Source organism: Coregonus lavaretus, assembly GCF_964263955.1.
Source record: "Coregonus lavaretus genome assembly, chromosome: 31".
Classification (NCBI taxonomy): Eukaryota; Metazoa; Chordata; class Actinopteri; order Salmoniformes; family Salmonidae; genus Coregonus; species Coregonus lavaretus.
The window spans coordinates 32,033,273-32,105,361 of record NC_140018.1 but is presented as its reverse complement, the minus strand read 5'-3'; positions in this window follow the sequence as shown (position 1 = coordinate 32,105,361).

The following is a 72,089-nucleotide window of genomic DNA, read 5'->3' as shown; positions in this document are numbered from 1 at the left end:
CCAAACATATGAAAGAAGGTACTCTGGTCAGATGAGACTAAAATTGAACAGCCACCACCACGCTTAAAAATACATGAAGAGTGGTACTCAGTGATGTGTTGTGTTAGATTTGCCCAAAACATAACACTTTGTATTCAGGACATAAAGTTAATTTCTTTGACACATTTTTTGCAGTTTTACTTTAGTGCCTTACTGAAAACAGGATGCATGTTTTGGAATATTTTTATTCTGTACATGCTTCCTTCTTTTCACCCTATCAATTAGGTTAGAATTGTGGAGTAACTACAATGTTGTTGATCCAGCCTCAGTTTTCTCCTATCAAAGCCATTAAACTATGTTACTGTTTTCAAGTCACCATTGTCCTCATGGTGAAATCCCTGAGCGATTTCCTTCCTCTCCGGTAACTGAGAGGAAGGATGCCTGTATCTTTGTAGTGACTGGATGTATTGATACACCATCCAAAGTGTATTTAATAACTTCACCATGCTCAAAGGGATATTAAGTGTCTGCTTTTTTTTTATTTTGACCAATCTACCAATGGGTGCCCTTCTTTGCAAGCCACTGGAAAACCTCCCTGGTCTTTGTAGTTGAATCGGTGTTTGAATTTCACTACTCGACTGAGGGACCTTACAGATAATTATATGTACGGGGTACAGATATGAGGTAGTCATTCAAAAATCATGTTAAACACAAACTATTATTGCACACAGAGTGAGTCCGTCCATGCAACATATTATGTGAGTTAAGACATTTTTTACTGCTGAACTTATTTAGGCTTGCCACAACAAAAGGGTTGAATACTTATTGACTCAAGACATTTCAGCTTTATATTTTTTATGACACATTTGTAAAAAAATATATAAAACATAATTCCACTTTGGCATTATGGGGTATTGTTTGTAGGCCAGTAACACAACATTTCAATTTAATCAATTTTAAATTCAGGCTGTAACACAAATCAAATGTGGAAAAAGTCAAGGGGTGTGAATACATTTTATAGACGGATGCAGACGCTGCAACAAGATGGAAAGTGTATTAAGGTGTCCCAAATGGCATCCTATGGTCCCTGATCAAAAGTAGTGCCCTATATAGGGAATAGGTGCCATTTGGGACGGGCCCCACAGTGTGCTGCTGAGCAGTCCCTTTGTCTTCTTACCCTTATGGACTAGGGAGAGCCCTGGCTTGTAGAATTATAAAAAAGAGCGGCACCTCAGCCATAGTTCACTGACTGCAAGGTGGAGTTATTTTTCATGGTTCTTCGAGCCAGATAGAAAAAACGTTTTCATTTTATTTTACCCCATTTCCCAAACACTGTATCCTCATAAATAGATCCAATACTTGCAATAGATGAAGTACTTTGAAAATAGAGTTGACATTAGTAATTTACGACCTGAGTCAAATAATTACAATATAAGTAATTAAATTCTGTGTTTTATCAAAGGGTTAATGCTGTTCTTCGTGGACTTTATTTCCCGTCACTGTTCTTGTATGAGTGCAGTAGCAGAATAGATATCTCCAATCCTCATTTGAATATGAAGTGGTAGGACACACTATGCATAGCAATGCAATTTCAGGCTATTAATATGTGTATCATGCAGATGTCTATTGAAGTATATGGCTATACCCACTCGTTTATAACATCTTTATTATCAAACACTCCTCGTAGGGATTCGGAGCAGCCGGTACCTTTTCTGACATTTCTCCTGAAGTCTTATCTCCATTTCCAAACATACCCTGATAGTGTGCTTCCCCACACCATGGCTGCATCCCAAGTTGCATCCCAAGTGGTAACCTATTCTCTACATAGTGCACTGGTCAAACCCCAATAGGCTATGGTCAAAAGTAGTGCACTATGTATGGAATAGGGTGACATTTTGGAACACAACCCATAATTATCATCACTAACACATTTTCTCAACATCCCATTAAAACGATTCTACAACAAAGAGAATATGAAATTAGCTATTCTGGAAATCTGATTATGTGTGGGTGTGAATACCCAAGAGTTTATAGACTTCGAGGCTGAAAATAATATTTACAAAATATGCCAGGGAGAAGTTTGTTTGCACAAAAATATCAATATTAATCTTTACCTGTAGTGTGTTTGTGTCTGATTTGAATATCAATTGGAATTGTTTAATATGGTAATGTATCAACTCAACTCAAGTGAAATGATACAATGAGAGAAGAGATAAATAATTGGGAAACAATCTTTTATACCCATAAGATGACTTAGGACAACAGTTCATTTGAAGGCTACCTACATAAGGACGTCATAACATTGTCATAACCCGTACATAACACATTCATAAGCCAACAACCGCAAGTAGGTACCCTTCAAAGAAAGTGTCACCTCTGAGGACAACTTACTGTAGTTTCGGCTACAGTATATTTCTCACTTTCACTGTAGTAGTATTACCAAACCTGGAAGATCTCATCAGGTGTATTTACTGATGGGATTAAACCCTCGTACCCTGCCTATGTCTGTGTCCCAAATTCCCAATATAGTGCACTACTTTTGACCAGAGCCCTTTGGATTCTACCCTATTGGCTCTGGTCAAAAGTAGTGCACTATATAGGGAATAGAGTGCCATTTGGGACACAGCGTGTGTGTCTGCCTGCCAGACTGCTGCCAACCAATGAGTCACCCCCTATCATCTATATAGATCATACTGCATGCTTACATCACCCCCTATTAGACACACAGAGACACACTGTACCGGACAGGGAGACATATTCTGCTCTGCTCTGCCAGACAGAGAGACAGAGAGGCTCCTTAACAAGTGTGTCTGCTCATCTGTAATAATGTGTTGTTATAGTGAAAACACAGGCTTCAACCGGCTCACAAAACATGATAGCCCTAGATCTGATTAAAATGCTCCATCAACATTGAGAATACTGTGCATACGGATATTACAATGTTGTCAGAGCAACAAAACATTTTTCAGATTCCTATCATGTTGTTAAAGTGAGCTCTAGATCCCTCAAATTCAAATCTGGACCTTGACGCCAGTTCCACTGCTTGTTTTCATTATTCCCCTCTAATCAGGGACTGATTTAGACCTGGGACACCAGCAATACTCTGGACCTCGTAGGGTAAGATGTTAATACCCCTGCTCTAGAGGATGTAACATTACAGCTGACTCCCTGCCATAACAAGTGTTGCGTAATATCAAATTAATCTTGTTGATTCAATAACAAACACCTTTAATGGTTGATGAAAAACTATAATATACATACATACATATATACATACATACATACATACATACATACATACATACATACATACATACATACATACATACATACATGTGTATATATATATACACTGCTCAAAAAAATAAAGGGAACACTTAAACAACACAATGTAACTCCAAGTCAATCACACTTCTGTGAAATCAAACTGTCCACTTAGGAAGCAACACTGATTGACAATACATTTCACATGCTGTTGTGCAAATGGAATAGAAAACAGGTGGAAATTATAGGCAATTAGCAAGACACCCCCAAGAAAGGACTGGTTTTGCAGGTGGTGACCACAGACCACTTCTCAGTTCCTATGCTTCCTGGCTGATGTTTTGGTCACTTTTGAATGCTGGCGGTGCTTTCACTCTAGTGGTAGCATGAGACGGAGTCTACAACCCACACAAGTGGCTCAGGTAGTGCAGCTCATCCAGGATGGCACATCAATGCAAGCTGTGGCAAGAAGGTTTGCTGTGTCTGTCAGCGTAGTGTCCAGAGCATGGAGGCACTACCAGGAGACAGGCCAGTACATCAGGAGACGTGGATGAGGCCGTAGGAGGGCAACAACCCAGCAGCAGGACTGCTACCTCCGCCTTTGTGCAAGGAGGAGCAGGAGGAGCACTGCCAGAGCCCTGCAAAATAACCTCCAGCAAGCCCCAAATGTGCATGTGTCTGCTCAAACGGTCAGAAACAGACTCCATGAGGGTGGTATGAGGGCCCGACGTCCACAGGTGGGGGTTGTGCTTACAGCCCAACACCGTGCAGGACGTTTGGCATTTGCCAGAGAACACCAAGATTGGCAAATTCGCCACTGGCGCCCTGTGCTCTTCACAGATGAAAGCAGGTTCACACTGAGCACATGTGACAGACGTGACAGAGTCTGGAGACGCCGTGGAGAATGTTCTGCTGCCTGCAACATCCTCCAGCATGACCAGTTTGGCGGTGGGTCAGTCATGGTGTGGGGTGGCATTTCATTGGGGGGCCGCACAGCCCTCCATGTGCTCACCAGAGGTAGCCTGACTGCCATTAGGTACCGAGATGAGATCCTCAGACCCCTTGTGAGACCATATGCTGGTGCGGTTGGCCCTGGGTTCCTCCTAATGCAAGACAATGCTAGACCTCATGTGGCTGGAGTGTGTCAGCAGTTCCTGCAAGAGTAGGCATTGATGCTATGGACTGGCCCGCCCGTTCCCCAGACCTGAATCCAATTGAGCACATCTGGGACATCATGTCTCGCTCCATCCACCAACGCCACGTTGCACCACAGACTGTCCAGGAGTTGGCGGATGCTTTAGTCCAGGTCTGGGAGGAGATCCCTCAGGAGACCATCCGCCACCTCATCAGGAGCATGCCCAGGCGTTGTAGGGAGGTCATACAGGCACGTGGAGGCCACACACACTACTGAGCCTCATTTTGACTTGTTTTAAGGACATTACATCAAAGTTGGATCAGCCTGTAATGTGGTTTTCCACTTTAATTTTGAGGGTGACTCCAAATCCAGACCTCCATGGGTTGATCAATTAGATTTCCATTGATCATTTTTGTGTGATTTTGTTGTCAGCAAATTCAACTATGTAAAGAAAAAAGTATTTAATAAGATTATTTCATTCATTCAGATCTAGGATGTGTTATTTTAGTGTTCCCTTAATTTTTTTGAGCAGTGTATATATATACATACACATACACATACATACACATATACATACATAAATACACATCCTTTTAAAAAATATATATATTCCCCTTTATTACTTTCCAACCCCGCCACCCTTTCCCCACTTGGAGTAAACTAGTGAACAACATCGCCTAGGCCTCTACTTCCAGCCCATACCCACTATCTACATTTTATGGACACAATCAATTTTACAGTATTACATTTTGTTTGATCTTTCTCCTGAACTTCTTCTACTCTCAACCTCTCCGATCATTTTCATGATGTCCATCCAGTTTGCTTCTATATGCCATATCTTTCTAACTGTGCTCCTTCACAAAAGCTCCCAACCTACAACCCATACACTTATTATGGACACAGCGTGCCTACATTGTTAGTTATCTTGTTATTGTTTGTTGTTAGTTGTTATTAGTCCCATCCTTCAATTCCATTCAACACCTCCCATCTATCTTTTAACACCATCCATATAGGATTTCTATTTGCCATATATATTTCAACTGTACTGTGATGTCTTACAAAAGTTCTGAACCTTTCTATTCTCAATGTTTCTACAGATTGTGAATTGAAAATAAACATTTTTGCTAATAGTATTATTATGTTATTGATCGATTGACTATGACTTTTCAGATCACCCAGTAGTGCTATCTGCAGGGTTAGCTCCAGGTAAATATTGCAATCCTTTAGCCATTCCTGGACCTGTGTCCAAAAACAAGCTACAAATGGACAGTACCAAAACAAATGATCTAATGATTCTGTCTCTTCACAGCAAAATCTGCAGAGCTGGGAAGATTGTATCCCCCATATAAATAACATTCTATTGGTAGCAAGAATTTAATATAATAATTTAAATTGAAAGATTCTAAGTTTTGAATCTGGTGTCGTTTTGCGTATCAGTTCATAAACACTATGCCATGGGATCGGTACGTCAAAAATCTCTTCCCAACTATTTTGCAATCTATATGGGACGGCTGTCAATCCATTGGTCCTTAAATGAAACTGATATACCTTTTCATTTATCACAGTTTTCCTTAACAACTATTACTAAATAAAAAATAAACAAATCCTCCTTATGTATCATGTTTGCTTTCATATGGGGAATGAATGCTGTTTGATCCAAAATAGATTTAATGCCTACATTCTTTGAGTTAGTCTCTCTCTCTCTCGCTCTCTCCCTCAGTTGTGTGAGTTTTTCACATTCTGTGATCCAATGCCCAGAAAATATAATTAATCACAGGCTGTTTGAGAGGGTTTTAATCCTACGCAACCTGCCTATACATAGGTTGAATTACAATACCAACACAGCTACTGTAGTAGGTCAAAGCGGTGTGCTGGAAAACCTTGGTAGAGGCGGAGTAGGCATTGTGGCGCTCATGTGAATTTCCTTTCTTTTTCGGCTTCAGACCAATGCCTATTCTCACTTAAAACATAGTTTTAAATGTTTAAAATAAATAAAGTTGTCTATGAAATATGTTTTTGTATTCTGCAACCTTGTTATACTATATACAACATTTCTCTGTGGTTATGTCTCTTCAATAAAACATGGTACAAATGAAATGAAATGAATCAAATCAAATCAAATTTGTGTTTGTTTAGCAGATGTTATTGAGGGTATAGCGAAATACTTGTGCTTCTAGCTCCGACAGTGTAGTAATATCTAACAAGTAATATCTATCAATTTCACAACATATACCAAATACACACTAATCTAGTAAGGAATGGAATTTAAGAATATATACATATATGGACAAGCAATGACAGAGCGGCATGGACTAAGATACAATAGAATATTATAGAATAGAATACAGTATATACATATGAGATGAGTAGTGCAAGATATGTAAACATTATTAAAGTGACTAGTGTTCCCTTTCTTAAAGTGGCCAGTGATTTCAATAGGCAGCAGCAGCCTCTATGTGCTAGTGATGGCTATTTAACAGTCTGATGGCCTTGAGATAGAAGCTGTTTTTTAGTCTCCCGGTCCCAGCTTTGATGCACCTGTACTGACCTCACCTTCTGGATGATAGCGGGGTGAACATGCAGTGGCTCGGGTGGTTGATGTCCTTGATGATCTTTTTGGCCTTCCTGTGACATCGGGTGCTGTAGGTGTCTTGGAGGGCAGCTGGTTTGCCCCCGGTAATGCGTTCGGCAGACCGCGCCACCCTCTTGAGAGCCCTGCGGTTGCGGGCGGTGCAGTTGCCGTACCAGGAGGTGATACAGCCCGACAGGATGCTCTCAATTGTGCATCTGTAAAAGTTTGTGAGGTTTTTAGGTGCCAAGCCAAATTTATTCAGCCTCCTGAGGTTGAAGAGGCTCTGTTGTGCCTTCCTCACCACACTGTCTGTGTGGGTGGACCATTTCAGTTTGTCAGTGATGTGTACGCCAAGGAACTTGAAGCTTTCCACCTTCTCCACTGCGGTCCCGTCAATGTGGATAGGGGGGTGCACCCTCTGCTGTTTCTTGAAGTCCACGATCATCTCTTTTGTTTGGCCGTTCTTCTGATTGGCTGTTCTGAAAATATGTGTTGACAGAGAGCTGCATATATTTGTGTCTGAATTACCTCATTATGTTTTCATTTCTCTCATATGCACAGACTGGATGCATCCCAAATGGCATCGTATTCCCTATATAGTGCACTACTTTTGACCAGTGCCTGATGGGCACTGGTCAAAAGTACTGCACTATAAAGGGAATAGGATGCCATTTGGGACACACACCAAAATGCCAACTCCTTTTCCACACACATGCTAATCATATCATATGTTACAGTCAATAGGATGCTACCGGCCGCTACAGATGGTAGCTAGGCCTGCATGTTCTGACATTGGAGCTACAAATGAAAAATAGCCCACTGAGAATACCGATAAGTTAACACAGAAATGTACTGCGATCATTTCCATATCTATCTTTATTGATTATATACAGTGAGGGAAAAAAGTATTTGATCCCCTGCTGATTTTGTACGTTTGCCCACTGACAAAGAAATGATCAGTCTATAATTGTAATGGTAGGTTTATTTGAACAGTGAGAGACAGAATAACAACAAAAAAATCCAGAAAAACACAAAATTGTTTGCATTTTAATGAGGGAAATAAGTATTTGACCCCCTCTCAATCAGAAAGATTTCTGGCTCCCAGGTGTCTTTTATACAGGTAACGAGCTGAGATTAGGAGCACACTCTTAAAGGGAGTGTTCCTAATCTCAGTTAGTTACCTGTATAAAAGACACCTGTCCACAGAAGCAATCAATCAATCAGATTCCAAACTCTCCACCATGGCCAAGACCAAAGAGCTCTCCAAGGATGTCAGGGACAAGATTGTAGACCTACACAAGGCTGGAATGGGCTACAAGACCATCGCCAAGCAGCTTGGTGAGAAGGTGACAACAGTTGGTGCGATTATTCGCAAATGGAAGAAACACAAAAGAACTGTAAATTTCCCTCGGCCTGGGGCTCCATGCAAGATCTCACCTCGTGGAGTTGCAATGATCATGAGAACGGTGAGGAATCAGCCCAGAACTACACGGGAGGATCTTGTCAATGATCTCAAGGCAGCTGGGACCATAGTTACCAAGAAAACAATTGGTAACACACTACGCCGTGAAGGACTGAAATCATGCAGCGCACGCAAGGTCCCCCTGCTCAAGGAAGCACATATACAGGGCCGTCTGAAGTTTGCCAATGAACATCTGAATGATTCAGAGGAGAACTGGGTGAAAGTGTTGTGGTCAGATGAGACCAAAATCGAGCTCTTTGGCATCAACTCAACTCGCCGTGTTTGGAGGAGGAGGAATGCTGCCTATGACCCCAAGAACACCATCCCCACCATCAAACATTATGCTTTGGGGGTGTTTTTCTGCTAAGGGGACAGGACAACTTCACCGCATCAAAGGGACGATGGACGGGGCCATGTACCGTCAAATCTTGGGTGAGAACCTCCTTCCCTCAGCCAGGGCATTGAAAATGGGTCGTGGATGGGTATTCCAGCATGACAATGACCCAAAACACACGGCCAAGGCAACAAAGGAGTGGCTCAAGAAGAAGCACATTAAGGTCCTGGAGTGGCCTAGCCAGTTTCCAGACCTTAATCCCATAGAAAATCTGTGGAGGGAGCTGAAGGTTCGAGTTTCCAATTGTCAGGCTTGAAACCTTAATGACTTGGAGAAGATCTGCAAAGAGGAGTGGGACAAAATCCCTCCTGAGATCTGTACAAACCTGGTGGCCAACTACAAGAAACATCTGACCTCTGTGATTGCCAACAAGGGTTTTGCCACCAAGTACTAAGTCATGTTTTGCAGAGGGGTCAAATACTTATTTCTCTCATTAAAATGCAAATAAATTTATAACATTTTTGACATGCGTTTTTCTGGATTTCTTTGTTGTTATTTGTTGTTTTTCTGTCTCTCACTGTTCAACTAAACCTAACATTAAAATTATAGACTGATCATGTCTTTGTCAGTGAGCAAACATACAAAATCAGCAGGGGATCAAATACTTTTTTCCCTCACTGTACTGTATGTTCACAAATGGGGACGGCCATCACTGTATGTTAATGACTGAAGGTAGGAACCTTTTTAACAGCTCCTTGTTATAGATGTTTCTAATTATCTTGCTGAACCAATGGCTCTATGTCCAGACACTAGAAATGCATGAAAACCCCTTGTGATGATGATTCTACCAAATGTAACAAAGACACACAGGTAACTGCCAAAATAAAGGAATCACTTTTAGGTCGTTGGGCCACCACGAGCCAGAACAGCTTCAATGCACCTTGGCATAGATTCTGGAACTCTATTGGAGGGATGTGACACCATCATTTGGTGTTTTGTTGAGGGTGGTGGGAAACACTGTCTTAGGTGCCGCTCCAGAATCTCCCATAAGTGTTCAATTTGGGTTGAGATCTGGTGACTGAGACAGCCATGGCATATGGTTTACATCGTTCATGCTCATCAAACCATTCAGTGACCACTCATGCCCTGTGGATAGGGGCATTGTCATCCTATGGAGGCATGGTAGCCAAAATAATGGCCTGCCCAGCATTTTTATACATGACCCTAAGCAAGATGGGATGCTAATTGCTTAAATAACTCGTGACCACACCTGTGTGGAAGCGCCTGCCTTTAATATACTTTGCATCCCTCATTTACTTAAGTGTTTCCATTATTTTGGCAGTTACCTGTATAAGGAATACAAGGAAACATATACAGTACCAGTCAAAAGTTTGGACACACCTACTCATTCAAAGGTTTTCCTTTTTTTTACTATTTTCTACATTGTAGAATAATAGTGAAGACATCAAAACGATGAAATAACACATATGGAATCATGTAGTAACCAAAAAAGTGTTAAACAAATCAAAATATATTTTATATTTGAGATTCTTCAAATAGCCACCCTTTACCTTGATGACAGCTTTGCACACTCTTGGCATTCTCTCAACCAGCTTCACCTGACATGCTTTTCCAACAGTCTTGATGGAGTTCCCACATATGCTGAGCACTTGTTGGCTGCTTTTCCTTCACTCTGCCGTAAGACTCATCCCAAACCATCTCAATATGGTTGAGGTCGGGGGATTGTGGAGGCCAGGTCATCTGATGAAGCACTCCATCACTCCCCTTCTTAGTCAAATAGCCCTTACACAGCCTGGAGGTGTGTTGGGTCATTGTCCTGTTGAAAAACAAATGATAGTCCCACTAAGCCCAAACCAGATGGGATGGCATATCGCTGCAGAATGCTGTGGTAGCCGTGCTGGTTAAGTGTGCCTTGAATTCTAAATAAACACATACAGTGTCACCAGCAAAGCACCCCCACACCATAACACCTCCTCCTCCATGCTTTACGGTGGGAAATACACATGCAGAGATCATCCGTTCACCCACACTGCGTCTCACAAAGACATGGCGGTTGGAACCAAAAATCTCCAATTTGGACTCCAGACAAAAGGACACATTTCCACCCGTCTAATGTCCATTGTTTGTTTTGCCCAAGCAAGTCTCTTCTTATTATTGGTGTCCTTTAGTAGTGGTTTCATTGCAGCAATTCGACCATGAAGGCCTGATTCACACAGTCTCCTCTGAACAGTTGATGTTGAGATGCGTCTGTTACTTGAACTCTGTGAAACATTTATTTGGGCTGCAATTTCTGAGGCTGGTAACTCTAATGAACTTATCCTCTGCAGCAGAGGTAACTCTGGGTCTTCCATTCCTGTGGCAGTCCTCATGAGAGTCAGTTTCATCATAGCGCTTGATGGTTTTACGACTTCACTTGAAGAAACTTTCAAAGTTCTTGAAATTCTACGTATTGACTGACCTTCATGTCTTAAAGTAATGATGGACTGTCATTTATCTTTGCTTATTTGAGCTGTTCTTGCCATTATATGGACTTGATATTTTGCCAAATAGGGCTATCTTCTGTATACCCTCCCTACCTTGTCACAACACAACTGATTGGCTCAAATGCATTAAGAAGGAAAGAAATTCCACAAATTAACTTTTAAGAAGGCACACCTGTTAATTGAAATGCATTCCAGGTGACTACGTCATGAAGCTGGTTGAGAGAATGCCAAGAATGTGCAAAGCTGTCATCAAGGCAAAGGGTGGCTATTTGAAGAATCTCAAATATAAAATATATTTTGATTTGTTTAACACTTTTTTGGTTACTACATGATTCCATATGTGTTATTTCATAGTTTTGATGTCTTCACTATTATGCTACAATGTAGAAAATAGTAAAAATAAAGAAAAGCCCTTGAATGAGTAGGTGTGTATAAGGAAACATGGACATAATGTCCATTGATATTTTTCACATCTAGATTATTCATTGGCATTCATAGTCCAGCTATCTAACTCTGAAGAGCCATATAAGCCTGTGAATACCATGATGCAATTAAATTGTTTTGATAAGTAGAGGTCCCATACATAAAACCTAATATTATTTGGGAGATAGAAAATTGGTCAATTAAGTTGTGATGATGTACATCACAGCCAAATTATTGATCTGCTCTTTTGCATTTCCCAATAAGGAATAATTATCCTTGTTGTAATGCTATTTGTGTATTCATAATTTATTCCCATTAAAAAAACATAATAGATCACAACACACTAATGCCAAGTTGCCCAAATTCCGGCTGTTAATTAAAATACTAATTTGCATGCACAAATTCAAACCATTTACCAGCAGTGGATTGGGAGATTTAAAAAAAAAAATCACTTTGGGTCAATTGGACTCACGTTGTTTGTTTACTTGTGTCAGTGTATGAAAACGAAAACAGGCTATGAATGAAAATCATTGTGAATGTCACTCAAAAACAATGACTTGCATACTCTAGCCCAGTGTTTGCCAACTCCAGTCCTCAAGTATCCCCAACAGTACACATTTTTGTTGTAGCCCCAGACAAGCACAACTGATTCAACTTGTCAACTAATCATCAAGCCATCAATGAGTTGAATCAGGTGAGTTTGTCTGGGGCTACAATAAAAAATATGTACTCTTGGGGGAACTCGAAGACTGGAGTTGGGAAACACTTCACTAGCCTAACTTACCATACTGATGCCAGTTTGATAGGAGTCCTAAATAAAATATCAAGGTTTCTAACGAGACAAAAGACAGTTACTCTCTCCGTCATATTTATCATGAAAAGCACCAAGTCAGACTGACTGCAGTGATCTCTGACAGCTTTCACACCTTTAGCGATGCCAAAAAGTCAACTCTGACTTTGGGAGACCTTCCCCGGAGCTTGCACCCTTGCTGTGCTTCATGCATGTTAATGGAGGTGTGGGTGGGTAGACAGACATGAACACAGTGAACTGTGAAATTGGAAGAATAATACAATTCCTCCTGGATGGAAGGAACTGAACAGAACAGAGGTGCTCATTAGTTTTTCTCACATACACTGTTATGACACAACTTTCTTTACCTAAATTTACTTTAAAGTTTAGAAGAAGGCTGCATCCTAAATGGCACCCTATTCCCCAAAGGGCCCTGATCAAAAGTAGTGCACTATAAAGGGAATATGGTGCCATTTGGGACACAACATAGGTTTCAGAATACTCTCTGGAAAATATGGATCAGGTGTTTTCTATTCTCTAAAATAGTGTGCATGTACACTGAGTATACAAAACATTAAGAACATGTGCTCTTTCCATGACATAGACGGATCAGGTGAAAGCTATGATCCCTTATTGATGTCACTTGTTAAATCCAATAACAATTTTTAAGTATTGAGACAATTGAGACTTGGATTGTGTATGTGTGCCATTCAGAGGGTGAATAGGCAAGACAAAGAATTTAAGTGCCTTTGAACAGGGTATGGAAGTAGGTGCCAGGCGCACCGGTTTGTGTCAAGAACTGCAATGCTGCTGGGTTTTTCATGTTCAACAGTTTCCCGTGTGTATCAATAATAATATGCCATTTAGCAGACGTTTTTATCCAAAGCGACTTACAGTCATGCGTGCATACAATTTTAGGTATGGGTGGTCCCGGGGATCGAACCCACTACCCTGGCGTTACAAGCGCCATGCTCTACCAATTGAGCTACAGAGGACCACATCAAGAATGGTCCACCATCAAAAAGACATCCAGCCAACTTGACACAACCGTGGGAAGCATCCCTGTGGAACGCTTTTGACACCTTGTAGAGTCCATACCCCAACGAATTGAGGCTGTTCTGAGGACAAAAGCAACTCAATATTAGGAAGGTGTTCCTAATGTTTGGTGTACTCAGTGAATAATAGCCTGTGTATATAGGCAGCTAAGAGCTTCATAAGTAACGTTAAACAGTCAGAGTGCAATACTTGGAGTAGCTCTCTCTCTCTCTCTCTCTCTCTCTCTCTCGCTCTCTCTCTCTCTCTCTCTCTCTCTCTCTCTCTCTCTCTCTCTCTCTCTCTCGCTCTCGCTCTCGCTCTCTCTCTCTCTCTCTCTCTCTCTCTCTCTCTCTCTCTCTCTCTCTCTCTCTCTCTCTCTCTCTCTCTCTCTCTCTCTCTCTCTCTCTCTCTCTCTCTACCTCTCTACCTCTCTCTACCTCTCTCTACCTCTCTCTCTCTCTCTCTCTCTACCTCTCTCTCTCTCTACCTCTCTCTCTCTCTCTCTCTACCTCTCTCTACCTCTAAAACCCATCCCATCTGTATCATGTTGGAAATCAAACCCGTATGACAATTACATCATGATGCTGCGCCCAACCATCATCTGAACTACTGAGAGCCACGGTTAATGTCATTGGCCACCAACCGACGTGCAGTCTACAGATGCTCCCACCAAGATAATCAGGTTACGGATGCAGACGCATTCACATGCTCAGTCGCTTACAAACTACACGGATGAGTACACACAAAGTACATAGAATTGATCCCGAAGTGAGTGACTATATCTGACATCATTTTGAGTTACATACATTTTTCGTCTGGTGTAGAATAAAAAAATGGTTCAGGTTGACTGGCAATGTAAATGAAATGGAGTGTGAAAGTCCTAATTTTGAGTAATGTTCCTGCCACTACTCATTGTCAGGCAGTAGAGAGGCAGAGGAGAGAGAGGAGACCAGAGACTGAAGGAAATACATTAAATCACCATCATATCAACCTCACAGACAACTCCCTCTCTTTCTTCCTCTTATAGAGTTTTTTACTCAGACTCTGCACAGTGACACAGTTTTCTCAAGTGTGACCCCAAATGTGTGTATTTGATACATTTCAACTGTTATGGTAGTGGACAGCCTTCTTGTGTTTTACGCAAATATTTGGATTATCTAGATTATCCAGCCAATGGGGCTCTGGTCAAAAGTAGTGCACTCTATAGGGAATAGGATGCCATTCTGGACACATTCCCAGTTTGCACATTGCTATTAAATTGATGCATGATGGTGTCATTTTTAGTGTGAGCTGCTGGGAGTAGGATGTGTTTTATATGTGGCAGTCAGACATGGAGAAATCCTCTGGTAATGAATAAGAACACCATACTCGCCCCTCTTTGTCTCCATCCATACAAACAACCCCCCGCCTGCCATGGTGTTGATGAGACAACACAGGTGGCAACCGCTTCCCCACCCCCCTACTGCACTAATGAGGTATTAGCCTACCCTCTCCACGTCCCCCAGTCTCAGCCCTTCTCTTCGCTGGTCCTCCTCCACATACCCTGCCTCTCCCCCCTTCGCTACTCATCCACCCTCCCCCTCCCCTGTCTCTTCCTCTCCTCATCCACCCTCCCCCCCGGCCTCAGCCGTTCTGCATCCGTCCCTTCCCATCTTGTGTCTCACCCTTTCCTCTTCCACCATACACCTTCTCCCTTCACCACCTCCCCATTTTCCTGCATCAACCACACTGCATCCATACCTCCCTCAGCCCATTCCCTGCCTCCCCCTTTCCCCACCTCGCCCCATCCGCAAAGAGACAGGCATCTGCAAACCCACCCTAGAGGGAGAACACGGCTCTCTCTGTACCTGAAGTTCGTACTATACTGTACACCTGACATGGGCTAGTGTGAGAAGCAAATTTAGGAACCCATGATATGTGTGATATTTAAAGGTAAACAAATTGTCCTGTTAAAACCAGGAATATCTCCTATAACTCCCATGTATAGCAGAGGTGTAAATAATTCATTTGCAGAGGTTAATGAAAATATGCTAATCGGAGTGTGTGTGTGTGTGTGTGTGTGTATGCAAGCGTGCATCTGTGTATGACTTTATTTTCAAATAATTTATAATAATGCAAATCACCTGCTGTCCCTAGTAATTAGAATGAGTGCTTATTTTAATTACACATCAGAGAAAGAAATCAAGTCGTACGGCAGAGGAAATTCAGGCCTAAGATTATTTGTTTGTAGTGACAAACGAAATTGCAAGGATTTTTAAAAGCAATTACTTTTTTATATTTGGATTTATAGATTGTGGCAGGTTCATTTTGAGGTGGGGGGGGGGGGGGCATTGAGTACAGTCATGATGATGAGCTCTCACCATCTGTTCATGGCTGTGTCCCAAATGGCACCCTATTCCCTATATAGTGCACTAATTTTGACCAGGGCCCATGCACAACTTTTACCAGCGCCCAATGGGTCCTGGTCAAAATGTGTGCACTTTATATGGTATAGGGTGCCATTTGGGACGCAGAGGTTGTGTAACTGGCATCTATTAAAATGCACTGGTGGTTAATCAGAGGTGCATTTAAAGTTTAGTAAATGATTGGATGGAGTTTTAATGAGTGACAGAGGGAAACAAAACAGTATTATATGTATATATCATTTTTTCTTGAATCTTCAACATAGAAATGCCACCAAAAATAATATGCAGAAACTCGTTACAAATTACGGAGTCATCCGTGACTCACTGAATGACATTTTGAAAGAGGAAGCAAAACATTTTAAGCATAAGTCTCCTCCATCTCTACTAAATGATGTTAATGAAAAATTAACAAATGTACAGAAAAACCTGTGTGAAGGCCAAATTCAGTCCGGAAAAACAACAGTGCTTGATGGCATACCAGTAGAGGTACTGTATATCAAACCTTTTTTTTATGTACTCAAAGATCCATTATTAGCATGTTTTAACTATTCCTATTAAAATTGTAGACTATCAGGTTCTCAGCAAGAAGTTCTGATTTCACTATTACTAGAATTTATACACTGAGCATACAAAAAATTAAGAAAACCTGCTCCTTCAATGACAGACTGACTGACCAGGTGAATCCAGGTGAAAGCAATGATCCCTTATTGATGTAAATTGTTAAATCCACTTCAATCAATGTAGATGAAGGGGAGGAGACAGGTTTTTCATTTTTTTTATGGCATACCCTAATCTAACTGCCTGTAGCTCAGGACCTGAAGCAAGGATATGCATATTCTTGATACCATTTGAAAGGAAACACTTTGAAGTTTGTGTAAATGTTAAATGAATGTAGGAGAATGTAACACATTAGATCTGGTAAAAGATAATACAAACAAATAAATATGTTATTTTTTTCTTTTTCTTTTTTTATCATCTTTGAAATGCAAGAGAAAGGTCACAATATAATATTGCAGTTTACGCGCAATTTAGATTTGGGCCACTAGATGGCACCAGTGTGTGTGCAACGTTTCAGATTTATCCAGTGAAGCATTGCAATACTGGACTATTTTGTAACAAGTCTGCCCAAATGGGCCGAATTGGTCAATTGATACATTTTCAAGTACATAACTATAGAGAACATACAAAAATGATATGGTAATACAAAATTTAAGTGTACACACTCCCAGGAATGTCATACATGATGGATCATTAGCTTATACACTAACTTTCACATGTCTAGATGGCCGGGCGGCGTGGGTGTGGAGCCAGAGACAGCAGGGTTTCAAACTGTAGAACCCAGTTTTTACAATTTAATATAAAAATGGATTTTTTCAAACAAAACTATACTACATTTTATCTCTGGGACTCTTAGGATGACAAGTCAGAGCAAGATCACTGAATGTAAGTACATTGTTTACCTTCAGTGGTGAATGTATCAAACCAGTTGCCATGATAAGATTTTTGTTGTTGTGTGCTCTCCTCAAACAATAGCATGGTATTTTTCACTGTAATAGCTACTGTAATTTGGAAAGTGCAGTTAGATTAACAAGAATTTAAGCTTTCTGCCCATATAAGACATGTCTATGTCCTGGAAAGTTTGCTGTTACTTACAACAGTCATGCTAATCACATTAGCGCACGTTTCCTCAACTGTCCCGTATACAGGACACTGATACCGTAGAGGTTCAAGAAGGATTAAAGAAGCCTTGAGACAATTGAGACATGGATTGTGTATGCGTGCCATTCATAGGATGTAAAACATAGCATATAAAATAGAGCAACTCTACCAATCTTACTAAACCAAACACAGTGGGGAACAATGGGCCTTCTATGCCTTCAAAGAAGGGCTAAGGATTTAAAAAATAATGATTATAATAATATAATAATTATGATAATGATATTATTGTTTTCAATGATGTTCTGATTTAATCTAAAACATTAAAAAAATATCCAATCAGGATTTTTCTTTGGCTGGTCGTGGGGAGATAAATCTAGCTAGCTAAGTCAGCCATTGGCTAGGCCATCAGAAGCTAGATAAAGGCATCTGCCATTCAACTGTCTTAGGGCAACATTTTGGAGTGACAGTGGAATCAACCAATCACATTTTGACTTAATGGACCGTTTTACAAAAACGTATGGAAACTTTTGCCTTCTCGAAGGCCAACAGGTCACTGCGCAATAGCGAGCAGTAGTTTTCCCATGGTCTAGCGAGCTAGCTTGCTTTTGTTGTCGGCTAGTTTGCAGCAGCTGCAGCAGGTGTTATGAAAGAGGATGTTGTTACTAACTTGTTATCTTCTCCCTTTTAAAGAATAACTTTCAACCAGAAGTTGAGTTTCAAATGATCATCACCTGGTAAGTGGAACTGTGTCATTTATCGCCCTCTAGGTTCCCTTGGAGAGTTCATCAATGAGCTTGACGCCTTGATAAGTTCCTTTCCTGAGGATGGCTCACCCCTCACAGTTCTGGGTGACTTTAACCTCCCTACGTCTACCTTTGACTCATTTCTCTCTGCCTCCTTCTTTCCAGTCCTTTCCTCTTTTGACCTCACCCTCTCACCACCCCCCCCCCTACTCACAAGGCAGTCAATACGCTTGACCTCATCTTTACTAGATGCTGTTCTTCTACTAATCTCACTGCAACTCCCCTCCAAGTCTCCGACCACTACTTTGTATCCTTTTCTCTCTCGCTGTCCTCCAACACTACTCACTCTGCCCCTACTCAGATGGTAATGTGCCGTCGCAACCTTCGCTCTCTCTCTCCCGCTACTCTCTCCTCTTCCATCCTATCATCTCTTCCCTCTGCTAAATCCTTCTCCCTCCGATCTCCTGATTCTGCCTCCTCAACCCTCCTCTCCTCCCTTTCTGCATCTTTTGACTCTCTATGTCCCCTATCCGCCCGGCCGGCTCAGTCCTCCCCTCCTGCTCCATGGCTTGACAACTCATTGCGAGCTCACAGAACAGGGCTCCGGGCAGCCGAGAGGAAAACTAGACTCCCTGCGGACCTGTCATCTTTTCACTCCCTACACTCTCTACATTCTCTTCCTCTGTTTACGCTGCTAAAGCCACTTTCTACCACTCTACATTTCAAGCCTCTGCCTCTAACCCTAGGAAGCTCTTTGCCACCTTATCCTCCCTGCTGAATCCTCCTCATCCTCCCCCTCCCTCTTCCCTCTCTGTGGATGACTTCGTCAACCATTTTGAAAAGAAGGTTGACGACATCCGATCCTCGCTTGTTAAGTCAAATGACACCGCTGGTCCTGCTCACACTGCCCTACCCTATGCTTTGACTTCTTTCTCCCCTCTCTCTCCAGATGAAATCTTGTGACTTGTGATGGCCGGCCGCCCAACAACCTGCCCGCTTGACCCTATCCCATCCTCTCTTCTCCAGACCATTTCCGGAGACATTCTCCCTTACCTCACGTCGCTCATCAACTCATCCTTGACCGCTGGCCATGTCCCTTCCGTCTTCAAGAGAGCGAGAGTTGCACCCCTCCTCAAAAAACCTACACTCGATCCCTCCGATGTCAACAACTACAGACCAGTATCCCTTCTTTCTTTTCTCTCCAAAACTCTTGAGTGTGCCGTCTCTAGCCAACTCTCCTGCTATCTCTCTCAGAATGACCTTCTTGATCCAAACCAGTCAGGTTTCAAGACTGGTCATTCAACTGAGACTGCTCTTCTCTGTGTCACGGAGGCTCTCCGCACTGCTAAAGCTAACTCTCTCTCCTCTGCTCTTATCCTTCTAGACCTATCTGCTGCCTTTGATTCTGTGAACCATCAGATCCTCCTCTCCACCCTCTCCGAGTTGGGCATCTCCGGCGCTGCTCACTCTTGGATTGCGTCCTACCTGACAGGTCGCTCCTACTGTGGCAAGAATCTGTCTCCGCACCACGTGCTCTCACCACTGGTGTCCCCCAGGGCTCAGTTCTAGGCCCTATTCTATTCTCTCTATACACCAAGTCACTTGGCTCTGTCATATCCTCACATGGTTTCTCCTATCATTGCTACGCAGACGACACACAATTCATTTTCTCCTTTCCCCCTTCTGATAACCAGGTGGCGAATCACATTTCTGTATGTCTGGCAGACATATCAGTGTGGATGTCGGATCACCACCTCAAGCTGAACCTCGGCAAGACGGAGCTGCTCTTCCTCCCGGGGAAGGACTGCCCGCTCCATGATCTCGCCATCACGGTTGACAACTCCATTGTGTCCTCCTCCCAGAGTGCAAAGAACCTTGGCATGACCCTGGACAACACCCTGTCGTTCTCCGCTAACATCAAAGCGGTGACCCAATCCTGCAGGTTCATGCTCTACAACATTCGCAGGGTACGACCCTACCTTACACAGAAAGCGGCACAGGTCCTAATCCAGGCACTTGTCATCTCCCGTCTGGATTTCTGCAACTCGCTGTTGGCTGGGCTCCCTGCCTGTGCCATTAAACCCCTACAACTTATCCAGAACACTTCAGCCTGTCTGGTGTTCAACCTTCCCAAGTTCTCTCATGTCACCCCGCTCCTCCGCACACTCCACTGGCTTCCAGTTGAGGCTCGCATCTACTACAAGACCATTGTGCTCGCCTACGGAGATGTGAGGGGAACGGCACCTCCTTACCTTCAGGCTCTGATCAGACCCTACACCCAAACGAGGGCACTACGTTCATCCACCTCTGGCCTGCTAGCCCCCCTACCTCTACGGAAGCACAGTTCCCGCTCAGCCCAGTCAAAGCTATTCGCTGCTCTGGCACCCCAATGGTGGAACAAGCTCCTCCACGACGCCAGGACAGCGGAGTCATTGACCACCTTCCGGAGACACTTGAAACCCTACCTCTTTAAGGAATACCTGGAATAGTATAAAAGTTATCTTTCTACCCCCCCCCCTCCCCAACCCCCCCATTAAAAAAAACTAAAACAAACTTGGTTGTCCCACTGGCTATCATAAATTGAATGCACCAATTTGTAAGTCACTCTGGATAAGGGCGTCTGCTAAATAATGTAAATGTGTTTTTTATTGCAGCGCGCTTGCTGTTGCTAGCCATCTCTTTGTGTGTGAAAACATTGTTGCATTTAAAATGAAACTGACAGCATTTTAGCAATATAACATCTTATTCAAATCTGCTCATATACACCCCCAGGAAGAATATGACCGTTTTTTAAACGGTGACCACTGTGACCACTTAGATATGGTCATTTTCACGTTTTCATAAATTCTTAGAATGTTTGGGAATGATTTATAGTGAGGCATTTGTGAAAATTCTATAGCAATATAGAGTGGGAAAGTGGCCGTGCATTTGGACAATTAGTAACTTGGACAATGCAGTAAATAGAACCGAATAAGTCTACACAGACCAGTGCGCTATAGCCAATCAGAGCTACAGTAGGCCTTTATACAAACAAGCCATTTGCCACACAGGCCTGCCGTGATTCACTTTGAACTGGACTGTGTTTACAGGCAGTTGCAACAGCGCAACTTTAGATCATTAGAACGCATTTGCCAAAAGCCACAAAATACACCTGAATGGATTTCTGCAAATATGTAAACACCACAGGAGTCCTCTTACATTTGAGAACTGTACAATCCTATTGATCAAACAACAATGAAAATATAGGCTCTCTCTCCCTCATTTATGCACATCAACAACAACAATATCAACAACTAATGCTAATGCTAGCCAGAGGAAGATGAGCTCAAATCTAACGAAGGAACATTGATAAACCCTCTCAAACTTTTCCAGCTAGTTGGCCTTCAAAATTGCACTGATAAATGAGGGGGAATTGTAGCCTCCTCATCCTTCTGCAGCTTGTCTGCCAATGCATGCTTGTCCCAACCAAGCACCCAAGCTAACTGGCTAAAGTTGGCTAGCTTGCTAGCTAGCTACTTCCAGACACAAATGAGAGAACACCTCACTCTGACCATTTTACTCGCTGTAGCAGAGCTGGTTAGGCTGTTTACATGTTATCTAGAGCGTTCTTGACCAGCTATTACTTTTTTTGTCTACGTTTACTTACACTGGTCATATTCAGCGGGTGTTGCGCATTCGTAAATTAATCAGTTGTTCTGTGCTCTGGCACACTCAGACGAGAGTGTGCTGAAATCTGAGTAGATAGCCAGAGTGAATTTACGAATGCAAGAGATATGCTAACTGGATAACAGTCATTCAAGTTCTTGCTAGCTAGCCAAATGACACCTGCATCTCTAGCTATGTATAGCCACTGAAAAATTATATGAGGGGAAAAAGTCAGTCACTCACCCACTCCTCCTATTCTGCCCTCGCAAAAGAGTCCCCTTCTTAAGCTTAGCAGATAGATAAACCAGGTACAGCTACTGTAGTGTTGAAGGATGATTTATTGCCACCACTTCGTAGGTACAGTAATAGTGACTGAAATGATAAAAGATCAATGAGTATGACTTATTGTATGCTAGCTGATTACTAGGCTTAATTCTCAATAATAACCCAGCATGTATTTGTTCATAAACACAGAAATATGCAGCATTATGCATTAAATCGGATGTAAATAATTCCCCAAAACATGACAAGATCAAATGCACTGAACAGATATCCATGTTGCTATCAAGAAGGTTCATAAATGTCATTAAAACGATCAGCTGTACAAAATATCATCATGAATTGAATGCCAAATATGTTATGATTAATTTGACTTACAGACAATGCTTCTACAAAATGATAGCGAGAAGGATGGAGTTTGATAATGTCTGCAGCTCCACAGTGTGACTTTCAACATTTTGGAATGTAAACAATTCTTCTTCTACAGGATTTAGCACATTAAACAAACAACACACATCAACACAGGACAGTGGCCCCCAAGAGGTCAACAATGGAATTACACGATAGCCTAAAGGAACTCAAACCGAACTACAGGGGCCAGAACACCTCCAATGGCATGACATGACATCCTCCTAGCAGCTAGCTAGCTTCATGTATCTATCTAGCTAATGTTAGGCTCTGTGTTTTTAGCTTGCTACATAAATAGATACGCTAACCTATTAGCCACATATGGCTGACTTGTGATCATTGCCCTTGCTAGCTTGATTGTATTGACATTCCCAGCATCAGTTATATTGGTCAGTTTTTGTCCAGAATATTGAGTCATTGGAACTGAAACAGCGCATCCCGAATGGAGGCAGCAAACAATGTACCAGGCCAGCTGTGATTTACAACCTGATAGGAATATTTTTTGGACTACCAAGAAATGTATTGGTGAATTTTATTAGTCATGCATTGAACTGCATCCATCTATTCTGCCAACAATGCTTTAGCGTACGTCATGCAAAGTTGAGTCAAATCTAAATTTCTAAAACCTCTTATAATGTTTGACTGATATGATTGTCTGTTTGTTTCATATCTGCAAAGTAGATAAATCGCTGTTAGTTCAACATTAAAGTTTAGGTCACCGGTTACTTTGTGTACTAAATGTGAAATGTTTTTTGCAATGGGAAGTAATAGTTGTACATTTCGAATGGGAAATGCTTAATGGTTGTGTTTTTGTATTCTTATGATTGGGACCTACTGGCTTATTATGTCCGAGTTTATGGACTGCTTATCCTTTAACATCATGCTGTATGTGACTGCTGTCTTTCCATCGGCCCTATGTAGTGGTGTAGTGGTGCCTGGAGAAGTGAGTATACTAACATTTTGCCAAAAAGTTCCCAAGCAGCGCTCCCAGCGAAGGAAAGCCACCCTGTGTGCAAAACCTATGTTTTCTTATGAGATTTCCTATAGATTTTTCAGATTTTCACTCTCAAAATAATTGATAAGTGCTATACCTCCACTACACTACCTTGATATGCATCAGTCGGGATTAAGAAGTGAGTATACGCAATGCCCACTGAAAAAAAGTGGGTGTATGGCTTATACCTGCGTATACCTGCCACTACACCACTGGCTCTTTGTGTTTTTAAAAAGGTGCACTCTCCTACATGAGTGCGCTAGTATTATGGTTGCTGTCCTTTCATAATCACGAACCTTTCACACACTGAAGGCTTATAGGTTCACCACTGCACAAACATGTCTATAATAGATATAAAGGCTGTTAAGATACTGTATTAATGTTTCAAGATAAAAGTGTATATATTTGGCCTGTCGGAGTGGTTTTATGCGCTGACTGAATGGAAGCTGATAATTATGAGTTTTTTTACTCCGCTGGTCTCGGCTGGTTTTGGGAAGAAATTATGAGTTGTCAAATCCGAGACCGAGTCAAGACCGAGTACAAATGTATCCGACACCAAGACAAGACCGAGACACTCAATATGAGGTCTCAAGGGGGTTATACTCAGTGTATATAAATGCCTGGACTATTTTAATTTTGGTTAATCAATTATATAATGGGTTAAAGTTATGTACTTAACTGTCAAGAGGAGTCAAACAAGGCTGTCCGCTGACTCCATATCTATTTGATAGGGCCATTGAAATGCTAGCTATTAAAGTCAGATCCAATATGTGTGTGTTTGTGTGTGTGGCGTCGGTATGCATGCATATGTGTGTGTGTGTAGTGTGTGTGTGTATGTAGTGTGTGTGAGTAAGTGTATATATAGTCTTTAATATTAAATTAATATGCCATTTAGCAGACGCTTTTATCCAAAGCGACTTACAGTCATGCGTGCATACATTTTTGTGTAGATGTGGTCCCGGGGATCGAACCCACTACCTTGGCGTTACAAGCGCCATGCTCTACCAGCTGTGCATAGAGTCATTGCAAGATAGGGTCAATGTAGATAGTCCAGGTAACCATTTGATTAACTATTTAGCGGTCTTATGGCTTGAGGGTATAAGCTGTCTCAGAGCCGATGCTCCGGTACCGTTTGCCGGACGGTAGCAGAGTGAACAGTCTATGGCTTGGGTGGCTGAAGTCGTTGGCAATTTTTCGGGCCTTCCTCTGACACCGCCTGGTATAGAGGTCCTGGATGGCAGGGAGCTCTGACCAAATGCCACCCTCTGTAGCGCTTTGCAGTCGAGGGCGGTGCAGTTGCCATACCAAGCGGTGATGCAGCCAGTCAAAATGATGTCAATGGTGCTGCTGTAGAACTGTTTGAGGATCTCAGGGCCCATGCTAAATATTCCAGCCTCCTGAGGGGGACCATGTTAAGTCCTTAGTGATGTGGATGCCAAGAAACTTGAAGCTCTCGATCTGCTCCACTACAGCCCTGTCAATATGGATGGGGGAATGCTCTCACCCTGTTTCCTGTAGTCCACAACTAGCTCCTTGGTCTTACTGACATTGAGGGAGAGGTTGTTGTCCTGACACCATATTGCCAGGTCTTTGACCTCCTCCTTGTAGGTTGTCTCATCGCTGTATGTAATCAGGCCTACTACCGTTATGTCATCAGAAAACTTGATGATGGTGTTGGAGTCATACATTGCCACGCAGTCATGGGTGAACAGGCAGTACAGGAGGGGCCAAAGCACATACCCCTGAGGGGCCCCCGTGTTGAGGGTCAGCATGGCGGAGGTGAAGATATCTAAATGCCTGGAGTTTGATAAACGGCATTGGCACTTGGGTTGGAAGCAGTGTTTTGGTCAGAAAATAGAGCTCTTTGGCCACGCACACCAATGGTTGATTTGGCGACAAAATGAGAATGCATGAGCAGAAAATAACCCCATACCTACTGTAAAATATGGTGGTGGATCTGTGATGTTATAGGGCTATTTTGCTTCCACTGGTCCTGGGGCCCTTGTTAAGGTCAATGGGGCATCATGAACATTACCCAATACAAACACATTTTAGCCAAAAACCTGGTTGCCTCTGCCAGGAGGCTGAAACTTGGCTGCAAATTGATCTTTCAGCATGACAATAACCCCAAGTAGCCTTCAAAATGCACTAATAAATTGTTAATTGGTCACAAAATCAACATTTTGCAATGGCAATCACAGTCTCCAGACTTGAAACCCATTGAAAACCTGTGGTTTGAATTGAAGAGGGCAGTCCATAAGTGCAGACGAAGGATATCAAGGATCTGGAAGGATTCTGTATAGAGGAATAGTCTAAGATCCCTCTCAATGTGTTCTCCAAATCAACAAATATTTTAGAAAAAGGCTCAGTGCCGTTATCCCTTTAAGGTGAGGTATTAAAAGGTGTTGAAAACAGGAGTGTCAATAATTTTGACCCCTGCCTTTTGTTAAGAAATCTCTTTCTCTGAGCAATTGTATTAGTATAAAAAATTATCTAATTAACTACATTTTTGGAGCATACAATATAACTCACTATTTGAATTATTTATTTTAAACAGTCATTTTTGTTCATCTTCATCAAGGGTGTCAATAATTTCGAACCCCACTGTTAATACCTGTGTATTTATGGCAACATTACACTTATGAACTCTTTAGTCACATGCTGTACTTACTTATGGCGCTGCCTACTCATTTTTCAAATCATATGAGCAAAAAATATTTAATTTGATTTGGAACACTAAGCCAGACAAAATTAAACATGCCTATTTATATAATGATTATGAGTTTTGGGGGATGCAATTATTAAATATTAAAACATTAAACCTCTCACTAAAAGCTTCACTCATACTTAAACAAATGTTGCCACATGCGCCAAATACAACAGGTGTAGACATTACTGTAAAATACTTACAGCCCTTAACCAAAAATACATTTATTTTTTTATAAAAAAAGTAAAATAAAACAACATCAAAAAAGTGTTGAGAAAAAAAGAACAGAAGTAAAATAAAATAACAGTAGGGAGGCTATATACAGGGGGGTACCGGTGCTGAGTCAATGTGCAGGGGCACCAGCTAGTTGAGGTAGTTGAGGTAATATGTACATGTGGGTAGAGTTAAAGTGGCTATACATTAATAATGAACAGAGTAGCAGCAGTGTAAAAAGATGGGGTGGGGGTGGGGGGGCAGTGCAAGTAGTCCGGGTAGCCATGATTAGCTGTTCAGGTGTCTTATGGCTTGGGGGTAGAAGCTGTTGAGAAGACTTTTGGACCTAGACTTGGCGCTCCGGTACTGCTTGCCGTGCGGTAGCAGAGAGAACAGTCCATGACTAGGGTGGCTGGAGTCTTTAACATTTTTGAGGGCCTTCCTCTGACACTGCCTGGTATAGAGGTCCTGGATGGCAGGAAGCTTGGCCCCAGTGATGTACTGGGCCGTACGCACTACCCTCTGTAGTGCCTTGCGGTCAGAGGCCGAGCAGTTGCCATACCAAGCGGTGATGCAACCAGTCAGGATGCTCTCGATGGTACATCTGTAGAACTTTTTGAGGATCTGAGGACCCATGCCAAGTCTTTTCAGTCTCCTGAGGGGGAATAGGCTTTGTGGTGCCCTCTTCACGACTGTCTTGGTGTGTTTGGACCATATTAGTTCGTTGGTGATGTGGATACCAAGGAACTTGAAGCTCTCAACCTGTTCCACTACAGCCCCATCGATGAGAATGGGGGCGTGCACAGTCCTCTTTTTTTTCCTGTAGTCCACAATCATCTCCTTTGTCTTGGTCACGTTGAGGGAGAAGTTGTTATCCTGGCACCACTCGGCCAGGTCTCTGACCTCCTCCCTATAGGCTGTCTCATCGTTGTCGGTGATCAGGCCTACCACTGTTGTGTCATCTGCAAACTTAATGATGGTGTTGGAGTCGTGCCTGGCCATGCAGTCATGGGTCAACAGGGAGTACAGGAGGGGACTGAGCAGGCATCCCTGAGGGGCCCCCGTGTTGAGGATCAGCGTGGCAGATGTGTTGTTACCTACCCTTACCACCTGGGGGAGGCCCGTCAGGAAGTCTAGGATCCAGTTGCAGAGGGAGGTGTTTAGTCCCAGGATCCTTAGCTTAGTGATGAGCTATGAGGGCACTATGGTGTTGAACGCTGAGCTGTAGTCAATGAATAGCATTCTCACGTAGGTGTTCCTCTTTTCCAGGTGGGAAAGGGCAGTGTGGAGTGCAATAGAGATTGCATCATTTGTGGATCTGTTGGGGCGGTATGCAAATTGGAGTGGGATAATGGTGTTTATATGAGCCATGACCAGCCTTTCAAAGCACTTCATGGCTACAGACGTCAGTGCTACGGGTCGCTAGTCATTTAGGCAGGTTATCTTAGTGTCCTTGGGCACGGGGACTATGGTGGTCTGGTTGAAACATGTTGGTATTACAGACTCAGTCAGGGACATGTTGAAAATGTCGGTGAAGACACTTGCCAGTTGGTCAGCACATGCTCGGAGTACACGTCCTGGTAATCCGTCTGGCCCTGCGGCCTTGTGAATGTTGACCTGCTTAAAAGTCTTACTTACATTGGCTACGGAGAGCGTGATCACATAGTCATCCGGAACAGCTGGTGCTCTCATGCATGCTTCAGTGTTGCTTGCCTCGAAGCGAGCATAGAAATGGTTTAGCTCATCTGGTAGGCTTGTGTCACTGGACAGCTCACGGCTGTGCTTCCCTTTGTAGTCTGTAATAGTTTTCAAGCCCTGCCACATCCGACGAGCGTCAGAGCCGGTGTAGTACGACTCAATCTTAGTGCTGTATTGACGCTTTGCCTGTTTGATGGTTCGTCGGAGGGCATAGCGGGATTTCTTATAAGCGTCTGGGTTAGAATCCCGCTCCTTGAAAGCGGCAGCTCTACCCTTTAGCTCAGTGCGGATGTTGCCTATAATCCATGGCTTCTGGTTGTGGTATTTACGTACGGTCACTGTGGGGATGACGTCATCGATGCACTTATTGATGAAGCCAGTGACTGATGTGGTGTACTCCTCAATGCTATATGAAGAATTCCGGAACATGTTCCAGTCTGTGCTAGCAAAACAGTCCTGTAGCTTAGCATCTGCGTCATCTGACAATTTTTTTATTAACCGAGTCACTGGTGCTTCCTGCTTTAGTTTTTGCTTATAAGCAGGAATCAGGAGGATAGAGTTATGGTCAGATTTGCCAAATGGAGGGCGAGGGAGAGCTTTGTATGCGTCTCTGTGTGTGTGGAGTAAAGGTGGTCTAGAGTTTTTTTCCTCTGGTTGCACATTTAACATGCTAGTAGAAATTAGGTAGAACTGATTTAAGTTTCCCTACATTAAAGTCCCCGTCCACTAGAAGCGCTGCCTCTGGATGAGCGTTTTCCTGTTCACTTATGGCCTAATACAGCTCATTCAGCGCAATCTTAATGCCAGCATTGGTTTGTGGTGGTAAATAAACAGCTATGAGAAATATAGATGAAAACTCTCGTGTAGTGGTCTACAGCTTATCATAAGATACTCTACCTCAGACGAGCAAAACCTTGAGACTTCCTTAATATTTGATTTTGTGCACCAGCTGTTGTTTACTAATATACACAGACCGCCACCCCTTGTAGCGTATATCCCGTCAGCTGTATGTTGTCCATGTCGTCGTTCAGCCACGACTCGGTGAAACATAAGATATTACAGTGTTTACTGTCGCGTTGGTAGGATAACCGTAATATTAGGTCATCTAATTTATTTTCAAATGATTGAACATTGGCTAATAGGCTTGATGGAAGAGGCAGTTTACTCGCTCGCCGTCGGATCCTTACAAGGCACCCCAAGTAGATTACTAAGAAAGACATCCTTTGTTCAAAAATAGCCTTTTTGCCTTTATACAGATTACAAGTCTCTATAGAGGTTACAACTTATCAACTGCGGTGGAAGGTGGCAGAGCTACAAAGGTGTTTGTCAGACCTTGAGACCTCCCGAAAATCGGTCCTCTCACGAAAATGTCTGTAGTGTCCGAACGGTTTGGCCTACAAACTATGGAAAGGGGAGACTCTCACGAACACGATGGTGTTCTCCGTTTTTCTCTACGACCTCCACAAGTGTCACTGGACTCGTCTGAAGGTAACCCATACAATCGAATGGAAGTATGGAGGTAGTTTTGTGCCAACAAAAATAAAGGGTTAAATATGTGTCCAAAAAAACAAAAATATTTCCTGAGCTTTCTTATATCTTCCAGATATAGGACAGACACTTCAAAACCTTATTCCTCATATTGCCATTTATTAATGTGTTATTCAGTGTGTTTCTATGGGCTATATTAGTAAAGGCTCTGGTGTTTGGGAAGGCCCCACCTCGACTCTCTTCCAGTGGGTACACGTTTAGCCTGCAAGGGCCCGCCCCTCTCCTACACCCCTAGGTGACCCCTCCCTCTAACGCCCCTCCCAAGAACACAGGTGGTGGATCTAATTTTTGTCTTTCCTTGATCAAGTGTGTCCATTTCCTCATCTCCTTCTATAAATGGTCTTCTCCTCAAATGCATTTTGAGAAGTGGGAAAGGACAGAGGACATGAGGAATCAAGGAATTACAATTGAGGGTCACCCAGGGTTCGCAATCTGCATTCCTGAGAAGAACAATGTCCATTGCACTCTAAATGGTTCATTATGCTGCTTTGAGATGGAAAAGTATAGTGGTGTCGCCTGTCAAGAGTACTGTATCTAACTTTCAGCAGGACAATTTAATAATGGCTGTTCAATGGCCGTATTGTTAAGAGGGATTATTTTATTTTATTTTTTAAGATACATATTATTAATGTAATCATGTATTATTTTTATGAAACAATGTGAAATGACGTCAACACCAGGTTATGAAGGATTTTTATTCCATATTCACAAACGTTTCCAAATGACCATGGCTCTCTTTTACTATCTATGGAAGCATATAGCTGTCGAATTTCAATTTGAATTGGATAATAATAATTTGACAATGATAAATCGATATCACCAATATCACCACCGACTGACTGTAAGTCGCTCTGGATAGGAGTGTCTGCTAAATTACCAAAATGTCAATGTAATTTGCATTTCAGATTAAATTGCAACACCTACAGTGCCTTTAGAGAGTTATCCCTTTACTTTTTCCACATTTTGTTGTGTTACAGCGTGAATTTAAAATGTATTAAATAGAGATTTTGTGTCACTGACCTAAACACAATACCCTATAATGTGAATGTGGAATTATGTTTTAAACATTTTTACAAATTAATTAAAGAAAAGCTGAAATGTCTTGAGTCAACAAGTATTCAACCCCTTTGTTATGGCAAGCCTAAATAATGTGCTTAACAAGTCACATAAAAAAGTAGCATGGACACACTCTGTGTGCAATAATAGTGTTTAACATGATTTTTGAATGACCACCTCATCTCTGTACCCCACACATACAATTCTCTATTTTACATCAAATAATACTCATGAACACTTTCAAAATGTTAGAGAGCTATCCAACCACATGTGCGTGTGCCAGTGTGAGTCGGGGCATTGCCAGAGGAGAGAAAGGAGAGAGCACGGTAGCCTATATTTTAAATGTTTGTCATTTTAGCAGACGCTCTTATCCAGAGGGACTTACAGGAGCAATTAGGGTTAAGTGCCTTGCTCAAGGGCACATCGACAGATTTTTCACATAGTCGGCTAGGGGATTAGAACCAGCGATCTTTCGGTTACTGGCACAACCCTCTTAACCACTAAGCTACCTGCCTCCCTATACAATTTGATAGACAACAACACTAACTAGAGCTGGTACGATAAACCAACATTACCAACGACATTGCCCTCCTCTTACCTAAGGAATTTTGCTTATGTCGGTAATTTCTGTGATTAGACTACACAACGTTCCTGCAGATTCTTTGGTTCTAAAACCATTATTTGGTTAACAGTAATGTGCATTATTCTGCTTCCTGCAATGAAAGTATATGCCTGGACTCTGTGTGCAATAATAGAGTTTGACATGATTTTTTTATGACTACCTCATCTCTGTACCCCACACATACAATTATCTGTAAGGTCCCTCAGTCGAGCAGTGAATGTCAAACACAGATTCAACCACAAAGACCAGGGAGGTAATCATCGAATATTGGAAGAGCTTTCACGGTCTGCATATATGCCCCCTTTATTTATCCTACGGTTCTGGCTTGGTGTACAGGGAGAACACTGTAAGAACGGCCCATGTTCTGAATTCTGTCGCTGTACATTTCATATCAGCTATGTTTTTTTTAAAGGCAGTAAATGAGGCTGAATGAACTGTTTCGCTTCCAGACAAGACTCCGCTGATAGACAGGTTTAGCAGTGGTAAGGATTCACTCGTGTAGTGGCTTTGCTGGCATGCATCCCAATTATCATAATTTTTTTGCCCCACCAAGATTTACATGCTAAAATCGCCACTGAATATATCACTTTCTCTGGTCATAGGAACAACATGAATTTGTGCATGAGGCAGATGCGGTGCGACTTGGGTTTTGCCATCTCTCTGGTCAGTCTTACCGGAGGAAAGGAAGGAGAGAGCAGGGACCGTGCTTTCTCCCTCTCTCCCTCCGCTGAGACTAATGCCATGTTCAAAATAACTGGGAACTCGGAAATCTCCGACTTCCGACTTCAGTGCGTTCAAGACAACCTCAGAAAAAAACGAGATACGACTGGGAAAAATCGTTTGAACGGCCATCCAACTCGGAATTCCTAGTCGGAAACTCTGACTTTTTTCTAGAGCTCTGACTTTCTGACCTGAAGATCACTGACGTCATGATTTGACCTCCCTCGCAAGTGCTACTAATCTATATTGTTATCAAAGCTTGAGTTTTGAAATTTAATATGGTCTGAGAATAACAATATTGGAAGGCCAGGCATAGAGCCAATATGCTGTCATAATGTATTAGGCCTACTGCCCAAACCTCATTCCTACACAACTGTTTTTATTAGGTTAATGTTACATTTTTAAAGTAATGTTTTTTAAAAATCTGAGCGAATCTTGCTTTTTGACTGCGAAAGGGATCTTGACTCAGAAAAGGTTGGTGACCACTGTCTTAGAGACTTACCTCAAAAGAAGTGATTCTAACATGTATTGACTCAGGGGTGTGAATACTATTTCATTTTCAATACATTTGATTAAATGTCTAAAAACATGTTTTCACTGTCATTATGGGGTTTTGTGTGTAGATGGGTGAGAAAAAGCATACATTGAATTAATTTTTGAATTTAGGCAGTAACACAATCAAATGTGGACATAATACTTTCTGAATGCACTGTAAATGCTTCCATAACTATTGGATGCATGCTCATATACAGTGGGGGAAAAAAGTATTTAGTCAGCCACCAATTGTGCAAGTTCTCCCACTTAAAAAGATGAGAGGCCTGTAATTTTCATCATAGGTACACGTCAACTATGACAGACAAAATGAGGAAAAAAAATCCAGAAAATCACATTGTAGGATTTTTAATGAATTTATTTGCAAATTATGGTAGAAAATAAGTATTTGGTCAATAACAAAAGTTTCTCAATACTTTGTTATATACCCTTTGTTGGCAATGACACAGGTCAAACGTTTTCTGTAAGTCTTCACTAGGTTTTCACACACTGTTGCTGGTATTTTGGCCCATTCCTCCATGCAGATCTCCTCTAGAGCAGTGATGTTTTGGGGCTGTCGCTGGGCAACACAGACTTTCAACTCCCTCCAAAGATTTTCTATGGGGTTGAGATCTGGAGACTGGCTAGGCCACTCCAGGACCTTGAAATGCTTCTTACGAAGCCACTCCTTCGTTGCCCGGGCGGTGTGTTTGGGATCATTGTCATGCTGAAAGACCCAGCCACGTTTCATCTTCAATGCCCTTGCTGATGGAAGGAGGTTTTCACTCAAAATCTCACGATACATGGCCCCATTCATTCTTTCCTTTACACGGATCAGTCGTCCTGGTCCCTTTGCAGAAAAACAGCCCCAAAGTATGATGTTTCTACCCCCATGCTTCACAGTAGGTATGGTGTTCTTTGGATGCAACTCAGCATTCTTTGTCCTCCAAACACGACGAGTTGAGTTTTGACCAAAAAGTTATATGTTGGTTTCATCTGACCATATGACATTCTCCCAATCCTCTTCTGGATCATTCAAATGCACTCTAGCAAACTTCAGACGGGACATGTACTGGCTTAAGCAGGGGGACACGTCTGGCACTGCAGGATTTGAGTCCCTGGCGGCGTAGTGTGTTACTGATGGTAGGCTTTGTTACTTTGGTCCCAGCTCTCTGCAGGTCATTCACTAGGTCCCCCTGTGTGGTTCTGGGATTTTTGCTCACCGTTCTTGTGATCATTTTGACCCCACGGGGTGAGATCTTGCGTGGAGCCTCAGATCGAGGGAGATTATCAGTGGTCTTGTATGTCTTCCATTTCCTAATAATTGCTCCCACAGTTGATTTCTTCAAACCAAGCTGCTTACCTATTGCAGATTCAGTCTTCCCAGCCTGGTGCAGGTCTACAATTTTGTTTCTGGTGTCCTTTGACAGCTCTTTGGTCTTGGCCATAGTGGAGTTTGGAGTGTGACTGTTTGAGGTTGTGGACAGGTGTCTTTTATACTGATAACAAGTTCAAACAGGTGCCATTAATACAGGTAACGAGTGGAGGACAGAGGAGCCTCTTAAAGAAGAAGTTACAGGTCTGTGAGAGCCAGAAATCTTGCTTGTTTGTAGGTGACCAAATACTTATTTTCCACCATAATTTGCAAATAAATTCATTAAAAATCCTACAATGTGATTTTCTGGATTTTTTTTTCTCAATTTGTCTGTCATAGTTGACGTGTACCTATGATGAAAATTACTGGCCTCTCTCATCTTTTTAAGTGGGAGAACTTGCACAATTGGTGGCTGACTAAATACTTTTTTCCCCCACTGTAATACAATGAATCAGAGCTTTATTGATAGAGAATACTGAGCTCAGGTACAATTGCTGTGTCAATTATGCAATCAGTGTCAATTCTCCATGAAGTGAAGGAATATATATGAATGCAGATTGTGTTTCATTCATTTTTTTAACTATGACATACAGTGGCTTGCGAAAGTATTCACCCCCCTTGGCATTTTCCCTATTTTGTTGCCTTACAACCTGGAATTAAAATGGTTTTGGGGTGGGGGTTGTATCATTTGATGTATACAACATACCTACCACTTTGAAGATGCAAAATATTTTTTGTTGTGAAACAAACAAGAAATAATACAAAAAAACAGAAAACTTGAGCGTGCATAACTATTCACCCCCAAACCCCCACAATCCTTTGTAGAGCCAACTTTTGCAGCAATTACAGCTGCAAGTCTCTTGGGGTATGTCTCTATAAGCTTGGCACATCTAGCCACTGGGATTTTTGCCCATTCTTCAAGGCAAAACTGCTCCAGCTCTTTCCAGTTGGATGGGTTTCACTGGTGTACAGCAATCTTTAAGTCATACCACAGATTCTCAATTGGATTGAGGTCTGGGCTTTGACTAGGCCATTCCAAGACATTTAAATGTTTCCCTTTAAACCACTCGAGTGTTGCTTTAGCAGTATGCTTAGGGTCATTGTCCTGCTAACATATGAACCTCCGTCCCAGTCTCAAATCTCTAGAAGACTGAAACAATTTTCCCTCAAAAATTTCCCTGTATTTAGCGCCATCCATCATTCCTTCAATTCTGACCAGTTTCCCAGTCCCTGCCAATGAAAAACATCCCCACAGTGAAGCATGGTGGTGGCAGCATCATGCTGCAGCATCAGGGATGGTGTTTTCGGGGTGATGAGAGGTGTCGGGTTTGCACCAGACATAGCAGTTTCCTTGATGGCCAAAAAGCTCAATTTTAGTCTCATCTGACCAGAGTACCTTCTTCCATATGTTTGTGGAGTCTCCCACATGCCTTTTGGCAAACACCAAATGTGTTTGCTCATTTATTTCTTTAGGCGATGGCTTTTTTCTGGCCACTCTTCCGTAAAGCCCAGCTCTGTGGAATGTACAGCTTAAAGTGGTCCTATGGACAGTTACTCCAATCTCCGCTGTGGAGCTTTGCAGCTCTTTCAGGGTTATCTTTGGCCTCTTTGTTGCCTCTCTGATTAATGCCCTCCTTGCCTGTTCCGTGGGTTTTGGTGGGCCACCCTCTCTTGGCAGGTTTGTTGTGGTGCCATATTCTTTCCATTTTTAAATAATGGATTTAATGGTGCTCTGTGGGATGTTCAAAGTTTCTGATATTGTTTTATAACCCAACCCTGATCTGTACTTCTCCACAACTTTGTCCCTTACCTGTTTGGAGAGCTCCTTGGTCTTCATGGTGCCGCATGCTTGGTGGTGCCCCTTGCTTAGTGGTGTTACAGACTCTGGGGCCTTTCAGAACAGGTGTATATTTACTGAGATCATGTGACAGATCATGTGACACTTAGATTGCACACAGGTGGACTTTATTTAACTAATTTTGTGACTTCTGAAGGTAATTGGTTGCACCAGATCTTATTTAGGGGCTTCATATCAAAGGGGGTGAATACATATGCACGCACCACTTTTCCGTTATTTATTTATTTGAATTGTTTTCACTTCACTTAGTTATTTTTTTCATTTCACTTCACCAATTTGGACAATTTTGTGTATGTCCATTACATGAAATCCAAATAAAAATCAATTTAAATTACAGGTTGTAATGCAACAAAATAGGATAAACGCCAAGGGGGATGAATACTTTTGTAAGGCACTGTAGATAATTGTATGTGTGGGGTACAGAGATGAGGTAGTCATTCAAAAATCATGTTAAACACTATCCATGCAACTTATTTTGTGACTTGTTAAGCAAATTTGTACTCCTGAACTTATTTAGGTTTGCCATAACAAATGCGGTTGAGTACTCATTGACCCAAGACATTTCAGCTTTTCATTTTTAATTAATTTGTAAAAATGTCTAAAAACATAATTCCACTTTGACATTATTGGGGATTGTGTTTAGGCCAGTGACACAAAATGTAAATTGAATCCATTTTAAATTCAGGCTATAACACAACAATACCCTTCCAAAAATGAATTTGATGCTACAAACTTCCCACAAATGTGGGGCAAATTTGCTGCAAACTAAATAGTGTGCCACAAAATGTTGCCAGATGTTTCTAAACATTTGCCGCTAGTGGTGAATCTGCAGCAAACCTTTGGCAACAATACTATTTATTGCCACTAGTGGCGAACAGTTTACCAGAAGCTGTTTCTGATGAATACATGAGTTCCAAGACCAGTAACCGTTGATGACCAATCAAGGGGATTAGAAACATATGTTGGAAAATGGAAACCAAGCTATCTAGCTAGCTACAGTACCTACCAGAGTCGTCCGGTGAGTTTCTAACTTATTAATTAAACTTCTTAATAAACTTTAACATTTTTTTTGCTAAATCATGCCTAGTTGGCAATGTCATGTTTGATGGGATAGAGTGAAACACATTTTACACCAGTTTTCAATCTGTGCGCGCCACTGACTGACTGGCTAGTGCTTAGCTAGCTAATGTTAGCTATCATATTTTTTGCACAATTCATGTGATACAGTGCCTTCGGAAAGTATTCAGACCCCTTGACTTTTTCCACATTTTGTTAGGTTAAAATGAAATCCTCAGCAATCTACACACAATACCCCATAATGACAAAGCGAAAACAGGTTTTTAGAAATGTTTGCAAATTCATTCATATATAAAAAACAGAGATACCTTATTTACGTAAGTATTCAGACCTTTGCTATGACACTCAAAATTGAGCTCAGGTGCATCCGGTTTCCATTGATCATCCTTGAGATGTTTCTACAACTTGATTTGAGACCACCTGTGGTAAATTCAATTGATTGGACATGATTTGGAAAGGCTCACACGTGTCTGTATAAGGTCCCACAGTTGACAGTGCGTGTCAGAGCAAAAACCAAGCCATGAGGTCAAAGGAATTGTCCGTAGAGCTCCAAGACAGGAATGTGTCGAGGCACAGATCTGGGGATGGGTACCAAAATATTTCTGCAGCATTGAAGGTCCCCAAGAACACAGTGGCCTCCATCATTCTTAAATGGAAGAAGTTTGGAAAAAACAAGACTCTTCCTAGAGCTGGCCGCCCGGCCAAACTGAGCAATCGGGGGAAAAGGGCCTTGGTCAGGGAGGTGATCAAGAACACCATGGTCACTCTGACATAGCTCTAGAGTTCCTCTGTGGAGATGGGAGAACCTTCCAGAAGGACAACCATCTCTGCAGCACTCCACCAATCAGGCCTTTATGGAGAGTGGCCAGACGGAAGCCACTCCTCAGGGCAAAAGGCACATGACAGCCCGCTTGAAGTTGAGCCCTCTCAGACCATGAGAAACAAGATTCTCTGGTCTGATGAAACCAAGATTGAACTTTTTGCCCTGAATGCCAAGCGCCACGTCTGGAGGAAACCTGGCACCATCCCTACGGTGAAGCATGGTGGTGGCAGCATCATGCTGTGGGGATGTTTATCAGCGGCAGGGACTGGGAGACTAGTCAGGATCGAGGCAAAGATGAACGGAGCAAAGTACAAAGAGATCCTTGATGAAAACCTGCTCCAGAGCGCTCAGGACCTCAGACTGGGGCGAAGTTTCACCTTCCAACAGGACAACGACCCTAAGCACACAGCCAAGACAACGCAGGAGTGGCTTCAGGACAAGTCTCAATGTCCTTGAGTGGTCCATTAGAGCCCGGACTTCAACCCGATCTAACATCTCTGGAGAGACCTGAAAAGAGCTGTGCAGTGACACTCCCCATCCAACCTGACAGAGCTTGAGAGGATCTGCAGAGAAGAATGGGAGAAACTCCCCAAATACAGGTGTGCCAAGCTTGTAGCGTCATACCCAAGAAAACTCAAGGCTGTAGTCCCTGCGAACGGTGCTTCAACAAAGTACTGAGTAAAGGGTCTGAATACTTATGTAAATGTGATATCAGTTTTTTATTTGTTATAAATTAGCAAAAATAAATACAACTGTTTTGCTTTTCCATTATGTGGTATTGTGTTTAGACTGATGAGGGGAAAATACAATTTAATCAATTTTAGAATAAGGCTGTAACCTAACAAAATGTGGAAAAAGTCAAGGGGTCTGAATACTTTCCGAAGGCACTGTAGGTAGCTAGCTAACTAATGATTTGCCTAAACAGGCGACCACGTTGCTGTCTTTTAATACGTTGCATGTCAATATGCTAGTGTCACCGTTCAGTAGGATGTTAGCTAGCACAACAATTAAGGTAGCTAGCTAGCTAGCAACAATGAGTTGATTTGACATCAAAGCAAAACTTAACTCTTACAGATGGATATGCTTCCCCTACCCGTTGTGTTGGAAGAGGCTACATTGGGAGGAGGATGCATTAACACCCTGGAAATATGTTTGTGGTGCACTCACTCATAACAGTACCTACCATTGAGTGATAATTCGGTGTATCGTCTTTAAGATTGATAAGGTAAGTAAATGCATGTATTATTCTCATAAATGTAGCACATACATTCATTCTTTGTAACAGTTAGATATTTCATTGCTTTAAACTTGTAGCTACCTCATCTTGACCATGTGTAGTTCCTTCTCTCTTTCTAGAAGCAATCAGTTACAAGGCAAAAATACAGACAGAGGCCTTCAATCAAACTGAGGACAGAGAAATATGTGTGCACCAGAAAGGTCAAGGCTTCTTGCATGCATGGCTTTGAGATGTAAGGTACACTTTAAAACATTTTGGGTTGATTGGATGACCCAAATGCCTAGTTGCAGGCATTGGGTCAATAGATGGGTTGTTTTTTGTAAATACAGCAAGGTTGGTTTGTTGGTGCTGGGTTATTAAGGTTGGGCAATGGATATTTGACCCAGCCAGTGATTTAATTCTCCCGCCACCAGCGCGTGAAGTCCACCAGAATACTTGCAAGTATTCTAGTTCTAGTGCGACTGAGTGACTGACGAGTGGGAAAACAGCGAACGTTATTTCGACAGACTAAGGAAGGGTGTTTTGGCTGACTGAACCATGAAAACAGTAAGTAACAAACGTTATGAATTATGAATTTGATGGTCATTCAGGTTAAATAGGTTGTCCTATCATAATTAGGTAGCTAGCTAATGTTAGCTTGAGCGTTAGCTGGCTAGCTAACGACCATTAGCTAGCTATTTTCTGTGCTAATATCTCTGGCTGTGATGACTTTAGCTAGCTAGCTTAGTCTGACACTTCTTCTGGACTGTCTCGGAGACTGTTTCACTTGTTAACTAAATTAGCTGGCTAGCTAAGTTACCATAGCTAGATTTGACTTATTCTCCATCTAGGTTTATTTAACCAAGCTATTTGGCAGGCTTATCTCATGCTTACATGGTGATTTATTGAGTTAGCTAGCGTTACTGTCCTGGTTTTCAATGGTTTCTGACAGTGGCAGCTTTAGTCGGATTTGTGTAGTTGGAGGATGGATGCAAATTCTGTTCGCTAGCTACAGTAATGTTAGCGTTTACCTTAAATTTGATGTAACCAAGTTAGTTTAGATAACTTGGCTACTGTTTCTAACATTTCTTTATTTCTATACTTAAATGCAGAGGTCAAGGCCAATGAATGGACAGCTTTGTAAAGATATGCTGAATGAGTGGAACCTGTCCTCTTTTATTCCAAAGTTTGAGGGTAAGTAAAACAGAGAAATTCCTTTTTAAGAGTGGGAACAGAGCGTTGGGGGGGTGGGGGGGGGGAGCAAATGTGCCTTAATGTGATTAGTATGACTGTTGTAAGGAAGAGCAAACTTTCCAGGACATAGACATATATGGAAAGAAAGCTTAAATTCTTGTTAATCTAACTGCACTGTCCAATTTACAGTAGCTATTACAGTGGACAAATAGCATGCTATTGTTTGAGGAGAGTGCACAACAACAAAAAACGTATCACGGCAACTGGTTTGATAGATTCACCTCTGAAGGTAAATAATGTACTTACATTCAGTAATCTTGCTTTGATTTGTCATCCTAGGGGTCCCAGAGATTAAATGCAGGATAGTTTTGTTTGATAAAATCCATTTTTATATTCAAATGTAGGAACTGGGTTCTACAGTTTGAACCCCTGCTGTCTCTGGCTCCACACCCACCCCGCCTGGCCATCTAGATGTGTGTAAGTTAATGTATAAGCTAATGATTAATCATGTGTGACATTCCTGAGAGTGTGTAAACTTACATGTTGTATTACCATATACTTTTTGTATGTTCTCTATAGTTATGTATTTGAAAATTTATCAATTGACCAATTCGGCATATTTGTGCAGACTTGATACAAAATAGTCCAGTATTGCAATGCTTCACTGGATCAATCTGAAACTTTGCACACACACTGCTGCCATCTAGTGGACAATATCTAAATTACACACACACATCACAGGCTGAGAGCAGCTCATGGGCACTTAGGGGTAAAGTGCCTTGCTCAAGGGCACAACAGCAGTAGGTAGTATACAGAGATATTGTAGCTGGCTCTGTGTAGCTCAGTTGGTAGAGCATGGCGCTTGCAACGCCAGGGTTGTGGGTTCGATTCCCACTGGAAGCCAGTATGAAAATAAATGTAGGTTGCTTTGGATAGGATCATCTGCTAAAATGTCAATGTAAAACGTAAACCTTTGGCTGACGGATCACTCCCTGCAGATTTCCCCGCAGGCAGCTCGGGGGTTTGAATATTGGCCTGCCTTTCTAACCTGGAAGCACCTGCCACCCCTATTAATTTTGCTTTGTTCAACCATTTGACCAGGCTTATCAACCTTTGCCTCAAAGTATTTAATTTAGAAATGTGGGTGAAACTATCCCTTAAAATTCCCTTACCATGTCTACCGATCTGCGTGCCAGTTATGGTTTTCATATGCACATTTTCGTGGAACAGTTCATTGTCATGTGGTTAATCAAAATTCTATCCAAATCTAAATGAAAATGATACAAACCTAAAAAGTTACTTATATTGCCATTGCCAACTATGTAAAAATTGCCTACATAAAGCCAACAAATAAAAATATTGCACACATTCTGGGCCCTCAGTTTCCTGCGCGAGTGAGCTCGGGATAGACACAGTAGGCTAGTTGCGCAAGGGAAAAGAGCTCATCAGGTAGGCCTATTTTATGACGTTTCCACTGGATCAAAGCATGACATTTTTCCCCTTTATGCTGAGTGGTTATCGAAAGGGAGCGAGCTGGAAAGATTTTTCAAATACATTAAGGAACCATTGTAATTCTCAAAGGATGTAAAAACAGACTTTGTTTGCTTGCTGTTTGAGGTGAAGAAAACATTACTCTGAGAAGCTCCACAGCTCATTGGTGGTGGTGCATTAAGCCAATCAGAAATACTATCAGATCCCCATATGGGCACATTTTATATGCCTACATTAGCGAACACGCCAGGTAGCCTATAGGCCTACTTCTATGCGTAATCAGATGCGCGTCCTTACTCAACATTGACAGGTGCGCTCCAAACAAAAGACAATGACTAAATTGACAAACTCGTAAATGGAATGAAATAAACCAAAACTTGTTTCTCACAAGTGTAGCACAGGCTGTGCGCTCTGCAGACAATGTGTCCACTCCGACAATGAGAATGGTAAAAGACTGAAATAATTATTAATTTGAATGCATGAACAGAAATTACCGTAACCAAACAAACATTGTAGATTAGAAATTACAGGAATTAACGGTGAATGTACTACTGGTGACATACACCACCAGTCAAAAGTTTGGACACACACTCAAGGGTTTTTCTTAATTTGTACTATTCTTTACATTGTAGAATAGTGAAGACATCAAAACTATGAAATAACACATATGGAGTCATGTATTAACCAAAAAAGTGTTAAACAAATCAAAATATATTCTTCAAATAGCCACCCATTGCCTTAATGACAATTTTGCACACTCTTGGCATTCTCTCAACCAGCTTCATGAGATAGTCACCTGGAATGCATTTCAATGAACAGGTGTGCCTTCTTAAAAGTTAATTTGTGGAATTTCTTTCCTTCTTAATGCATTTGAGCCAATCAGTTGTGTTGTGACAAGGTAGGGGGGTATACAGAATATAGCCCTATTTGGTCAAAGACTAAGTCCATATTATGGCAAGAACAGCTCAAATAAGCAAAGAGAAACGACAGTCCATCATTACTTTAAGACATGAAGGTCAGTCAATATGGAAAATTTTGCAGTCGCAAAAACCATCAAGCACTATGATGAACCTGGTCTCTCGAGGACCGCCACAGGAATAGAAGACCCAGAGTTACCTCTGCTGCAGAGGACAAGTTCATTAGAGTTACCAGCCTCAGAAATTGCAGCCCAATTAAATGCTTCACAGAGTTCAAGTCACAGACACATCTCAACATCAACTGTTCAGAGGGTACTGTGTGAATCAAGGGCTATTTTACCAAGAAGGAGAGTGATGGAGTGCTGCATCAGATGACCTGGCCTCCACAATCCCCCGACCTCAACCCAATTGAGATGGTTTGAGATGACGGACGGCAGAGTGAAGGAAAAGCAGCCAACAAGTCCTCAGCATGTGGGAACTCCTTCAAGACTGTTGGAAATGCATTCCAGGTGAAGCGAGAGAATGCCAAGTGTGTAATGCTGTCATCAAATATATTCTTATTTTTTAAACACTTTTTTGTTTACTACATGATTCCATGTGTGTTATTTCATAGTTTTGATGTCTCCACTATTATTTTACAATGTAGAAAATAGTAAAAATAAAGAAAAACCCTGGAATGATTAGGTGTGTCCCAACTTTTGACTGGTACTATATGTAATGGGGAATTGATAGACACTAACAATCAAACGCAAACAATTACACAATGACTTTATGAAACAATGAATGTGCACAAATTGGCAGGAGAGAGCGCATTCTGGAGAGAGACGTGCATCTTAGCCACACTCCAATTCTTCTTGGACTGTGCCATCCCCATGGTTTTTGCAATGGATTCATCTTGGCCTCCACAATGGATTAGTTCAGTGAGATGGGTGCGAATCAGACAGGTGGTGTGCCATAAAAAAAAAAATGTATATTTGCTACTGCTCAACAACAACAAATTCTCGGTCTATCGACCAAACAATCGACCAGTCGACTAATTGGGGTCAGCCCTAGTGCCAACAACATCAAAGAGCCATTCCAGACTCTGAAGTCAGGAGGACTTCAAGAGTTAGGTGTTAGCCAGACTAGTGATTAACTGCAATGGGAAAGTAATTGTTTGTCTGGCTACAACATAACACAATTTGAAGTCATATTGGGCAGATTCTCACAAGCATTAGAAACAGCATTGGGTGTGGATACGGCGGGAACATGTGGATCTGAGCTAGTGTGATGTCATTAATGTTTGTGGATATGTATGTAAATGTGAAGTTGTCTATTGTTTTTTTTCAATGTATGGTTTTGTTTGTCAAAAAAATAAAAATAAAGATTGCTTTACTACATTTTAAACCTGGACTGCTCGGGAAAACTCACTGAATCGCTCACTGGTCTTACATTTACATTTTAGTCATTTAGCAGACGCTCTTATCCAGAGCGACTTACAGGAGCAATTAGGGTTAAGTGCCTTGTCCAAGGGCACATTGACAGATTTTTCACCTAGTCGGCTCAGGGATTAGAACCAGCGACCTTTCAGTTACTGGCACTACGCTCTTAACTACTACACTACCTGTCGCCTTCTAGGACAAATAACTTTGCTTCGCCAGCCCAGAGAGAAGCAGGCCCAAGATCTCTTCGAAGTGAAGGTATAGTTTGAAATGACTGCTGGTAGTGCCTCAGATGCTAATTTATTTTTAGCCTGAAACAATGAAGATATTCACTAAACATTCTTCTCTCCAGATACACAAGGTGAAATCGCTTTAAGACTTTCCGCCATTGGTCCTCCCAACACCAGTCTACAAGATAGGCAGGAAGACATTCCGACCCAGCTTCAATGAGACCAGAAAGTCCTTCATTGACTTGCAGCCTGTAAGTTTAAATAGTGGATAGGCATAGGGAGATTGATGGGGAAATTAGATGATGGCATTTTGTAAACCTTGAATGAAAGAAACAGCATTACAAAATCTGTTATACATAACTGCACACTCCAAGACATTGGGTAGGTTTCCATCCAATTTGCGACAGATTTTCATGCGAATATTCTAAAATCTGCATAAAACAAAACGTACCTTTTGTGGCTAAAAGGCTGTATACCTAAAAGGCTGTATACCGAATAAAAGAAAAAGAGGTAAATGGATTTTGTAACAAACTCTTGAGTTATACAGCAAATGTGTCCACATGCGCTCTAGCCAACAGCTCACACATACAGTGGGGGTAGGCTATCGACATTATGAGATTATTATGGATGAGAGGGATATATAATATAATAAGCCATTTAGCAGACGCTTTTATTCAAAGCGACTTACAGTCATGCGTGCATACATTTTTACGTATGGGTGGTCCGGGGGATCGAACCCACTACCCTGGCATTACAAGCGCCATGCTCTACCAATTGAGCTACAGAGGACCACAATATATTATTTGTATTTGTGAAACGGCAACCAAGCATCGATCATCATGTCACCAGAATAAGAGCCCAATATTTATTGGAAAGGAACATCAAGCTCATCACCTTACGCATTCACCAACCTGTAAAGTTCATAATTTATTTAATCTGTAGCCTAATAAACTGCAAGCTTTCCCGAGTCGTAGTGGGAGGACCACACAACATATCATTGCGTGACTCCAACGACACTGAAAGATCCCACCTTGTCGAACAAACAAATTGTCTGTAGGCATTTAGAAAATTGTACCGCATTTCATGTTTCCATCAGCCCAGTCATGACTTTTTTCATGTGATGGCATTGTCAGTGTTCCTCCATGCTTTGCACAAGTCCTCATATTCTAAAATCAAATGATATCTCTAACAGGTTGGGACCAACATGGTTGAGTACCTGCACCAGGTGGAGGTGATCAGACCCACCTATTTGTGTTGGCTCTTGGGGACTGCTCACAGGTGTTTACAGTCATTAGTGGACCGGCATTGGCGCAAGGTACACTGCTTGGAGCCACACCCGTCGCTATGGGCGGGCCATAGGGGGCCGGGCCCGCCCCCAAAAATGCTTGTGCCCCCCCCACTTGAGGGATGTATTATTAACCCTCCTGTTATGCTAAAAAAAAATTACATCCACTATGTTACGGGTCAAATTGACCCGCACAGTTTAAACACACTCAAGACAGTCAAAGAATTAAGTAAAAACAGAAACAACTTTATTTTGTCTTATCAGACATTTCAGAAAGAAGAAATACAATACTTTTTATTTTTTTTAAACAATATTTAAGAACTATTTGTTAAACATATTTCCTTTCTCACAAACAAGATTTTTCAGTTTCCCCAAGTAGGTTTTTTCCCCCCCTATTGGTCCATATTATCCCTTCAGTCTTTCTCTCTACATGTTGAACACAATGTGTGTGTGTGCTTTCTGCAGATGTATTTATTGCATTCTACACAAGTGGTGCTTGTTTTACTGTCTTGTCGAGGGGGGCAGAGCTGGCATCTTTTCCGTTTCTTGCCACTGCCTGTATCCACTGGATCAATTTCTGGTTGATTGGAGGCATGTGTTGATGGTCCAGCTTGAATTTTCTGGACGGCAGATGCAGCTGCTGTCGACCGAGGAGGCCGGACTCTCCTCTGGATCTTGGGAGTGATGAGAGCTTTGCCGAGCTCCTCTAGGAAAAGCCGGCGTCGGTACAATTTGCCACCATTCCATTGCTGGTTGATTTCAGTCCACAGGACATAGGCATTGTAAGCAGACACATCCACAATGTTGTAGAAAATCACCAAAGGCCAGCGGGCAGTCATGCGCTGACAACTATATGTTGCTGTGACTTTATCCAAATTGTCAACTCCTCCTTTGGTGGAATTGTAGTCCAGTATTATTTGTGGCTTGATGTCCTCTCTTGCACTCAGCGATGCATCTTTGTGCATTGTGCTCATTACAAGAACATTCTTGTTCTTCTTTGGGCAGTATGAAACAACAGTTGCATTTTCAGAGAAAGCAAATTTAGAGGAATGCACAGTTCTGCCCTGCATTTTCAGAAGCTCACTGGGAAGTTCAGGTTTGTTTTTTCTGATTGTTCCAACCATGGTCAGCTTTCTCTTCTGTAGTTCAACACCAAGGCGGTAGGATGTGAAGAAGTTGTCACACGTGATGTTATGACCTTGCAGCCCTTCACTCATATCCAGCACCACCCGCATCCCCTGGTTTTTCTCAGGCACTCCGCCGGGTGGCTTCCCAGTGTAAACTTGCATATTCCATGCATAGCTTGATGTGGCATCACATGCTGCCCATATTTTGATGCCATATTTTGCAGGCTTGTTTGGCATATACTGTCTGAAGGGACAACGTCCTCTGAATGGAACAAGGCGTTCATCAACTGTAACATGAGGACTGGGATTGTACAGTAACGGTAGAATTTCCACCCATTTATCCCATACATCTCTGATTGCAGCTAGTTTGTCTCTTTCACGTCGACCCGGTCTGGTATCACGGTTATCAAAGCGAATCACCCGAGAAATTATGTGGAATTCTTGTAGAGACATTGTTGCCCGAAATATTGGCCTTCCATTCTCTTCATTCCACAGGCTGGCCGTTGCTTCTCCGTTTGACCGGTAGACTCCAGCTAATATGAGCAATCCAATGTATGCATGCAAGTCAATCCGATCCAGTGGCTTCCAGTTCTCTTGAAACACACGGCTCCCCTCCAAGTTGGTCATGTCCAGAACAATCTTCTCTATTGCTTGGGGTAAAAAGAGCTCAAAAGCTGATTGTATGTCATGGACTCGAGTGACAGCAAATCGTGTAGGTCCTGGAACCATTTTTATTACATTGGAAGCTGAGAGTCTACCTTGACCTCGTTGTGGTGACGGTGACCATTCAATATGACCATCTTTAGACTTCCATGTCTTCTCTTCTCTTGATGATGCTTGTTGCATGCTCTGTCTCTCATCTGATGTAGGGGATGGTACGGCAGACTCCTCCTCTGAATCCTCTTCAATGAAGACAAAATCTGGATCATCAACAGCATTGTCCTCTATCTCTGAAATATCCTCTGTCTCTGAAACCTCTTCTTCTTTTTCACTGTCACAGTCCAGAATTTGTGATAAGACTTCATTGATTGAAAATCTTTTGGAGCTCATTTTTGAGTGTCTGTGTCAGGGACCTGCTGCTCTCACACTGAGGAGAAGCTTGGGAAAGCCCTTTTTAACCCAAACACAATTCTAAAAGTGCAACCAGGACCAGTCAAAACAAAATAAATCAAAGACACTTTTTTGTTTTGCACCTGTGCAAATATATATACACATGAAAGCCTCCGGGTCAAAATGACCCACAACATCATGTTTGTATACAAAATGTACACAGACATTCCACAACACATCAGTGTGTCCACATTTTGCAGTTAGGTTCATGACCCTAAATGAGGAAAAGTCATGTAATTTCATGGCGAAAAAGAGTGGTTAACTAGTATTTTAGACAACGCAAAAGTGGAAACGGGTCAAATTGACCCACAACATAACAGGAGGGTTAAATATACGTACTGTAGGCTAATAATAATTGTGCCTTGCCCTCCCATGCATTTCATATGCCCCCCTTAAGAATGAGGTCTGGTGACGGGTCTGCTTGGAGCACTGGATGTGTGCTTCAAGTCCTGTTATATGTTTGATATCAAATTTCCCATTGTGCCCCAGCATGGGAATTCCTACAGACCACGGTGTATCAGCTGCCACGAACAGAATCCTCTGTAAGACTGTTGCGAGCATGTCTTTTTTCCACTGAACAATAGTGGATAAGTATCTACTCTTGTATGTAGTGTGAGAAGTGACAGGAGGAAGCCCAGCCCTCCGGCTGATCTGTTCCTGTGAATTAATAGATCAGTGGATGGATGAGCCATTAGTGTCTCATTCCAATGCTAATGTACTCTTAGGGTACTATTTATAGCTCTGTTAAATGTACTTTTAGTTTGTTTTTTAATGCATTTGTGCCTGCTTTTTGCCTACAGTATGGTATGTGGCTCGTTTGCCTTTAGTTCAACTACTGAAGTGCGTTCTGGTACGCTTTCATTCTATCACAACAATTTATTTTAAATACAAATGTTACATTTTGGGGATTGTGAAAGTGCTTTATGAATGAAATACAGTTATTAAGTTGTGAGTCATTAGTCCATGTCCTTAGTAGAGTGACCTTCAAATGTAATATTTTACACTAAGAATTTTTTAACTCGACCCAAATGTTGACCATTATTGTATGGAAAAACGGCATGGTGTGTGTGTGTGTGTGTGGGCTTTCACCTAAGATAGCCGAAGTGTGTCAGTGAATGTGAATATCTATTGATTAGCTCTGGCACTGTCTGATAGATAGATCTTTGTTAATACCACTTAAGACAGACAGTGTCACACACACACAAATGCATTGCTTTTCTCAGATTGCAATCTGAGTGTGCACATCAAGTTCAACTGAGGCTTTAGGCTGATGTTTGGGCTGTTTGGTTAATGAAATAATATACATAAATTCTAATAATCAATTATATCTTATGCAATAATACATATTTAGATAATAGGACTTTGTTTCAATGTGCTAATTAAAAAATGTATATATTCTTGTACATTCTCTGACGTGATGTATGTTCTGAAATGCAGGCAATAGAAATTAGTTATTTGAAATTCAACATTGTATCTTGATTGTGTTTGTAGAAAGAAAAAATATACAAGAAAAATTTGAAATTAGGATGACACTGAAAATAACCCAAGGATTACATAAATAAATACCCAGCTGCTGGGTCAATCCCCCAACCCAATGTGCTGGGTTTGTCACAACCCAACACACAGGGTTGTTTTAACCCAGCAATATAGTCTAATTCACTCAGCAGTTGTGTAAAATGCTCAACCCAAGGCACTGGGTTAGAAGCACAACCCAAACCTGCTGGATTGAATGAACCCAATGCTGTGTTTGTCCAATATTGACCCAGTGATTGGTTGGCAAAATTACCCAAATTTGGTTATTTTTAACCCAGCATTTTTTAGTGTGAGTAACAATCATTAATTTTGGAAAAATAATATGAATTGCCATATTCGACATAACTCAATTTATACATTTTAAGATGCCAAAATATTGTTTTCAGTATCCTAATTTTGTTTTCTGATTGTTTCACTGCATGCATTCAACAAGCTTTGGACAAACGACTTCCACAAGGCCGCCATCTACAAAGTTCACTCAAAAAGGCAGTTCTGAACTGGGTTTTATTTAGTTTGTTTTAATTATAAAAATTGTGTTAATTAACTTTTAATCTTCCATTGGTTAATATATTGCTCAGTTATCAGTTGGCTCATGTAAATAGTTCTGTAGTTGTCCCTTTAAACATCCTAAGGTCAACATCCCCATAGTTTCACATTTCTCTCATGTAAATGTTGTAGCTACATAAAAAGATTAAACAATTTATTTGGTAAATGTCTTTGCTATTTTCTTCATTATCATGCTGATGATTTCAAGTTGTATTGGCTTGATTTATCTGTGAAAGACATTGAAAACATGTTTAGTATATTTACTACATTTATTATAATTCCTTTTTTTCTCTGAAGTAAGTCAATTTAAAGTTGTCATTTGGTTTATATAAATACATTTCAATGTTGTTTACCACACAGTAACTAAAAACCTGATCTAATTTGCATATTCATACTGAGTTTGCGGCAAACAGAATGTTCGCCACAAGTTGCCCAGAATTGTTTGCCAGAAGTTCACAAGTTGCCGCAAATTTACCGCAACAGTTTGCCACAACTAATTTGCATGTGAAAATATGAGCTTACTGCAAATTTGAGTCAAATTGGCCAAAGGTTTGCCACAACTATTTGCCAGAAGCCTGTTTCTTCATTATGGGAAAAGTCAAGGGGTGTGAATACTTTCTGAAGGCAGTGGTGGCGGGTGGCACTTTAAATTGGAGAATGGGCTCATAGTAATGGCTGGAACAATATGAATGTAATGGTATCAAGTACATGGTTTCCATATGTTTGATACCCTTTCATTCAATCCATTCCAATAATGATTATGAGCCGTCCTCCCCTCACCAGCCTCCACTGGTATATGGTGACTTGGCTTGTCTCTGCTCACAATACAGATACTACAGCAGTGGGGGTCAGTGCCGTTTCAGATGAGGGAGGACAATTTGTTTTCCATGAGCATGGCCTTATTTCTATTGCAGCATATTGGATGAATGTCATTCATATTCCATTCACCCAGTTAAATGTAACAGCGATAGGTTTAGGCTACTATTTGATACTCAAATTTTACCTATACCCTTCATGAGGTTGCTACAACCTAGCCTATGAATTAAAGTTTACAACGTAGGTGCACACAGGTCGAGAAACACGAGCAATGGACATTAGACCGGTGGAAATCTGTCCTTTGGTCTGATGAGTCCAAATGTGAGATTTTTGGTTCCAACCGCTGTGTCTTTGTGAGACACAGAGTAGGTGAACAGATGACCTCACAGGCATCTACGGCACTCACCACACAGGTATTCCTCATGAAGCTGGTTGAGAGAATGCCAAGAGTGTGCAAAGCTGTCATCAAGGCAAAGGGTGGCTACTAAATATATTTTGATTTGTTTAACACTTTTTTGGTTACTACATGATTCCATATGTGTTATTTCATTGTGTTGATGTCTTCACTATTACAGTAGGGAAAAACAGTATTTAGTCAGCCACCAATTGTGCAAGTTCTCCCACTTAAAAAGATGAGAGAGGCCTGTAATTTTCATCATAGGTACACGTCAACTATGACAGACAAATTGAGAAAAAAATATCCAGAAAATCACATTGTAGGATTTTTAATGAATGTATTTGCAAATTATGGTGGAAAATAGTAAAAATAAAGAAAAACCCTGGAATGAGTAGCTGTGTCCAAACTGGTACTGTATATGTGGGGTTTTATTTATTTTATTGAGATGAGGGTAAAGGAGAGGGAAAAGGAGACATGACATGTAGGACAGGTTGCCAGAGAAGGGCAGTGGAGCGGTTTCGAAATGATGCCTACTCTAATAGACTAGGCCATACATGTGTGCCAGGATCTACGGCACTAACCACACAGGCAACCAAATCTTGTGTTATGAGATTACAGACATTTATTTAGATTAAATAGAAAACAATTGCTTATAGAGTAAGTGTGTGTTGTTGCATACTGCGAAGCAGGCGGTTTTCCCCGATATGATGAGCTGAATGTGTCCAGACACAGCATTCTCACTCACACCTGACTCCATCCACATCTGACCCAGCTCGTTACATGGCTAGGAGCAAAAAGACTACCCAACATACATAATCTGATCTTCACCAACTCAATAATATGTGTTTTACATTCAGGAAATAAGTGATATGTTAGTACTCAAGTCAGTTTATTTTAAGTGCATTTCACATGGGTCATGAGTATAGACTTGACATAATTAAAAGGGAATAAAATAATGTTGTAAAATTGGGAAGGAGGAATATGGAGTTGATGGCTAGTATTAACAGTTCTACTCTTAGAGCAGCAGAAGACCAAGTTGACTCAAACTGCTCTTCGAGAAGCAAAAGTTGACAGAGCTCTGTTCTAACAGCACTTCTAGAACAGCAACATCAGGATAGTACTGTACAGTTCTGCTCTTAGAGCATCAAAATCTAGATCTAGTTGAGCAGCAGTGCTGCTTTTTTACTTGAGTTTCACCTTGTTCAGCAACATAAGATAAATCTAATCAAATCTAATTGTATTTGTCACATGTGCCGAATACAACAGGTGTAGACCTTACAGGGAAATGCTTACTTACAAGCCCTTAACCAACAATGCAGTTTTAAGAAAGAATACCAAAAAAAACACACACACAAAAATATTATATTAAATAATACTAAATAAAAGTAACAAATAATTAAAGAGCAGCAGTAAAAATAACAATAGCGAGGCTATATACAGGGGGTACCGGTACCGAGTCAATGTGCGGGTGCTCCAGTTAGTCAAGGTAATTGAGGTAATATGTACATGTAGGTAGAGTTATTAAAGTGACTATGCATAGATAATAAACAGAGAGTATCAAATAGTCTTGGTAGCCATTTGATTAGATTTTCAGGAGTCTTATGGCTTGGGGTAGAAGCTGTTTAGAAGCCTCTTGGACCTAGACTTGGCGCTCAGGTACCGCTTGCCGTGCGGTAGCAGAGAGAACAGTCTATGACTAGGGTGGCTGGAGTCATTGACAATTTTTAGGGCCCTCCTCTGACACCGCCTGGTATAGAGGTCCTGGATGGCAGGAAGCTTGGCCCCAGTGATGTACTGGGCTGTACGCACTACCCTCTGTAGTGCCTTGCGGTCGGAGGCCAAGCAGTTCCCTTACCAGGCAGTGATGCAACCAGTCAGGATGCTCTCGATGGTGCAGCTGTAGAACCTTTTGAGGATCTGAGGACCCATGCCAAATCTTTTCAGTCTCCTTTGGGGAATAGGTTTTGTCATGCCCTCTTCACGACTGTCTTGGTGTGCTTGGACCATGTTACTTTGTTGGTGATGTGGACACCAAGGAACTTGAAGCTCTCAACCTGCTCCACTACAGCCCCGTCGATGAGAATGGGGGTGAGCTCGGTCCTCTTCTTTTTCCTGTAGTCCACAATCATCTCCTTTGTCTTGATCATGTTGAGTGAGAGGTTGTTGTCCTAGCACCACACGGCCAGGTATCTGACGACCTCCCTATAGGCTGTCTTGTCGCTGTCGGTGATCAGGCCTACCACTGTTGGTTCATCGGCAAACTTAATGATGGTTTTGGAGTCGTGCCTGGCCATGCAGTCATGAGTGAACAGGGAGCACAGGAGGGGACTGAGCACACACCAGTTGCAGAGGGAGGTGTTTATTCCCAGGGTCCTTAGCTTAGTGATGAGTTTTGAGGGCAATATGGTGTTGAACGCTGAGCTATAGTCAATGAATAGCATTCTCACATAGGTGTTCCTTTTGTCCAGGTGTGAATGGGCAGTGTGGAATAGAGATTGCATCATCTGTGGATCTGTTGGGGCGGTATGCAAATTGGAGTGAGTCTAGGGTTTCTGGGATAATGGTGTTGATGTGAGCCATGACCAGCCTTTCAAAGCACTTCAAGGCTACAGACGTGAGTGTTAAGGGTCGGTAGTCATTTAGGCAGGTTACCTTAGTGTTCTTGGGCACAGGGACTATGGTGGTCTGCTTGAAACATGTTGGTATTACAGACTCAGACAGAGAGAGGTTGAAAATATCAGTGAAGACACTTGCCAGTTGGTCAGCGCATGCTCGTAGTGCACGTCCCGGTAATCCGTTTGGCCCTGCGGCCTTGTGAATGTTGACCTGTTTAAAGGTCTTACTCACATTGGCTACGGAGAGCGTGATCACACAGACATCAGTTTTTTTTTTTTAGGGGGTCGATCAGCTTTAATATTGCAGATAAATTGTGACTTCCATCAATGTAATTGTTTGCATCAATTCCAATCCCCCATATGCTTTTTATTTATCTCGCAAATATATATATATATATATATATATATATATATATATATATATATATATATATATATATATATATATATACATACATATATATATATATATATATATATATATTTATACATATATATATATACATACATATATATATATACATATATATATTTATACATATATATATTTATACATATATATATATATATTTATACATATATATATATATATATATATAAATATATATATATATATATATATATATATATATATATATATATATATACAGTTGAAGTCGGAAGTTTACATACACCTTAGCCAAATACATTTCAACTCTGTATTTCACAATTCCTGACATTTAATCCTAGTAAAAATTCCCTGTCTTAGGTCAGTTAGGATCACCACTTTATTTTAAGAATGTGAAATGTATGAATAATAGTAGAGAGAATTATTTCTTTCAGCTTTTATTTCTTTCATCACATTCCCAGTGGGTCAGAAGTTTACATACACTCAATTAGTATTTGGTAGCATTGCCTTTAAATTGTTAACTTGGGTCAAACGTTTCGGGTAACCTTCCACATGCTTCCCACAATAAGTTGGGTGAATTTTGGCCCATTCCTCCTGACAGAGCTGGTGTAACTGAGTAATTTTACATTTAAATGTTTTAATTTGAGTCATTTAGCAGACGCTCTTATCCAGAGTGACTTACAGTTTGTGAGTGCATACATATTTTTTTCATTTTTTTTTCAGGTTTGTAGGCCTGCTTGCTTGCACACGCTTTTTCAGTTCTGCCCACACATTTTCTATAGGATTGAGGTCAGGGATTTGTGATGGCCACTCCAATACCTTGACTTTGTTGTCCTTAAGCCATTTTGCCACAACTTTGGAAGTATGCTTGGGGTCATTGTCCATTTGGAAGGTCCCATTTGCGCCCAGGGTTTATCTTCCTGACTGATGTCTTTATAATCATTTTCCTTCCTCATGATGCCATCTATTTTGTGAAGTGCACCAGCCCCTCCTGCAGCAAAGCACCCCCACAGCATGATGCTGCCACCCCCGTGCTTCACGGTTGGGAATGTGTTCTTTGGCTTGCAAGCACCCACATTTTTCCTCCAAACATAATGATGGTCATTATGGCCAAACAGTTCTATTTTTGTTTCATCAGACCAGAGGACATTCCAAAAAGTACGATCTTTGTCCCCATGTGCAGTTGCAAACCGTAGTCTGGCTTTTGTATGGCGGTTTTGGAGCAGTGGCTTCTTCCTTGCTGAGCGGCCTTTCAGGTTATGTCGATATAGGACTTGTTTTACTGTGGATATAGATACTTTTGTACCTGTTTCCTCCAGCATCTTCACAAGGTCCTTTGCTGTTGTTCTGGGATTGATTTGCACTTTTCGCACCAAAGTACATTCATCTCTAGGAGACAGAACACGTCTCCTTCCTGAGTGGTATGACGGCTGCGTGGTCCCATGGTGTTTATAATTGTGTACCATTGTTTGTACAGATGAACATGGTACCTTCAGGCGTTTTTGGAAATTGCTCCCAAGGATGAACAAGACTTGTGGAGGTCTACACATTTCTGAGGTCTTGGCTGACTTATTTTGATTTTTTATCATGATGTCAAGCAAAGAGGCACTGAGTTTGAAGGTAGGTCTTGAAATACATCCACAGGTACACCTCCAATTGACTCAAATGATGTCAATTAGCCTATCAGAAGCTTCTAAAGCCATGACATCGTTTTCTGGTATTTTCCAATCTGTTTAAAGGCACAGTCAACTAAGTGTATGTAAACTTGTGACCCACTGGTATTGTGATACAGTGAATTATAAGTGAAATAATCTGTCTGTAAACAATTGTTGGAAAAATTACTTGTGTCATGCACAAATTAGATGTCCTAACCGACTTGCCAAAACTATAGTTTGTTAACAAGAAATTTGTGTAGTAGTTGAAATACGAGTTTTAATGATTCCAACCCAAGTGTATGTAATCTTCCGACTTCAACTGTATAAATATACACACTACCGTTCAAAAGTTTGGGGTCACTTAGAAATGTCCTTGTTTTCGAAAGAAAAGCAATTTTTGTATCCATTAAAATAACATCAAATTGATCAGAAATACAGTGTAGACATTGTTAATGTTGTAAATGGCTATTGTTGTTGGAAATGGCTGATTTTTTATGGAATATCTACATAGGCGTACAGAGGCCCATTATCAGCAACCATCAGTCCTGTGTTCCAATGGCACGTTGTGTTTGCTAATCCAAGTTTATCATTTTAAAAGGCTAATTGATCATTAGAAAACCATTTTGCAAGTATGTTAGCACAGCTGAAAACTGTTGTGCTGATTAAAGAAGCAATAAAACTGGCCTTCTTGAGACTAGTTCAGTATCTGGAGCATCAGCAATTGTGGGTTTGATTACAGGCTCAAAATCGCCAGAAACAAATAACTTTCTTCTGAAACTCTTCAGTCTATTCTTGGTCTGAGAAATGAAGGCTATTCCATGCGAGAAATTGCTAAGAAACTGAAGATCTCGTATAATGCTGTGTACTACTCCCTTCACAGAACAGCGCAAACTGTCTCTTACCAGAATAGAAAGAGGAGTGGGAGGCCCCGGTGCACAACTGAGCAAGAGGACAAATCCATCTAACTCCACTTCTCCCACTGACGGCCACTGGGCTTCCTCTCACTACTACATGGTAGTGAGAGGAAACGCCAACCGGATGCTTCACATTTATACATCCGGTGAAAGATCTGACTCATTGTTCTATCTGTGACGCAAATGTAAATAGCTGACATTTTGTTCCAGCACCTTATTGGCAAATTAATGACCAGTATATTTATGTAAATTGCTATTACAGTGTTGTAAATGAGAATCCAATACCCTGTTGTAAGTTGAGTAAAATACATTATATGGTAAGACTGTAGTTGACAACAAGTGTCATAACATGGTCATAACCATGTCATTTGTAAAGTGGTTATCCCACTGGCTATAGGGTGAACGCACCAATTTGTGAGTCGCTCTGGCTAAGAGCGTCTGCTAAATGACGTTAATGTGCCCTTGAGCAAGGCACTTAACCCTAATTGCTCCTGTAAGTCGCTCTGGTTAAGAGCGTCTGCTAAATGACTAAAATGTAAAATGTAAAATGTAATAATATGGTCATAACACAACACCTGTTGTGACATACACTACCGTTCAAAAGTTATAGAACGCCTACTCATTCAAGGGTTTTTCTTTATTTATACTATTTTCTACATTGTAGAATAATAGTGAAGACATCAAAACTATGAAATAACATATGGAATCATGTAGTAACCTAAAAAGTGTTAAATAAATCAAAATATATTTTATATTTGAGATTCTTCAAATAGCCACCCTTTGCCTTGATGACAGCTTTGCTGGTGGAAAATAAGTATTTGGTCAATAACTAAAGTTTCTCAATACTTTGTTATATACCCTTTGTTGGCAATGACACAGGTCAAACGTTTTCTGTAAGTCTTCACAAGGTTTTCACACACTGTTGCTGGTATTTTGGCCCATTCCTCCATGCAGATCTCCTCTAGAGCAGTGATGTTTTGGGGCTGTCGCTGGGCAACACGGACTTTCAACTCCCTCCAAAGATTTTCTATGGGGTTGAGATCTGGAGACTGGCTAGGCCACTCCAGGACCTTGAAATGCTTCTTACGAAGCCACTCCTTCGTTGCCCAGGTGGTGTGTTTGGGATCATTGTCATGCTGAAAGACCTAGCCACGTTTCATCTTCAATGCCCTTGCTGATGGAAGGAGGTTTTCACTCAAAATGTCACGATACATGGCCCCATTCATTCTTTCCATTACACGGATCAGTCATCCTGGTCCCTTTGCAGAAAAACAGCGCCAAAGCATGATGTTTCCACCCCCATGCTTCACAGTAGGTATGGTGTTCTTTGGATGCAACTCAGCTTTCTTTGTCCTCCAAACACGACGAGTTGAGTTTTTACCAAAAAGTTATATTTTGGTTTCATCTGACCATATGACATTCTCCCAATCCTCTTCTGGATCATCCAAATGCACTCTAGCAAACTTCAGACGGGCCTGGACATGTACTGGCTTAAGCAGGGGGACACGTCTGGCACTGCAGGATTTGAGTCCCTGGCGGCGTAGTGTGTTACTGATGGTAGGCTTTGTTACTTTGGTCCCAGCTCTCTGCAGGTCATTCACTAGGTCCCCCCGTGTGGTTCTGGGATTTTTGTTCACCGTTCTTGTGATCATTTTGACCCCACGGGGTGAGATCTTGCGTGGAGCCCCAGATCGAGGGAGATTATCAGTGGTCTTGTATGTCTTCCATTTCCTAATAATTGCTCCCACAGTTGATTTCTTCAAACCAAGCTGCTTACCTATTGCAGATTCAGTCTTCCCAGCCTGGTGCAGGTCTACAATTTTCTTCCTGGTGTCCTTTGACAGCTCTTTGGTCTTGGCCATAGTGGAGTTTGGAGTGTGACTGTTTGAGGTTGTGGACAGGTGTCTTTTATACTGATAACAAGTTCAAACAGGTGCCATTAATACAGGTCACGAGTGGAGGACAGAGGAGCCTCTTAAAGAAGAAGTTACAGGTCTGTGAGAGCCAGAAATCTTGCTTGTTTGTAGGTGACCAAATACTTATTTTCCACCATAATTTGCAAATAAATTCAATAATATTCCTACAATGTGATTTTCTAGATTTTTTTTCCTCAATTTGTCTGTCATAGTTGACTGGTACCTATGATGAAAATTACAGGCCTCTCTCATCTTTTTAAGTGGGAGAACTTGCACAATTGGTGGCTGACTAAATACTTTTTTTCCCCATTGTATATGCTTTTCACCACTGGGTATGGTAAGTGTGGAAAGCGACCTGTTGAAGTCGATAAATGACAAATTGGGCATACTAGAATTGGTCAGTAAGGACGTAAAAGAGTTGAAAGCGAGTCTTCAAATGAGTGACGAAAAAGCTTTGGTAATGGAGAAAGAAACCAAAAAATTAAAAGTGACAGTCTCTAAGATGGAAACGGACATTAGGGAACTAAAAAAGGAGAACAACCTTCTGAGAGAAGCCTTACTAGACATCCAAACTAGATCGATGAGAGAAAATCTAGTTCTTACGGGTATTCAGGAAAAGGAGGGAGAAATAACAGAGAATATTATGAAGGACTTCCTGCATACAGCGCTACAAATCCCACTCGAGGCTGTCGATAAAATCCAACTCGAACGTGTACACTGTTTCGGAAAAAGAGGACAGAAATATGAGCGCCCAATCGTTGCCAAATTTGCTTTTTTTTAAAGATAACGCAATGGTTAAAAGCCTAGGGAAAAGACTTGCTGGCACGAAAATAGGCATGAATGATCAGTTCCCGAGGGAGATTGCAGAAAGGCGCAAAGTTCTGTATCCAATCTTCAAGGAAAACAGTTAAAAGGGAAACGTGTTGCACACGTGGTGGATAAACTATATACTGTATTGACAAACAAATGTTCAGAGACACAAAGATTACTTCATGGCTATTCTAAAAGTTGTAATAGAGGAGTTGAATAATGGAACACCCAATACTAGCAATGATAGGGATTGTAATATTAAATAACATTTATAGTAAGTATAGTAATTTATAAAAGGATAAAACGATATAACAAGAAAAGATAACAAGCAGAATAATACATCTTTAAATACAAATAATTAGAACATGGCTTTTTTGGCAGGAGGTTGTTGTTTTGGCGGATGGTTGTTGTGGTTGGTCCTGTGTTCTCTCTGGCGTCCTTTCTCCCTTGCGGCAGATGTGGATGCGGGTGCGTTTGCACGCTCAGCCCATTTCTTCTGCAGTCAACCATGTGGTGTGCATTTTTGTGTTTGAAAAGGTGCGGCGTTAAGTGAGTGAGAGGGGAAATGGTTGCATATCCCAGAGCCAACGGGGGTCTATGAGCAGGGGTAGTGAGAGAGAGCTTTCAATTTTGTGTAGATGAGGGATATACATTTTTAAATATAGTATACATCTAATCTATTTTTTTATTGTCCTATCATGATGGAAAGAACCCTAACCCTCTAACCTGGACACCCACCTGAGCGACCCATACACCAAAGAGAAGTTCCCATCTCTTTTATGGACCTGCTGTGAGTATGCAGCCTAAACAGAGAAATAAATGCGGTCAGAGACCTACTTGAGCAGCACCGCCCCCTCAAGATTCTGAGCCTGCCTGGCAGGGTTGGTCCTACAAAGCCAGAGCCCCCTGATGGGAGAGCATAATATACAAGGAAATTCTCAAAGCTGCTAATGAGAACCTTGACGACCTTTTACCTAGCCGGTGGGGATTCCGGTGGGGTACGCCCACCCAGGTAGTGGCAGTGCTGGCAACACTGGCTGCAGTAACCCATGGGGAGGGGGTCACACTCGGACAATCAGAGAGGGGGTTTATCATTGTTGCCCAGGTGGCACAAAATAATCAAAGGTCTGACCGCACGGAGATGCTTGGGAAAATGGTTACAACAGGGGATCAGAGTGTTTGTGTCTCAGGTGAAGAGGGTGGATCTGATCTCCATCACCTAGGACTTGACATAGATTAAGTAGATTAATCAAATATCACATTGTTGTCAATTTCTGCTCAATCTGCATGCTTTCTCAATCAGCTTTAACTGTATGTGCACTCGTAAATCAGATTCTTTCTTGAGTTGGGCTCTGAGAGTATCTGATTTTATGGTGGATTGTGGAGGAGGGGGGTTGAGTGTGTTGGAGTATGTGAGTATGTGCGTGTGTGTTTGTCCGGCATCTGTTGTGGGGGGGTGGGGATGTTGGGGGAGAGGGGGGGGGGGGGGGGGGGGGGGGGAATGGGATGGACCACGGGAATTATTTGCTAGGATAATAATTGCTTGCCAATAAATTAAATGTAATACAATGGCAATCCGGGTTATATGTTAAAATCCTACGCATGAACTGCCAACATTATTACGCATATTAATTGATAATGATGGAAAATAGGATATGCATATTTTTTTTTAAATAGTTATATATATATATATAGAGGTGACAGCATTGGAAATGCTTTTGGCGGTTAATCTGCTTCTGTTTTGTGGGTGGCACTGTGTGCTGTTTTCGATGGATGGGTCCTGGCCTCTCGGGGCCTTAGGGATCCGGAGGGACGTGGGTGGGATGCTGATCACTGGGATGACGGCTCAACTTGGGATTGGGAGGGGCTTTAGCGGGGGAATTAGTGGAGAACAATTGAAGGGTTACTCCGTAGCAATGCAAATATCACGGTACAGCTATATGGACACTCAATCATTATGGTATTTTTTATTGGTACATTTACAAACATCTATAATGATAAATAGACTTGAAACTTGTATCTAATTACGGTGTATGGTGAAATAAGTATAGCCTGTTATAATTGTAATGGCTTAGCTGATAATAACAAAAGACGAACAATATTTACATGGCTCAAAGAGAATGAAAATAATGTCTATTGTATACAGGAAACTCATTCAACAATTCGAGATGAAGTTGCGTGGAAAAAGGAATGGGGCGGGGAAATATACTTCTCCCATGGGCAAAGAAATTCAAAAGGGGTGATGATATTAATTAATAGTAATTTCGATCCGAATGTGCAAATTGTCCAAATAGATACGCAAGGTAGATGGATTATTTTAAATATGTTATTGGACCATAAACAGATATGGCTCATTAACCTTTACGGACCAAATAATGATGATCCACAATTCTTTGACAATATATATAATAAATTATCAACCCTGCAAGCAATTCAAGACAATATTATTATGGTGGGGGATTATAATACTGTTTTAAATAGCTCAATGGACCGTAAAGGAAATCACACCACAAACAATCACCCACATGCTCTTAAGGAAATTGTGAATGTCATGGATACATTAGAACTAGTAGATATATGGAGGCTTAAATATACTGATCTAGTGAGATATACTTGGCGGAGACTGAATCAAGCTAGTCGTCTTGACTTCTGTCACGATCGTCTAGGAGTGAAGGAGACCAAAGCGCAGCGCGTTGAACGAACATGACTTTAATTGAAAAAGCACCGAAATACAAAACAAAAGACGACTCGTGAAGTCCACAGTACAACGACTGAAACACGGAACAAAAACCCACCACCACAAGGTGAACACAGACATTTAAATATGGCTCCCAATCAGAGATAACGAGCCGACAGCTGACACTCGTTACCTCCGATTGGGAGTCACTGACCAAACATAGAACGCGAACACCTAGACACTACCCACAGTACACAACACACGGAAATCTACACACCCTGACTAAACACAAAAAGTCCTAGAACCAGAGTGTGACAGTACCCCCCCCCAAAGGCGCGGACTGCGACCGCGCCTAACTACAAGCAAACAGGGGAGGGCTGGGTGGGCATTCCTCCTCGGCGGCGGCTCCGGCTCCGGGCTTCCTCCCCACTTCCTCTCCAACCCCCCAAAGTACCCCTGGGCCTGTCTAGCCCCGCTGGCCGGAACCGGACTGACGACACGCGCCCCTGGCTTGGTGCGTGGATCCTGGCTGGACGGCTCTGGCGGATCCCGGCTGGACGGCTCTGGCGGATCCCGGCTGGACGGCTCTGGCGGATCCCGGCTGGACGGCTCTGGCGGATCCCGGCTGGAAGGCTCTGGCGGATCCCGGCTGGACGGCTCTGGCGGATCCCGGCTGGACGGCTCTGGCGGATCCCGGCTGGACGGCTCTGGCGGATCCCGGCTGGACGGCTCTGGCGGATCCTGGCTGGACGGCTCTGGCGGATCCTGGCTGGACGGCTCTGGCGGATCCTGGCTGGACGGCTCATGGCTGGCTGACGGATCTGGCTGCTCATGGCTGGCTGACGGATCTGGCTGCTCATGGATGGCTGACGGATCTGGCTGCTCATGGCTGGCCGACGGATCTGGCTGCTCATGGCTGGCCGACGGATCTGGCTGCTCATGGCTGGCGGAAGGCTCTGGCTGATCCTGTCTGGCGGAAGGCTCTGGCTGATCCTGTCTGGCAGAAGGCTCTGGCTGATCCTGTCTGGCAGAAGGCTCTGGCTGATCCTGTCTGGCAGAAGGCTCTGGCTGATCCTGTCTGGCGGAAGGCTCTGGCTGATCCTGTCTGGCGGAAGGCTCTAGCGGCTCTGGTCTGGCGGACGGCTCTGATGGCTCATGGCAGACGGGCGGCTTTGCAGGCTTTAGGCAGACGGGCAGTTCAGGCCCCGTTGGGCAGACGGCAGACTCTGGCCGTCTGAGGCGCACCGTAGACTTAGTGCGGGTGGCCGGAACAGGCCGGACCGGGCTGGCGACGCGCACCGTAGTCTTGGTGCGGGTGGCAGGAACAGGCCGGGTCGGGCTGGCGACGCGCACCGTAGTCTTGGTGCGGGTGGCCGGAACAGACCGGACCGGGCTGGCGACGCGCACCGTAGTCTTGGTGCGGGTGGCAGGAACAGGCCGGGTCGGGCTGGCGACGCGCACCGTAGTCTTGGTGCGGGTGGCAGGAACAGGCCGGGTCGGGCTGGCGACGCGCACCGTAGTCTTGGTGCGGGTGGCAGGAACAGGCCGGACCGGGCTGGCGACGCGCACCGTAGACTTGGTGCGGGTGGCAGGAACAGGCCGGACCGGGTTGGCGACGCACACCGTAGACCTGGTGCGGGTGGCAGGAACAGGCCGGACCGGGCTGTGGAGACGGATAGGAGGCCTGGAGCGAACAGCGGACACCACCCGTCCTGGCTGAATGCCTACCCTCACACACTCTGTGTGAGGCATCAGCACAGGACGTACAGGGCGGTGTACCCCTGGCCTGGTGGCCTCCTGGATACTCCCCCTTTTCTCCTCCGTCAGCCCCGTCGTCCATGCCGTGTGCCCCCCCCTAAAAATTTTCTGGGGTTGACACACGACCCTCCGACGATGGCCCTGCTGCCGCCGTTGCTCCTCTCTCGCCAGGGCCTTGATCCTTCCCCAAGGTCCCTTGCCTCCGAGCATGTCCTCCCAGGACCACGATGTGCCCACCTGGGCCATCGCCAGCCTCTCTATCTCCTTGCCCGGTGCCTCCTCCCATGTCCAGTCTCCCTGCTCCTGGACACGCTGCTTGGTCTTTCTTTGGTGGGTTATTCTGTCACGATCGTCTAGGAGTGAAGGAGACCAAAGTGCAGCGCGTTGAACGAACATGACTTTAATTGAAAAAGCACCGAAATACAAAACAAAAGACGACTCGTGAAGTCCACAGTACAACGACTGAAACACGGAACAAAAACCCACCACCACAAGGTGAACACAGACATTTAAATATGGCTCCCAATCAGAGATAACGAGCCGACAGCTGACACTCGTTACCTCCGATTGGGAGTCACTGACCAAACATAGAACGCGAACACCTAGACACTACCCACAGTACACAACACACGGAAATCTACACACCCTGACTAAACACAAAAAGTCCTAGAACCAGAGTGTGACAACTTCTTTCTTATCTCATTCTCGTTGGCACCAAAAGTAAAAAAAAAAGTGTTGATAGGGGACAGAATGCAGTCGGACCATCATATAATTGGCATATACATTACTCTTACTGAATTTCCACGTGGTGGAGGATATTGGAAATTTAATCAAAGCCTATTGGATGATAATTTATTTATAATTAGAACAAAGGAATTTATAACTGACTTTTTCCGACATAACATAGGTACAGCAAATCCCCTTATTGTATGGGACACCTTTAAATTTGCCTTTAGAGGCCATGCAATTCAGTACTCATCTCGAAAACAAAAGCAATTTAGGTCAAAAGAGTTTATACTAACAAAGGAAATAGAAAGTCTAACAGAACAGATAGATGGCAATAAAAACTGTAACATAGAGGCACAGAATAAATTAGAGGAAAAACAAAAAGAAATGGAGAAACTTATTCAAGAAAGATCAAGTGTAATATATTATAAAAATAAAGCAAACTGGATGGAATATGGGGAAAAATGCACACAATTATTTTTTAATCATCAACATAGGAATGCTACCAAAAATAACTTAATGAAACTGGTTACAATTGACGGAGTCACCCATGATTCACCAAATGATATTTTGAAGGAGGAAACAAAGTACTTTAAGAATATGTTTTATTTTCAGTCGCCTCCATCTCCTCTAACTGAAGCTAAATTTAGTGATTTTTTTTCTATTGATAATGTCAAATTAACAGCCATACAGAAAGACTCATGTGAAGGTGAAATTACAGAGGAGGAAATTCTGGATGCAATTAAAGACTTTAAGTCTGGGAAAACTCCAGGGTTGGATGGCATACCAGTCGAGGTATACCAAACCTTTTTTGATATACTAAGAGGACCGTTATTAGCATGTTTTAACCACTCCTATGTAAATGGTAGATTATCTGACACTCAAGAAGAAGGTCTGATCTCATTATTACTGAAACAGGATACAAGTGGAAAATATTAAGATCCAGTCCATTTAAAAAATTGGAGGCCCCTTACACTTCAGTGTTGTGATGCAAAAATTCTAGCAAAATGTATAGCGCATAGAATTAAAAAGGTATTGTCGGATATTATTCATTCTAATCAGACAGGTTTTTTACATGGAAGATACATTGGAGATAATATAAGGCAAGTATTGGAAACAATAGAACACTATGGAAAATATGGGAAACCAGGCCTGCTATTCATAGCAGACTTCGAAAAGGCATTTGATAAAGTACGACTGGGGTTTATATATAAATGCCTGGAACATTTCAATTTTGGAGAATCTCTTATAAAATGGGTCAAAATCATGTATAGTAACCCTAGGTGTAAAAGAGTAAATAATGGCTATTTCTCAGAAAGTTTTAAACTGTCAAGAGGAGTGAAACAAGGTTGTCCACTATCGGTATATCTATTTATTGTGGCCATCGAGATGTTAGCTATTAAAATCAGATCCAATAATAATATCAGAGGATTAGAAATGCAGGGCTTAAAAACAAAGGAGTCATTTTACGCTGATGATTCATTTTTTCTTTTAAATCCACAACTAGAATCCCTCCACAGCCTCATAGAGGATCTAGATACATTTTCCAACCTCTCTGGATTACAACCAAATTATGACAAATGTACTATATTACGTATTGGATCACTAAAAACTAAAAATTTTACATTACCATGTAGTTTACCAATAAAATGGTCTGATGGTGATGTGGATATACTCGGAATACATATCCCAAAGGAAATAAATGATCTCACTTCAATACATTTTAATAGAAAGTTAGCAAAAATAGATAATATCTTACTACCATGGGAAGGAAAATACCTGTCAATTTGTGGAAAAATCACCCTTATTAACTCTTTAGTATTATCCCAGTTTACCTATTTGCTTATGGTCTTGCCTACGCCTAGCGAACAGTTTTTTAAATTATATGAGAAAAAAAAATTCAATTTTATTTGGAACGGCAAGCCAGACAAAATTAAAAGGGCCTATTTATATAATGAATATGAATTCGGAGGACAGAAATTATTAAATATTAAAGCATTAGACCTATCACTAAAAGCTTCAGTCATACAAAAGTTATACTTAAATCCGAACTGGTTCTCAAGCAAATTAGTAAGATTGTCTCACCCAATGTTCAAGAAAGGCCTTTTCCATTTATTCAGATTACAACAACTCAATTTCAGTTATTTGAAAAGGAAATAATCTCCCAAATATCACTATTTCTAAAACAAGCCATAGAAGGTTGGTTGCAATTTCAATGTAATCCTCCAGAAACGACAGAACAAATAATGCAACAAATATTGTGGTTAAATTCAAATATAGTAATTGACAAAAAACCTTTATTTTTTGACAGAATGTTTAAAAAGGTTTAATCTTCGTAAATGATATCATCGGTAGGACTGGGGGAGTTATGTCGCACATGCAGCTAACAAAAACATATGGAAATGTCTGCTCTACCCAAAATTACAACCAAATAATTGCAGCCATACCGCAAAAGTGGAAGAGAAAAGTGGAAGGGGGAGAAAGTAAGGAACTTGTCTGTCGGCCTTGCATTAAAGAACATAATAGGTTAAGGAAAACTGTGATAAATAAAAAAGTATATCAGTTTCACTTAAGGACCAAAGGATTGACAGCCGTCCCATATAGATTGCAAAATAGTTGGGAAGAGATTTTTGACGTACCGATCCCATGGCATAGTGTTTATGAACTGACACGCAAAACGACACCGGATTCAAAAATTAGAATCTTTCAATTTAAATTATTATACAAAATTCTTGCTACCAATAGAATGTTATTTATATGGGGGATACAATCTTCCCAGCTCTGCAGATTTTGCTGTGAAGAGACAGAATCATTAGATCATTTGTTTTGGTTCTGTCCATTTGTAGCTTGTTTTTGGACACAGGTCAAGGAATGGCTAAAGGATTGCAATATTTACCTGGAGCTAACCTTGCAGATAGCATTACTGGGTGATCTGAAAAGTCATAGTCAATCGATCAATAATATAATAATACTTTTAGCAAAAATGTTTATTTTTAATTCACAATCTGTAGAAGTAATGAGAATAGAAAGGTTCAGAACTTTTGTAAAACATCACAGTACGGTTGAAGTATATAGGGCAAATAGAAATCCTATATGGATGGTGTTAAGAGATAGATGGGAGGTATTGAATGGAGTTGAATGATGGGAATAATAACAAATAACAACAAATAATAACAAGATAACTAATAATGTAAGCATACTGTGTCCATAATAAGTATATAGGTTGTATGTTGGGAGCTTTTGGGAAAGAGCACAGTTAGAAAGATATGGCATATAGAAGCAAACCGGATGGACATCATGAAAATGATTGGAGAGGTTGAGAGTAGAAGAAGTTCAGGAGCAAAAACAAAAAAAAACAAATAAAATATAATTATTGTAAAATTGACTGTGTCCATAAGGTGTAGATAGTAAGTATAGGCTGGAAGTAGAGGCCTGAGCATTGTTGTTCACTAATTTACCCCAAGTAGGGAAAGGATGGCGGGGTTGAAAAGTAATAAAGGGGAGTATATATATAAAAAATGCAATATTAAGCTGATCTACCCCCCCAAAAAATGTTCTCTGTGATTTTGTTTAGGGGCAGGGGAAGCAATATAAAAAAACAAATCATTATGCAAAGCTAATTTCCCGCTTGATTATGAAATTGTTGAGCTGGAATCTCGTGTTTGTTGTCAAAGATACTGATAACTACTGCAATTATTACAAAGATACAAAGATGAGGCTATGTGCTGCAATCGGCTGCAATACTGTCCAGAGAAAGGGAGGACAATCCTTTTTTCCAGTTTCCAACAGACGTTGAAAGGTATGTAATAAATAATGAGAAGATGCATTTGGAGTAATTTTTGCGTGGTAAGGCACACGTCGTTGGCTGTGTAATCAGTAGTGTGCTGTATCCATGACTACCCATCGAATCACTCCCCAAAGCAATGATCACTGTAGCTCAGTTGGTAGAGCATGGCGCTTGCAACGGCAGGGTTGTGGGTTCGATTCCCATGGGGGGCCAGTATGAAAAAAAAAAATTATGCACTCACTAACTGTAAGTTGCTCTGGATAAGAGCGTCTGCTAAATGACTTAAATGTAAAAATAAAACATGCTAGCTACCAGTAATGAAACAAAACTATAGCTGGGTTTAACACAAGTAGCATGAGGCAGCATGGCTATCTAACATTAGTTGACCAATGTGTCCAGCTATATGCTATCCCAGGGTATGCTGCACAATCAATAGAAGCCATCATTTGTGACACTGGGTTATTGCGAAGTAATTATTGAGCTGTAGAACACCATTAAGTACCTCTTACGTTATGGTAGATGTCTGTAAAACATTGTATAGGTAACTACTTATGTTCTGTTGCCCTATGATCAGATTAGGTCAGAATACCATAAAATGTAGTCTACTATAATTATATGCATCTTCAGAAAATAGACTCAAAAGGTTGTACATTTATTAAATGCCCGTTAACATGGTGAAAAATATAGAAGATATAGAAACTATGAAAGTAGAGCATTTGATCACAACCTGGAAGAACACATTACGCATGCATCCCCTCAATAGGAAAATGGTACAGAAAACAAAGACACACCATGTGTAGCATTAGAGGATTGCTTCAAAAGATCAATCAGGTTTAAGAGGGCAGCAACTGAAAATGTTTCATAGGATAAAGTGTGGGTCTTTATTCTAATGTTTCATAGGACAGGATAAAGTGTGGGTCTTAATTCTATAATATGTTCTCTGTTATTGGGGGTGTTGCTAATCAGGCAATGGTTGTTATGGTGGTGTCTCACAGAGAGGAATGTGTCAGTTTTGATTGAAGAGAAGGAGTGTGACGTAGACCCCAGAAGTCTGCAGACTACAGAGATGGAGTCCATAGACACTACTAACTATAGCAGGACACGATCATTAAGAATGTAAGGTCCTCATTTGGGTACTGGTCACAGGAGTAGCAAGAAAGGCTGCCTTTCTTATGATTTCTAGAGTCTACGTCACACTCCTCTTACACATACACATAACCATAAACTATTATCTACAAGCTACAATATACTACCACTGATGTTATAACAACCACTACACTACTAAATGAACTATAAAACAGGAGACCTTAAGCATAGACCAACATCCAGGAGAGGTGGGAAAGAGAACAGGAGACCATGAGCATACACCCAAGTCTAGCAGATGATGCCAAATGTAGTTCAGGTGGTCTGCAGGCGGTTCAGGTGACAGGAGGTCTCCTCAGACTCACAAGCATCTAAAGGACCATTTAAAACTTCAGTGTAGTGTGTAGAGGTATAAGAGAACAAGAATTGAGAACACAACCATCAAATCTTCCCCCCGTCTCACTATCCTGGTGAAGAGAACAAAAACAAACAAAGAAAAGGGGAGTCATACATTCCCTTTATCCCAGGGATCATCAACTAGATTAAACCGCATGCTGATTTTTTTATTGAGCGGATGGTTGGGGGGCCGCAATATAATTACAAATAATTTGTAGACTGCAAATTGACCGCAAGATGCCCGAACAGATATAATGTTTGACAATATAATCATTCAAACCTTGCTTACATTTGTATACGATCAGATGACTGTAAGTCGCTTTGGATAAAAGCGTCTGCTAAATGGCATATTATTATTATTATTATTATCAGGGACCACTATTATGCATGGGAATACTTGAACAGATTTCTTTTTAAAAAATCACTTGGAGCTGATTTCCTGGTGTTTTCTGGCTCAGAAAACTTGGGGGGGGGGGGCAAATAAACCACCCATGGGCCAAATTCGGGCCCGCGAGTTGGGGGAACCATGCTTTGTCCTCACTGCCACTCAGAAACTAATTCCAATGTCCGCCTGGTAATGGTTCTGTTCAAAACAAAACAATTGTAAAATAATATCGGTTACAACACCTGGTTCTAGCTCTTTTGAGGTGTAACAATGCAGTACTGTAGAGAGTACATTAATTCATGCAAACGCTGTTCGTCTGTGCTCATCCATGTTCTAGATGTTTCTAGCTCTTTGAGTAAACAAATATGTCCTGTCCTCTCTCAGATGTGCAGTCTTGAATGATTAGCTAGCTAAACTAGCTAGCTACTGTTTGCTATTTTTCTGGCACGTGCAGAATCTGATTTATTGCTCTACAGTAGCTAGCTAACGTTTGCAAGCTAATCGCCATTCTGCGGATAAATATATAATATACTGTATATATCGAGGTAGATACTATTTATCTCTTCTTGCCATGTGAAATTATAAAATGTATTAAGAGAATAGTAATGGGTTAGCTATAGTTAATTACCTCACTTAATTATATTTTACCAATAGTCTCCAGTATTAATCCGAAAACTAATGACAAATGTTAACTAGCTGACTAATGTTAGCTAGTTTCTTGCATGTTCTATATGTGTCTTAGCTACCTACAAACAGTAACGTTACTTTAGCTAACGCCAAAAAGTTAACGCCCACTACAAAACTCTAATTTCTATAAAATGTATAACATTAAACTATATATTTGTAACTTGCTTTTCTAACTTGGTAGCATTATAAAAGTCTTCAACAACGAATAGTTACTTAACATTAGCTACATCAAATCAAGTGTTGAAGTCCCTCTTCTCCAAATCTCCAGTCCACGTCTGCATCTCATTTGAACTTAATTTGAATATGATGACGATTTATTTTATTTATGTCACTAAGCCATCTGACTGACATCTGATAGACCAATAAACACGAATTTGAAAAACCCATCTCCACACTTGATCCCACCTACTTGGCTCACTTGCCTCCCATTGGAAATGACAGGATGTCGTCTATCTTATTAGAACATCTTTGGTTGGATACTGGAATCTGATTTACGGTACTATGATACATATTTACAGTAAGTTACTGGTGCCTCGTTTACAGTAATTTTCTGGCAATTAAGTTGACAATAAAGTACTCTAATAATTCTGATTTACAGTAAGTTACTGGTGTTCATTTACAGTACTATAATATGTATTTACAGTAAGTTACTGGTGTCTAATTTACAGTAATTTCCTGGCATATAAGTTGCCACTAAAATTCTGTAGATTCACAGTTCTTTGTTGGCAACTTAATTGCCTGTAATTTACTGTAATATTTACAGTCTTTATTTTTTTTACAGTGTAGAGTCGTCACATTAGGGCCTCAGCACATGGCCAGCTGTCTCTTCTAGTTGACTGTGGGAGGCCCACAAACAGTCAGGGGCAACTTGTAGGCCCCAGGCAAAGGCCAGTCTGACATGTAATTTAACTATAAAAATGTATTACCATTTAATGTGCCATAAACACAACCAGTCATGGCAAATCACTTCAAAAAGTTGGTTACCTTCACACGTTCATCCAAAATAATTCCAGCATCTGAACAGCGCACTGTGCACCCGCCAACTTTCCTGCAATTCGCAAGTTGCTGAAACTATCTCATCGGAGAAAGTATCCGAGCAAGCGGAACAGCACCCTTCTGTCTTACTATATTATAAGCCATGTATCTGATGCTG